Source organism: Gastrolobium bilobum, unplaced genomic scaffold, assembly GCF_033153095.1.
Source record: "Gastrolobium bilobum isolate Gb01-03AN ecotype WA unplaced genomic scaffold, APGP_CSIRO_Gbil_v1 utg11542, whole genome shotgun sequence".
Lineage (NCBI taxonomy): Eukaryota > Viridiplantae > Streptophyta > Magnoliopsida > Fabales > Fabaceae > Gastrolobium > Gastrolobium bilobum.
In genome coordinates this window covers 175,268-238,661 of record NW_026898298.1, presented here as the reverse complement: position 1 = coordinate 238,661, position 63,394 = coordinate 175,268, and the positions used below count along the sequence as shown (strand labels likewise).

General features: G+C 33.1%; 6 protein-coding genes and 1 non-coding gene across 12 annotated transcripts; 4 read left to right on the top strand and 3 right to left on the bottom strand.

Moving 5' to 3' along the window:
- Positions 1 to 11,710: 11,710 nt before the first annotated feature.
- Positions 11,711 to 14,159, bottom strand: LOC133314643 (carboxylesterase 15). The gene is made up of 2 exons (XM_061516148.1): positions 13,474 to 14,159; positions 11,711 to 12,020 (listed from the first exon to the last, which is right to left on the bottom strand). The coding sequence occupies exons 1-2, from the start codon at positions 14,157 to 14,159 to the stop codon at positions 11,711 to 11,713; spliced, it is 996 nt and encodes a 331-aa protein (XP_061372132.1).
- An 11,823-nt stretch (positions 14,160 to 25,982) lies between these two features.
- On the bottom strand, positions 25,983 to 39,423 carry LOC133314626 (D-lactate dehydrogenase [cytochrome], mitochondrial). Of its 3 annotated transcripts, none has more exons than XM_061516131.1 (18): positions 39,116 to 39,423; positions 38,798 to 38,900; positions 37,961 to 38,061; positions 36,868 to 36,916; positions 35,678 to 35,770; positions 34,847 to 34,961; positions 34,662 to 34,722; positions 34,357 to 34,397; positions 34,223 to 34,280; positions 31,168 to 31,264; positions 30,152 to 30,226; positions 29,973 to 30,081; positions 28,269 to 28,378; positions 27,922 to 27,984; positions 27,245 to 27,324; positions 26,980 to 27,110; positions 26,781 to 26,824; positions 25,983 to 26,387 (listed from the first exon to the last, which is right to left on the bottom strand). In XM_061516131.1, exons 1-18 carry the CDS (start codon positions 39,358 to 39,360, stop codon positions 26,268 to 26,270), a joined length of 1,695 nt encoding a protein of 564 aa, XP_061372115.1. In that variant the 5' UTR covers positions 39,361 to 39,423; the 3' UTR covers positions 25,983 to 26,267. The 3 variants fall into 3 exon arrangements, 2 of the variants coding, with proteins under 2 accessions (XP_061372115.1, XP_061372114.1); XM_061516130.1 differs by having other exon boundaries at positions 34,223 to 34,284; positions 34,361 to 34,397; XR_009751978.1 differs by lacking the exon at positions 25,983 to 26,387 and having other exon boundaries at positions 26,980 to 27,105; positions 34,223 to 34,284; positions 34,361 to 34,397.
- Positions 39,424 to 41,630: 2,207 nt separating this feature from the next.
- LOC133314658 (uncharacterized) lies at positions 41,631 to 44,615 on the top strand. 3 transcript variants are annotated; one of them, XM_061516168.1, is made up of 2 exons: positions 41,631 to 41,778; positions 43,546 to 44,615. In XM_061516168.1, the coding sequence occupies exon 2, from the start codon at positions 43,559 to 43,561 to the stop codon at positions 44,339 to 44,341; it is 783 nt and encodes a 260-aa protein (XP_061372152.1). In that variant the 5' UTR covers positions 41,631 to 41,778; positions 43,546 to 43,558; the 3' UTR covers positions 44,342 to 44,615. The 3 variants fall into 3 exon arrangements, with proteins under 3 accessions (XP_061372152.1, XP_061372151.1, XP_061372153.1); XM_061516167.1 differs by having other exon boundaries at positions 42,612 to 44,615; XM_061516169.1 differs by having other exon boundaries at positions 41,631 to 43,253.
- A 911-nt stretch (positions 44,616 to 45,526) lies between these two features.
- On the top strand, positions 45,527 to 48,678 carry LOC133314650 (amino acid transporter ANT1). Of its 2 annotated transcripts, XM_061516153.1 has the most exons (4): positions 45,527 to 45,665; positions 45,797 to 46,098; positions 46,713 to 47,360; positions 48,279 to 48,678. In XM_061516153.1, the coding sequence occupies exons 2-4, from the start codon at positions 45,883 to 45,885 to the stop codon at positions 48,660 to 48,662; spliced, it is 1,248 nt and encodes a 415-aa protein (XP_061372137.1). In that variant the 5' UTR covers positions 45,527 to 45,665; positions 45,797 to 45,882; the 3' UTR covers positions 48,663 to 48,678. The 2 variants fall into 2 exon arrangements, with proteins under 2 accessions (XP_061372137.1, XP_061372138.1); XM_061516154.1 differs by having other exon boundaries at positions 45,527 to 46,098.
- A 1,843-nt stretch (positions 48,679 to 50,521) lies between these two features.
- LOC133314629 (probable glutamate carboxypeptidase AMP1) lies at positions 50,522 to 55,925 on the top strand. The gene is made up of 10 exons (XM_061516135.1): positions 50,522 to 51,577; positions 51,743 to 51,985; positions 52,539 to 52,691; positions 52,823 to 52,891; positions 53,441 to 53,528; positions 54,167 to 54,250; positions 54,364 to 54,452; positions 54,920 to 55,033; positions 55,154 to 55,288; positions 55,585 to 55,925. Exons 1-10 carry the CDS (start codon positions 50,648 to 50,650, stop codon positions 55,762 to 55,764), a joined length of 2,085 nt encoding a protein of 694 aa, XP_061372119.1. The 5' UTR covers positions 50,522 to 50,647; the 3' UTR covers positions 55,765 to 55,925.
- A 168-nt stretch (positions 55,926 to 56,093) lies between these two features.
- Positions 56,094 to 56,166, bottom strand: TRNAR-CCU (transfer RNA arginine (anticodon CCU)). The gene has a single exon. It is a non-coding gene; the product is annotated as a tRNA-Arg (tRNA).
- A 285-nt stretch (positions 56,167 to 56,451) lies between these two features.
- Positions 56,452 to 59,322, top strand: LOC133314642 (uncharacterized). Its single transcript, XM_061516147.1, has 9 exons — positions 56,452 to 56,587; positions 56,661 to 56,861; positions 56,956 to 57,085; positions 57,399 to 57,469; positions 57,795 to 57,822; positions 57,925 to 58,004; positions 58,109 to 58,221; positions 58,867 to 58,966; positions 59,228 to 59,322. The coding sequence occupies exons 1-9, from the start codon at positions 56,473 to 56,475 to the stop codon at positions 59,320 to 59,322; spliced, it is 933 nt and encodes a 310-aa protein (XP_061372131.1). The 5' UTR covers positions 56,452 to 56,472.
- Positions 59,323 to 63,394: the final 4,072 nt, after the last annotated feature.

The window sequence follows — 63,394 nt, the reverse complement described above, 5'->3', positions numbered from 1 at the left end:
ATCACAAACACTTATAATATTTAGTCTCTCTTATTAGTATTAATAATAAGTTTAATATTTTTGTTTTTATTGCAGAAAAAATTGATCTGTCACATTCACACAAAAGTGAGTGAATCTCATTATTCTTTTCTCTCTCTTCTCTTTATAATGAGACTCACTCACTTTTATGTCAGTGTAACATAGAAATTTTTTTTACAACAAAAACAGAATTTTTTTCCCATTAATAATATTTGTAATTTTAATATTTTGTTTCTACCATATCATAAAAAAATTATGAGTCTGCCACCAGCATTGTGTGTGTGTGTTGGGTGGGGGATCTTGACCCCAGCTTGTTTTTTAAAATTAGCCACGTTTTTAACGTGACTAAATAATCTAGCTAAATTTTTAGATAAAATTTAATGTTAAGTAGTATTAAGCCTTACTTAAATTTTTGTTGATCATAACTCAATGAATGAGCTCACTCCGCCATTATCCGCCATAGATACCATGTCTAAACTTAAAAAGATATCAACTAATTAACTCCTTCATACTCATTGTTTTCGTTTCAGCGCCGGGAAAGTAGACACGGAACTTCAGCAATATAAGATTGCATTATAGATTTTCAGAGCTCAAATACTGCATAATCCTCATCCATAATGAAACATTATTGGTGCAACAAGTATTATTTATTTTATTTTATCCTTTTAATCCATGAGTTACGTATTGTATAGAGGGTTTGCCGCATAAAATTCCTTGTCTTCAGTCTTCACCTTTTGGTCCATTGAATGTTGAGTGGCCATGCAATGATTTTAGGAAGAATCTTGCTGTCTCAAATTGTGGAAAACATAAATAATTAATGGAAAAAATATTTCTGTTTTTGCTATAGAATTTTTTTTTTGTTATATTCATATAAAAATGAGTGAATTTTATTAAATTTTTTTCTTTTTCCTTTATAATGAAATTTATGTTAGAGTTTTTTTAAATAAAAACAGAAATGTTAAATCTATAATTAAATAGTTAAAAGCTGATCGTGTACGTCTTCTGTCCCTGAACCTTTGACACATATCCAAAACTTTTGCAGCGAAAATCTAGTCATTCCAGTGGACATTAAGGGTCGTCCACCATATTAATTGTTCTGAAAAGGTCCAAATCAATATAAAGCATTCCAAATAAAGAAATTAAATTAAAGAAAACTGAAAGCCTTATCCTTTTTTTGGATAAAAGCCAAAGCTCATGGAGAATTGAGGCTTCCGTCATTTCGATTACGGGTAAAAATTACTTGGGTTGGGCCAAACTTTATTTTGAAAAATTTTAGTCTACATTAAAAAAATTTAATTTGGCCTGACTCAAGTCTAGTATGAGTCTAATTATTAGCCTGACTTGACTCGTTTATAAAAAAACAAATGGCCTGGCATAGCCCGTTAATCTGTTAATTCTTAACTTCCAAAGAAGAACCATGAACCAACTTTACAAAATACTCAAACTCTGTTGCCAAACCAAAAATCATAATTTCAACCTCCAAACAGAATCATGAATCACAACAAAACTCATACAATCTGCATTTAAGTCACTTTCAAAAGCAAAATGCTCAAACTAAATAACATATATTTCATCAGATCCAACAAACAAATCCATACTATGTAAATTAAAATAACTACATGAATCGAACAAACATATCATAATGCTTGTAATAAGTATAACATCTCCCAAAAATCTTTTAATATATTCATATACACAATCTAACATGCTGAGATGTTGATTCTTCCTACATAAGAAATAAAGTCAAATTTCTATTAAAATATAATCGAATATAATTAAGTTATAAATAATTGCAATTGATTAAATTTATATCTTTTGTTTTTTCTTCAAGACATACTTATTCTATTTTATTTTATTTGAAATAAATAGTACAATATAGGCCGGCCTATAGGCTTATAGGCCAGGCCTTGTGAAAGTGGGCATACAGCCTTTTTATTAAACAAGCTTTTTCAAGGCCCGGGTCCGACCTGTTTTACGAAATATACTAGGTCAGGTCTGGCCTGATGTAGGCCGAGCCGTAGGCCCCTGTAGGCCGGCCCGACCCAGTTTCACCCCTAATCTCGATGCACATGCACTACATAATTTACGGATTTGAAGCATTACTAAATCAAACATGTTCGAAACAGATTCGTTGAGCATGTCATAGTAATTCTTGGAGAAAGAATTCTATGGTCCAGGCCACTGTTATAAAAATCGTGTCGATCCGAAAATCAGTGAATCGATCATGTAATCGGTCTGATTTTCATATTGGACCGGCCATGCTACAGAACCGGTATGACCCAGTCGATTTTCGTAAAAATCGGTGATCCGGTCGGTTCAACCGGTGACCCGATCCGGTCTATAAAAAAACTAATTTATTTTCATCAATTGATATTTTTTTTTTTTTTACTTTCAAACACAAATGGTTTATTTTCTTTTGAAATATTTGAGTATTTTGTAGCTTATTAACTTACATAGATTATGTACCTACAAGAGTAATATTATCTTGATTATGCAATATGCAGGAAATTTTGATTTAATTTATAGTTAGGGATGTCGTTTACTAAACCTGAAACACTAGTATTACAAATATTATTGATGAGTCTCCAATTTACTATATATTAAGGGTTAATATGAGCATGAAATTGATTTAAAATTAATTAAAAGTTATGAGAATTATAATTAAATTGTTATTTTATTTTCAATAATATTCTCATAAGATTTCTTATATTTTGCAATAAATTTCAGCTCAATAAAGAGATAAATTAGAGATATCAAATAGAGTTGCTTTGGATTTCTGAATCATTGAAGATCTTATCAAATCTTCGTTTGAATATTTTAAGGAAAGTTTTTCATTCAATTAAAAAGAGGAAGATTTGAAGGATTTAGTCAAAGATATGATTAGAAGATTTGAAGGATTTGATCAAAGATATGATTAAAGATTATAGTGAAGATTTCATTGAAGATATTATGGAAAATCAAAGATATGGTTTTCATCCCTATAAAAAGGCATCTCTTGAAAACTAAAAAAAGACAATTGGACAGAGGCAACAATATTAAGAGGAGGAGACTCATGCCGGAGATCATGATTCCGGAGAACTTGAAGATTGAAGATCATTGATCTTTCTTCTTCATCTTTTTCTTTTCTTTCTTTGTTATGAATTCTTTTTATTATTTTAATTTGTTTAAGCCAGCTATGTCTAGCTAGTTTCTTTTTGTAGTTGGGATCATGGACCCAATGTGAATCCTTTATATTTCCTGTATTGTTTTTATAAGTTAATTAGTTAGTTTGTTTTATTCTGTCTGTGTTAATTTTTCCATATCCTTGTTGGAACTGATCATTCTAATTATAGGGCTTTAAAGTTTATGACTCACAATAGACATATTGGGGTTTTAATCTGGATAAGGGTAGAATAACAATTTGTGCATGACCTAGACATAGGCTTACATAAATTGCAGGCTTTTAATTCATTTGTTTAATGCTTAATTCAAGAGGGATTACTAGGACACTAGGATTCCAATTGGGTTAAAGGGTTCAAATCACTAAGACATTAGGGTTCAACTATTTTATATGAAAATAATGAATTATCTGAGCAAACCAATTAGTTAATTATAAAATACAATATAGGAATATAAGGGAGGATCAGAGGTGAAGTGCATGACTACAGTCTTTTTATAATTTTTTCATAACTCATACTTTCTTGACGTTCTTGATAATTCTTGCATGTTTTTGAATATTATTATTTTTAAATTTCTGTTTTTAAAATTTTAACGATCAATCACTTTCACAAATCAAACAAACTTTCTTTTCCAACTTAAGGGGAATAGTTAAATTAATACTTGGTGCATTAATCCTCGAGGGAACGATCCTTACTTATCACTTTTATTACTTGAGACGATCGGTATACTTGCCGATTTTGCAACAATTATATATTTGATTGATCTTTTGTTGGACATGGATGTATAATTTATTATTTTCATGTTAAAATATTTAAAATTGGTATCATTTTTTTACAAGTATTTAAGTATATTTATAGTTTTTTAAATATAAATTATAGATTTATATATACTTATCGAGTCATGCGGTTGAACCAGTGACCCACTGGTTGAACCAGTGACCCACTGGTTGAACCAGTGACCACTGGTTGAACCAGTGACCCATTACTTCGACCGGGTCAATAATCAAGCCGAGTTTAATAACATTGGTCCAGGCCTATAGAGTTCTTAGGTATTCCCACTCACATATAAAGGGATAAAAATGGAAAATAAAAATAAAAACGGGGATAAAATGAGAAAAAAAAAACTGATTGTGAGAAGGACCATAGGAAATTAAGATGGGAGGGGAGCTTAAATTTTTTTCCCTAATTCTTGGTAACAACCAAATGCCACGTGACCTATCGTTATAACAAACAATCTTTGGTTATTGGTATAATACTTTTATTTATATATTTATATAATTTTAATTTATTCGATTCAACCAATGATTTATTTGACAAAACCTATTATGCTCGGTGCACTTCTGCCACATCATCAAGAAAATAATCCATGTGAGGAAATTAATGAAATAACTATAACATAAAGTTGTTAATAAGGTAGCTAGTTAATTTCTGAAGTAGTTAGAGTTTCTTCTTCATTCTTTTCTTCTAGATCTATTCTTATAGATAAATATCAATAACGAATAATTCATCATTCATTCAATAATATGAGAAATTTTTTGAAGCTTTTCCTCTGTAATATAATATCAGATTAAGTTTTTCCCCAATGCACTTATGCCACATGCATCATCAAGAATTTAGTCCACGTGAAGAAATTCATGAAACAACTATAACAGAAGGTTGTTAATAAGTTAGCTAGTTAGTTTCTGAAGTAGTTAGATTTTCTTCCTCATTCTTCACTTGTATTCTTATATATAAAGATAATTAATGTGTAATTCATCATTCGATCAATAATACGAGAAATTTTCTGAATTTTTTCCTTTGTAATACTATTAACCCAATACCTTGATTGATGTTAGTTATAAAATTATTAATGTAGTCTTGCTTGGCTTAAGTTTTTGGGTTTGATTAATTCTTTACATGATATCAGAGTTTCAATGTCACGAGTTCAATATACCCCCAATTTAGTTAATTATCAATTCTCATGCCCCCAATTTAGTTAATATATAATTAAGTCTTATGGAGTTTCTTAGCATAGGTAAGTGGGTCTATGCATTATCCATTATTCAAGTCAAACAATCTCTTATGTGAGGAACATGTTAGAGAAATATAAAAATATTAATATAACCTCACATAACAGATTAAGCTTTTGAATTAATTTTTTTTTGAAAAGCAAACAGAAAACAGAAAAACAAAAAAAGAAACTAGGAACACCTCCTAGACCAAACTACTCCTACATAGTCCCTTTCAAGTTTGTCACGACAACCGCTTTTGAATTAAATTTATTTTTGAGTAAATACCATTTTTGGTCCTCAGCAAATTTCACGATATCTGCTTTAGTCCTTAACAAATAAAAAGGCTCATCGTGGTCCTTAAAAAATTCAAAATGAATCCATTTTAGTCCTTTGAGGGACTAATGTGGGTCTTTTTTGAATTTGTTTCAACTAAATGAGCTTTTTTATTTGCTAAAGACTAAAGCAGTCATCATAAAATTTCCTGAAGACTAAAAAAAGTATTTACTCTTTATTTTTTATAATTAAGTCGATAACCCATCCTACTTTAATAACGTTAATGTAGCCTGAGAGAAAAAAATACGGTTTATATGAAAAGAAGGTAGCTGGCTAGATTCAAGTGATGTGGTGGATAGCCTAGTTCTGGACCCACCAAATCCACGCTAAAAGGATCTTATGTTGAGATAATGCAGATTATTCACCAAAAGGTATGATAATTAATATACAAATGAAAAAGTTTGTAGACGCACGTGGGCGTCGTTTGTCTGCATATAAATTTAGATTGGTATGAGTTTGGAATTCTGGTAAGGGTTTATTTTATGAAATGTATGAAAGTAATGGATACATATTCATGATTACGATATCTTTTGTTATCTTAAACTTTTTAAAATGTCACGAATATTACTATAATTTTTCAGCTATCATTGCCCTTGTGATCCATCTTACGATTAATTTCTGCACCTGCCGCCCACCATGTGTTATCAATAATAAAGATTTAGATTGTCCAAAGTTATTAAAAAATTATATGTAATTTCAACCATTAATATGTTTCAATCAAAAATATTTTTTGTCAAATAAAGGCTCAATATCAAGTTAGAAAGACTGATGTATGGATTGTCATTATTTAACCTTTTGTTGATGATTTTTTATATTATTGCAAGACATATAATATGATTATTTTAGATTAATTTAAAATTGTAGGTACCTTTATTTCTTATGATTTTATGTTAGTGTATAATATATTATACAATATTAAAAAATATTTAATTCTCACTAATTTATAATTTCACGAGCTAGTAAACTGTAAACGAGTACACCTTTTAATAGTTGAATGATTGATACTATTTTTAAAACATAGATGAAACACTTCTTTACTAATAAGGAAAACTATTTGTACTCTTAAAAGAATATAAGTTTATGTTCTTTCATCTCTTACAATGTAGTTACAATATGAAATTTTTTATTTTTTTTTCAAAAATTCTTTAGGATTTGTCAGCTAACGTAAAGAGAGAGAAAAAAAAAACTTTCATATTATAACTATGTATTACCTGAAATAAATAGTTATAAGAGGTAAAATGATATGTATTTATATTCTTTTTTTTCTTTTTTTGAATACAAGTATTTATATTCTTTAAAAAGATACACACTAAACCCTTACAAATATATATAAAACTAACCGTATCTTAAATAAGAGATTCATGTATCTCGAGCCCTTTCATGTCTATATGTAAGGGCAAATGTTATCTTCGAATTATAATTGATTTGGAGTACATGTACTGATATATTGGTAACAGTAAAACTATCCCCGCACGTTCCCAACCCACTAAAAAGAAGGACAAAATAAATCGGCTGTGTCTAGTGGGAACTTTAGATAAAAAGCTAGTCATTCATGTCTTCGCATATCAACAAGTATCGAACACAATGAAAGCCGTAAACTGATGTTATTGGAATATTGGTGTTATTCGGCATCTTTTTGCATTCAATGTGTCAAACTGGTATGATGAAGAAATTGTGAATGACCTATAAGATTCCCACTCCCTCAATCTGATCACTATGCTTGTCATTCATCAATCATCATATCCCACTTCTTTGTTCTTCGAAAATATCCAAATCGATTTCCCGAGTATGATAAGGATTCTTCAACGCAGTCAACTGTTAATGTGCAATTATGAACCGACGAATTTATACAAATTAAAATGATCATACATTTAAAAAAATTAAATTTAATATACATTGCAATAATTATAATTTAAATTAGATTATGATACAAATATATAAATAGTTTCTTTAAATTAAATTTAATTAGATGTGAAACATAATAATAAAATATTAAGATTTTTTTTATTAGATGATTAAATTTTTTAATATTTCAACATAATAATCAATAACTTTTTAATGTAACAAATACCAATCAAAGTTATCAAATGGTGATAACTCAGTTGTCGTATAAGAGTTAAGCAGGTGGGGGGTGAGAACATGTGTTCGATCCTCCCCAGTACTATATTTGGGAGAGGTTTAAAGCCTTAATCCTGAACCCGTTCCGAATCAGACTAGTCGCGAAGCGATAAATCAATTGGAATATTTCCAAAAAAAATACCAATCAAAGTTGAAACTATATATGATACTTTGTCTTCATACGACCTAGTTGGAGAGACAAGTTCATCCACATCTTTAGAATTTATATACTCATTAATTATGATTTTTTGTATTGAACCCAATGGGCAGATAAATTTCTTGCCTTCACCACTTAGGTTGGAATCTTCAGTTAAGGACTTAATTTCAGAGCAAAAAAATTAACTTCGAATAGCTTATCGTATTCTCTTTTTTTTTTTTTTTTTTACAAGAACTTATCGTATTCTCTAACCAGTCATATAGCCCTAATTTATTGGGTCAACCATTAAAGTTCATATAAAAGATTATATTGCTGCATTTTTATAGTGAGACATTTGTTGCCTCATTATACATTGAATTTCATTTTCCATACACACACACCTTATGCATTAGGTGAAGATGTTTGCCTCACATCTAGTGAGGTCCATGAGGACAAAAACTAATAACGACTCATATCTCACTCATTATTAAAAAATCTTTTCTATTTATATATATATCCTTCTTTTTGCCATTGTAGAGGCACCTATTGCACACTTACTCTCCTTGTTGTTACTATGCAGAATTACAGCCTTAACAGTCACTGATAAACCTTTAGTTTATCTTGTTTTATGGACTAAAATAATGTAAATTATCTAGTTGGAAAAGTCAAAAACTAGGGTTTTAATAAGATAATCATGAAATTGATGAATTATTAATTAAAAGAATTATCTTTGCTAATTTTAAGGGATTTGTTGACAAAATAGATTCAATTATCAAGAGTTGGATAAAGAGAAATCAAATCAGCAAAGGTGATGGAACAAGGTGGAAACAAGAAGATCAAAACCTTATCAAGTTGTTAGAAGAGGGAGCTTAAGCCCCCATTCAGAAGCTTAAGCTCCCTAAATACGCAAATGGCCACTGCTTCTGGGCGCTTAAGCCCCCAACTCGAAGCTTAAGCGCGCAGCCAGAAGGAATTTCCAAGTCGAGGAGCGCGCTTAAGCGCTCTCCAGAGAGCTTAAGCGTGCAAACGCGAATCTAAAATCACCGTCCTAGGGCGCTTAAGCGCGCTACAGCAAGCTTAAGCGTCCCGACAGATCCAACTTAGGCCCATTCAACGTGTTCTATTGGGATACAAACTCTTGGCCAATAAAAGGACCATTGGGGACCAGAAATACATAACTTTTACATTGCAAAACAATTCTTGGTGCTTGGAGGCGGAGGGAACGCGAAAGATTCATCGATTCATGTTCGTGAGCGGCGGAGACGGATCAACGTCAAGTTTTCACTGGAAATATTGAAGATTCACCAATCATCCATGGAGTTTGGGGGAGCTTTTCTAGTTTCTTTTGTCCTTGATATTGTTATGTCTGGCTAGTTCTTTAAGTAGTTAGGGTCAGATGGAATTCAATCAATTTATTATGCTTTGAACAATTCGTTATGTTAATTTCTCTTTATATCATGAATGAAATTATCTGTTTTTAATGCTTTATATAGGCTTGAATCCTAAATAATGATCGTTGGTAAATGCATGACAATAGGAATGTTGGTGTGTGATCCTTATCTGATAATTTCATCGTACGCTTTATGATTCTAGGAATAGACATAGGGTTTGCGTAATCGTTAAGATTCTTGAACGTAATGCTTGCATGCTTGGGGAATAACCGGGAAACTAGGGTTCTTTCAAGTTTGTAAAGGTTTTAGGGTAACAAGGAATTGAGCTCTAATAACATGTGAAAGAATTGATTAGATTGATACTAAGAACGATTAACGTGAAGAAGGAATTCAAATGTAATAAAGAGATTGAAGGAAATCGAAACCCTGGCTACGTTTTTATTTACGTTAGTTAATTCAAATTTTTACTTTCTTGTTTTCTTTTAATTATTGCGATTAATTAGTTTTGCTATTTAATATTTTAAATTCAAATCCTATTTCCAACTACAACATTGATTGTCCAACTTAAGTCGCGATAGTGAATTAGTGCTTGAGTATAATCCTCGTGGGAACGATCTCTTACTTAACACATTATATTACTTGTATTATCGATGCACTTGCCGTGAGTAGCAACAGTCACCTTGCCCAACACTTTCCTTTCATTTTGAGCCTTTGTCAACGACCCATTTGTGATTACTCATTTAGTTTATGTTCATACCTACGCCTCACCGAATTACTGTTATATTTACATACTTAATTTACCCTAGATAGAGGGAATCAAACTCATTTTCTCTAAACAAACAATTCACTGTACAACCAAAAAGATTTTACCTATTAAACCTGCGATACTTTGTCATAACTTATATACTCATTATAATTAACTTCTATTAATTTATGGGGAAAACTAATATTATGTAACATGATATAAATTTTTTTACCTACTCACTCATTGGTTTCCGAATCAACATTTTTTAATTTTTTATTATTATATGTATGAGATCCACATGATTTTTGTTTGAGTAGGAAAAATGCTTTAGATTATGTTACATGATAGTATGTTTACCCTTAATTTATTCAGGGGTTATATACAATAAATGTGTGTTTAAGCTTTTATCATGTAGTTAACCATGAAGATAATTTCATATCCTCTTCGATGTCGAGAAAAAATGAGAGTGGATATGCTAATTATAAGTACATGTTTATGCAGGTCCTCGCAAACAGACAAAAGTGGTTAGGTAAGATATAAAATAATTAATTTAGCTTCACCCAATGCTTTAAGATTTTGGGTTAAAATGACGCTTATCATGATATCTACACTCTTGCTCATTTCTTTGAAATCTTGCCCATAAATAGACTTAAAATTATAAATTACAAATAAATTTGAATTTGCTGAGGGTGTGTGTTAGAGAGATACAAAAAATGGACTTGTGCAGCACAAAACAGATTAATAATGGGCTTATGTCATATTCACGCTTCAAGTCCAAATAGCTCTTATGTAATTTGAATATATGCCTGTCTTATGCATATAATAACAACAGAAATAATAAATGTGTATATAAAAATACTAAAGGAGTAGCTGATTTTTTTTTTCATTCCTTTACGCATAGCCCAAAACAAATCTTAATTACTATTTTAATATTACGTATATAAGAATCTCTTCTTTTTTCATCTATAATTTTTATATAACAATATATTAGTAACAGCCAAAAATTATTAACTTAAATTTAGTTTAATTCGTGTTTGGATTTTGGATAACTTATTTTGAGACTAAAAAAAATTATTCCAATTTTTTTAAAGAAAGTGTTAAAAAATGAATATTTTTTAAAAGTAATAGCTTGATTACTATGCATACTGGCTGTGGTTTAAATGATAATTAACATGTGCTCCCTACAACAACCTTTTTTTTTGTACAAATTAAAAAATTCAGTGGACCCAGCTCTTGGATGAATTATGCATGTTCCTTTTTTTTTTTTTGGAAACATATTTTTGGAAAAAATGCATGTTCCTTTTTAAATGTTGCGGTAAAAAGACAAATATGTTGATTTCATATATGTAAACCTTTCTATATCCACTTGTTACAACTTACAACATATATATATATATATATATATATATATATATATATATATATATATATATATATATATATATATATATATATATATATATATATATATATATATATATATATATATATATATATATATATATATATATATATATATATATATATATATATATATATATATATATGATGGACACAAATTAAAGAGCAAAAAGATGTATCGCAATTGCAATTGAATTTCTAATCATTATGAATTATCGTCTAGAAAACAGCACATATAATTGATAAGCTGTACCACAGATTACTAAGAAAGGTAGTTGACTACAATCTTCACTCAAAAACTACACACCATTAAATTTACACAATTTCATTCCCACAATCCACTTTACTAGTCTAAAAAATATAGATTTAACTAAGTTTACCCCAGACCCTTTAATTTGTTTTTCAGGTGCGTCTTCTAATTAACAAGAAGTAGTCTTAAGCATGAATCGTTTAAGGATTAGGATGACCTCTTCTGCAACTTGTGAGTATGAATCATGTGTGAAAAATCCATGTTGGTTCCCCTCAAACTCAACATATTCAATGTCCTTCCCTAGTTCTTTTAACCTTGATGCATAGTCTGCTGCCCTATCCTTAAGCAATTCATTGCCACCTACAATCACCAAAATAGGGTCAAGCTTCACTTCTCCAAGATTTGGGCTGCCAGGTCCGAATGGATTCGCCAATGGGTGGTCTCTGGTCTCTCCAACTGGCATCGACATCCTCCAAAATCTGTTTGAAAATTAATATTTAATACTTTTAGCATGCTTAATTGTATAAAACACACACGCACACACACATATATCTATATATAATATTCCCAATCACCATCCTACCTATTACAAACTTTAATATTTCATTGTCACCTATTTGATAAATGGGATAATAGATTTTCATATTATATGAATTCGAAGTTTTCATGCAAATTATATATTCTGAAAAATACATAATTATAATATTAATTTTTTTATATTATAATTATATATTTTCTGAAATACATAATTTGTCGCATGAGAAAAAGGGACCCTTGATAAATATAAATAGCACCTAACAATTGACTTTATTTGTTGTGAATTAGAATATTGGATAAGGCTCAGAATAAATAAATGATTTCGAATTGGAACATATAAAAGCATTGCATTTTGCTACAATACCGGATTAGGTATATCCTCTGGAAAGTGAAAAAGTTTCTACGATTTTTATCTTTTTTAAGGATGGAATCTGAAGTGCGTTGATGACTGGCTGGGTTCTTTAATGTTAAATGAGTTTCATGTTATAACCCACTTGTTTTCGTAGTATTTGTTTATTTAATAAGATAGGAAATATTTAGATTTTGATTAATCATATTTTTTATTAATTGTAGGCATGCATCTCACAATATCTCACCCAAGTAATGGAAACCTATATCGAAAAAATAAAAATAAAAATAAAAAGTTCACGACAATGACGTTTCACTGTTCTCCACATATTAATGGACAAGTTTCTCTGATAATGTTGCATATGGTGGGACGAAGGCACCACGATGTGACACAAAGAGGTGGAAGAGGGACTAGCCAAGTGTTATCATTAATCACTTTAATTTTGTATGATTGATATGTGCAAATTTTGGCCTTTCCAAACATCATTGCCGTTTTGATTTCCTCACGTTTCCAAAACAATTCTCATTTAATTTTTCTTTCTGTTTTTTTTTTTAATTTATGCTCATGAAACGAGTTGACCAGATGAGTGAAGGTCATAATTTTTTTTTTAAATAATTTCACAAAAACCCTGCTAATGCCATTTTATTTTTAATAAAACTAAATAGAGGAAAAAAAAAGCCTTATAAAAAAAATAGAGGAAAAAGGAAAAAAAAAATCGTTCAATGCATAATTCTATACATATAAATTAAAAAAATATTGATAATATATGTAAAACTTAATAAAGTGGATATTCTCACCCAATAATTTTACTTACACTATTTCTTTATTAAAGTTATCAATACTGAGAAAATAAAATTTTCATAATTAATGCTTATAAATGCGTTAGATTATGCCATATCTCTCAAAAAAACAAGTGTCAAGTTATTTTTGTGGGTTTATTCGTAGACACATTTATGAACTATGAGAGGGAATTATAATGTGAATTCTAAGTAACAAACAACATTTTACTTCGTAAATATCATAATTAATAATTTTGTTATCCTTACCTGTCGAGTAACTCAAGGTTCAGCATTTGTTCCGGTGGACCTTCCTCGGACTTGGTTCGAACCTCCCCGCCGAAAAACGGCGCCAACAGAACGTAACCTCGTATCCGAACCGGGTCCATCTCCCTTGAACCGGATCCCAACCGAACCGCGAGTTGGTGCGCAATGTTCCCGCCAGATGAGTCACCCACGATAAAAACTCGGTCAAAGTCAACGTCATCATTCAACCACGTGTCCCCACCAATACCGTCTTCCTTCAAGCACAAACCCTGCCGTTGCAGCCACCTCACGGCCTCCACGGCGTCGTCAACCGCCGCCGGAAGCCGGTTCTCCGGTGCCAGGCGGTAGTCCGGCGCGACCACCACCGCTTGGAGTCCAGAGGCGAGGCGCACGCAACAGTTGTGAATATGGGGCCACGTGCGTGATCCGAAACAGAATCCTCCACCGTGGAAAAACATCACCACAGGGAGCTTCTTGTTGTTGTCGTTGTTGGAAGAGTGTTGGGGCTTGTAGAGGCGAAGAAAAAGGTTGAATCTCTTGTCGAAGAGAATGTCCTTGAAGGTTACGGTGGATTGATCTTCAATGGCGGAAACTGGGAAGTCTATGTTGTTGGAGCGGATAACGGAGCCATCGCTATAGAGTTGAAGGAACCCCATGCAGTCCTCAACTACGTGCGGAAGGGAACCCATTCAAATTTTTATTATTGTGTTGTGTGTTTGCGAAATTGCTTGTGTGAGTGGAAATGAGACACTACCAATGTATATATAATTCCACAATGGTGGTGGTGGTAGTAGCTAGGTCTGCTATTAGTGGGGATTATTGAGGGTCATTATGTAATTTCAGGATAAGATTATTCAATTTGCTGCCACATTTATCCTTAGCTATTGGTTCTTTTCTTTTTTCCTTTTTTCCCCCTTTGAATATAATTCCTTAGGTAGTTAGATTAGATGAACCGTCGTGACTCTAGGAATATTTAATTTGATTAATCTGGAAGGGTACAAAGCTTTTGGTGAAACCTTATGCCTTAAGTTGTTAAATTAATTAATATGATATAAGCATGCAATACAGTCAAGCGCTTGTGATGGACGTATAATTGCAAGTATGAGGATATGAGGGAAATTATAAATTGCAATGCCTTTGGGGAAATGAGACAAAGATAGGGGGATTTAACATTGAGTTGTGTCTCCCACTTTAAGTCGATGTGTGTGTGGATTGTATAGACAGTTAATTTAATTAACAATTGTAATAAATAATAGGATAATTGAATGAGGCATTATTGAATGTTCAAATGTACAGAACATATATATTAATTGGGGTAATGAATATTCTACACATGTTTACATGCCAAATGCTAAGTGCCCGTTTTTGTCGGTTTTTTTTTTTTTTAATGAATGAAAAATAAGAAAATAAAATTATTATTAGGAGGTGTTGAGAGGAATTTCTAGTTTTTTTTCCTCTCTAACAATATTTTTTATAGTTATTCGTCAGTTTTGTCTATTCCACCTATTTTGATCTGGTTGAGTTGAATATTTTAACTCATCAATTTAATACGACGTTGTGGGTTAAAGTTAGTCAATCTTTGAAAAAAGACTTTTTGACTTTGTTTCTTTTGCTTAGCCCCACAATAAATTAGAGCGTTACTATTATGTCACTATTTTCAGATTTCAAATATTCTAGAATAGAAATATATTAATAGGTTTCTATTTTATTTTAATAGAAGAAAATTCAACTTAATATTAAATATAAAAAAGTGGACAAAGAATATTAAGAAACAATTCAAAAATAGAATTGGGAAAAGTGAAATTTTAGGAGGAATTATTAGTTTTTCCTTAGAGTTCGATTCCTTCTTGCCAGTGTATAATGTGTTAGATTTTTTGTTTTAATGTAAGGTAATAAGTATATTTTATTTGTCATGCTAAATTTTTATGATATTCCATCTTGCCATTTTTGGTCGGTTATTTTTTTTAACGAATGAAAAATAAGAAAATAATATTATTATTAGGAGGTGTGGGAGGAGTTTCTATTTTTTTTTTGCTTTCCTCTCTAACAATATTTTTTATAGTTATTCGTCGAGTCAGTTTGTTTATTCCGCCTATTTTGGTCTGGTTGAGTTGAATATTTTAATTCTCCAATTTATACGTTAGTCAATTTTTGAAAAAAACTTTTTGACTTTGTTTCTTATTTTAAACCCCACAATAAATTAGAACGTTACTATTATGTCACTATTTTCAGATTTCAAATATTCTAGAATAGAAATATATTAATAGGTTTCTATTTTATTTTAATAGAAGAAAATTTGACTCAATATTAAATGAGAAAAATATTTGTCCTTTTAAAGAACACAAACTTAGGTCCTGTTATGGAATATTTCCATATCCTAACCACCTACCAAGGATCCCTTACAGGATAATTATTCAATTATCCTAACAATATAAAACAGTAAGGCAGGATCCCTTAAAGGATAATTATCCAATTATCCTAATAATATAAAACAGTAAGGCAGCTAAGGATAGAGTCCCTATCTCAACAGAAAGGAAGTTAAATCCTACTACGACTGGGAGATCTACACAAGCCCAGGAGGTAACCCTTATAAATAAGAGATTAAAGACCTCAAGTACACACCTTGAACTCATTTACTACTTCTGCCCACACTGTGCATACACTCACGTCTCGGTTATAAGCTCATTGCTTGTGCGCAGTGACGGGAATAATGGCTATAAGCCAACGAAGATACCTATCCATAGTATGAGCGCATACCATACGATATAGCAATACAGTCTTTTCCGGACCAAACATGTCCTTTTACGAGAGATATAGACACAAAAAGGTAAGATCTACATCTTTATTTTTTCAGTGAGACTCACACCTTTTTGTATCTATCTCTCTTTTAAAAGAATCTAAGTTTGTGTCCTCTAAGAGGACAAACACTTTTCACATATTAAATATAAAAAAGTGGACAAAGAATATTAAAAATTAATTCAAAAATATAAATGGGAAAAGTTAAATTCTAGGAGGAATTATTATTTTTTCCTTAGAGTCCGATTCCTTCTTGCCAATGTATAATGTGTTAGATTTTTTCTTTTAATGTAAGGTAACAAGTATATTTTATTTGCCATACTAAAATTTTATGATATTCAAGATTTTTATCTTAGTACTTCTCTAGAAAAGATAAAAAAGAAAATACTTGATTTATGAAAATATTATCCATGTATGAAGGTAAAAATAAGTTCTTTAAGGACTTGTGAGCCCGAGCACTACCTACATTTAGATTTGAGATTATAAAACATGAATGAAGATTTAAGATAAAATAATACAATACTATAAAATTTATAAGATAATTTTTATTTTTAAATTTTTATTTTTTTATTATTTAAATTAGTTTATCTGCCAACCAATCATAAAACCAGCTGGTCAGTTAATATTTCGAAACATTTCTAAAAAATGGATTGACCCTGAAACTTGGTTGCTCTTGGAGACTTGAGAAGATGAGTATAGTGAAATCCATTATGTGTGAGAATATAAGAATTGAGCCTGATTTTACTTTCCTACATTATCCAAAAAAAAAGAAAAAAGAATTGAGCCTGATCGGCATTTGAGATAAAAAAAAAAAAAAAAAAAGTGTGAGATATATTTACAGATGATCTTCCGATACCAATATTCTGCAACCAAGTGTCTGTTAGGTAAAAAAGGCCCTCACTTTGTCGATTGAGTGTGGAAGCGCTGCGAAATGAGGTGGATCTTTTAATGTAAAAAAATAGTGATATCATCGTGTTATTTGATCACAATTATTCATTGACGATGAGATAAGAGAGAGAAAAATATATTGATCAAATAACATGATCACATGACTATTTTTTCACATAAAAACATCCACTCCCCTGCGAAATGAGATCATCTTCGGTACATCTGTAGTAGGTACATCTGTCATTCAACAAGTGACACTCAGATAAAAAAAATATTTTTCTCTTTTTTTCATACAAGATAACAGTCACTCCTAATTTTTTATTAGATAAATACACTGAGTAAATGGTACAACTATTATTATAGATATTTTCCTGCGAAATAGACAACATCGATGTAGATTCCAATTTTAAATGAGATTTTCGGAGTAAAAAATCATAAATTACTCGACAGCTTTAACCTAATTTTTTTAGTCAATATCTTTTTCTTTAGCTCAGTTTTAAGCTTAAAAAAGGCTTTAAAGCTAAAAGCTAAAAAAAAGTTGGACCAACCGTGACATTATTAATCACATTATTAAATAACGTTTCATAGAATGTAATTTTTATCGATCTAAATATTTAATTATAACTATTTATTATCTTGATTATTTGTATCAAGTCTTATAAAAGTTGAACAACAATAGAATTATAATTAAATGATTCATATTTTCTTATATTTCAAAATAATATATTATATCAAACTTGATTTATATTAGCGAAGTATTAAATAAATTTTGATTAATATAATATTATATAAATATAATTTATGGGTAAAACTAATCTTATATTGCATAAGATAGTATATCTCATGTTGTGAAACAAAATCAAGGTGAGACCTTTCTTGATTTTTTTTTCTTTTTTTTAGTAGGTTCCACTTTGATTTTATTTCACAACATGAGGTACACTATCTTATGCAACATAAGATTAGTTTTCCCCATAATTTATATGATAGAATCTTTAATTTAATCTTACAGTAAATTTTGATCTAAATCATATAATAAAAAAACTAGAATAATAATCTTAACTTATATTGATGTAAATCAATACTTCCTAGTAATTAGTATATTACTAATAGTTATTATTTGGATACTAGTTTTATTAGTACCCTTGTATTCATCTTAATAACAAGTTTTACATTACATCTTAATAGTTTATTTTCGTATATTTAACGGTTAAAATTTATTAGGTTATAATTAATTAACTAGTATTACCGAATAAATCTTAATCATTGGATGCATGAAAAATAACAGTTAAGATATGATGTAAGATTTATTATTCTTACATCAGTATAAGTGTCTGTTTGGATCCTCTTATTTTTAAATTCTCTTTTTCTTATAAGCAAAAATTATACCAAACAGGTTTTGAGAAACACTCTTATAATAAAAAACTCTTTTTTTATAATAAAAAAAAGCCAAGAGTCAATTGTTTCTAGGATGAGCTTTTTTTTAAGCTCTTATTAGCTTTTCTTGAATTGTGTGCTTTTTTATGTAATCATCAAATAACTTTTAACTTTTTATTAAGCTCTTTTTTTTATCTTTAGCTTAAAAGTAGCTTATAGCTTAAAAAAGAAAGAATTCAAACAAGTTCTAAGAATAATAAATCCTATACCAAATCTTACCAATTAACTTCCGTGCATATAACAAATTAATGAGTGTGACCCAATAAATTACAACCATTAAAAGCACGAAAATCAATGATTAAAATTTGATGTAATACTTCTTATTCGTACACTTGTGTAAGTTGATCCTGCCCCTATATATATGGGTCATGACTATTTTATACCAATGTAAGTTAATTAAACTCTCAATTTTGATCGTTGATCCTATTTATATCTAACAGTTCTGATTTATTAGATATTTGAGCCGTTAAATGTAAGCAAATCACTGATCAAGATTTGATGTAAGACTTATTATTCTTATACCAATATAGAAATATTTTGCCCCTATACATATGAAAAATATTTATCATTTTAAAGGACATAAATTTGTATCATTTTAAATGAAATAATACCGTTTTGGTACATATTTTGAGATTTTTTATATTCTCCTTCCTATATAAAATTAGGAAGAGAGAGAAAGTGAAGGAGAGAGAATTAAATATTCTCCAAATATGCACCAAAATAACATCATTTAATTTAAAATAATATAAAATAATATTCTTTAATTAACAGATATTGTTTCATATATATATATATATATATATAGGTAGGTAGGTAGGTTTAAAGGAATGTCAAGTCACTTGATATAAGCTTTTGTCCAGTCACTAAATCATAACTGTATAAAAATGAATCAATAAATATAAGAAAATAAATAAATAAAACGACGTAGTTTAATGCTGACTTGACCATTCAGTGACATAATAAATAATAAATCTATATATATATATATATAGGTAGGTAGGTACTTTATAGTTCAGATACGATTTGGATTTAGGCATAATATCATTCAAACATCTTCGGATTGGGATGAAATCACGGATTTATATATGATAAAGTTTAAACTCCCAGAAACAGTGATGGTGCCTAGTGATCTGGATAGACGTTAATTCACTATTTGCACGCTGAGCAAATTGGACGTATAGCATGACATTGATCACAACATTTGTGATTTGATTTTGCTTTTCGCATACAGTATAACAACATATTTTTATTATCAAAATCTTTTAATATTAACTCACTACATATCTAATTATCATTGAATCAAAGAGAGAGGAAGTTAAATTTTTTTTGAAAAAAGAGAAAATATTAATCCAATGGTGATTAGATAGTAGTGAGTTGGTAGTAGAAAACTTTGGTAGTAAAAATATCTCTCCTCACATTATAATATATAAGAGGAGGTTTATCTTGACAATTTTTTTTTTTTATAAATTTATAAATTATATTATGTCTTATTAGCAAAATTTTATTTAAGAGTGTTTTACAAATAAGATATGGTGTAGTTTTTAAACAAATTTTTTATAAATATAATATTTTCCATAATATAAATAAACTTATTTCCTTTGTTTCCAATATATATATATAAAAAAATATTTTTCCGATAATTTGAGATAAGTTTTCTCCGATAACTTTAAAATTACGTTGTTTTGTTTATTTATTTTCTTATACTAATTGATTCACCTTTGAATGGTTATGATTCTCTTATTCTCTCTCTTCATTTTTTACCATTGATCTATCTTTGTACGGTTATGATTTTGTAGTCGGAGATAAAATTATCTCAAACATCTTGAGAAACGATAAGTCATATATATATATATATGAGAAAAATATTTGTTATTTTAAATGACTCAACTTGTATTATTTTACTCTCACAAAAAGTGAGACCCACACATTTATTTTATTTTGTCCACTATCTCCCTCATGATTTATCTTTTTTTCTCACTTAAAATGACACAATTTTACCTTCTTTAAAATGATACACACTTTTCCCCATATATATATATATATATATATTTATATATATATATATAGAGAGAGAGAAAAGTGTGTATCATTTTAAAGGATGTAAAGTTGTGTCATTTTAAGAGAGAGAAAGAGATAGATAAATGAGGAGAGAGAGTTGACAAAAAAATAAAGATATGGGTCCCACCTCTTTGTGAGAGTGAAATGATATAAGTTGTGTCATTTAAAAGGATAAACATTTTTTTCATATATATATATATATATATATATATATATATATATATATATATATATATATATATATATAAACAGTCTAGCCCTTAGTATCGAATTTATTTGTAGATTATTTGATATATCTTGCTAGGAAGGGACTATCTCCTATCTTATTTTAATATAATCATTTAGAGGTAGGTTATACTTACAACATTTTTTTTTACAACCTCTTACAATCATATCTTAACACCGTTGATTTAATGTAAAAGAACTCAACCATTTATTTATAATTTACGGGTCAATTAAAGTGATAATTTTTATTTCTTATTTTATGAAATTGTCATTAAAAGTGTAATCATTGACTTATGTATGAATGATTAATATCTCTCACGTAATCAATATGATTATGTTAAATAAAAAAATGGGAAAAGTGTTTGTCATTTTAAATGACATAAAGTTATGTCATTTTAAGAGAGATAGACACAAGAAATTTTTTATTTAAAATATTACCCACTTTCTATCTCTCATGATTTTCATTTCTTGTGTCTATCTCTTTCTTAAAATGACATAACTTATATCATTTAAAATGATAAATACCAAACCCATAAAAAATATACCTTTTGTTTTGTGTTTTGTTTTATTTTATTTTTGGGTTTAATGTTTCTCATAGTGTAAGAAATAAATTTTTTATGTGTATAAAAGATATTAAACCCTTATTTATATTATATCATATGTAAAAAGCAAAATCAAATCACAAATGTTGTGGCCAATGTCATGCTATATGTCCAATTTGCATGCTGGGCAAATTGTGAACATATATAATAAACGTTTATTCAAATCAGCAGCCACTATATCACTGTTGATATATTATTCATATACAAGACTAAATATTAATATTCATTTTTAGCAGATTTTTAATCATTTGTAACAAAAAAGTGTGAAAAACCAACTGAATCATCCCTTCAGATCAGCGCGAAGGTAAGTGCCACGCAGAGCATCTATCCAAAAGGGGAAAGGGAACGTTTTTCTTTTCTCCGTAAAATTGTAAGTCTATGTGCCAATTACCAAAAATTCATTGCATTTTATTCCTAAATTTTTCTGGTGCAAAGCTAATTCATTACGCAAAAGACATCTTATCGTAAAAGAAGGGTTTAAATTTAATAAATTGTCACCGTATAGTCTTTTAATATTATCATATATATAATGATATATTTTTATATTATTTAAAAAGTTACTTTATAGGTAGTTCGTCAAAAAATTTCATCAAGCTGACCAAATACAATTAAATAATAATAATAATAATAATATAACAAATTTTACTCTAACAATAAATAAAAGTAAATTCATAATATTTTTTACAGAAGTTTATTTTTATTTGTAGTGCTTTTAATATCATAAAAAAGGGCGCAGAATTGAATTTCACTGCAAAAGAAGACTCGGTATACATAGAGAAGACAAATATATATATATATATATATATATATATATATATATATATATATATATATATATATATATATATATATTCCTTTTCTTTCTTTAACTTTTTATCATTTATATGAAAGATCTCATACAGTAATATGTGCTAGCTTGAAAAAGTTCTACGAAATAATATATATTTAACGACATTTTAAAAAATAAGAAATGAGTTAGGTTTAACCGTTAAGAAAAAAAAGGAGATAATTATAATTTAAATAAAATTTATAAAATAAAATCAGGGTCATTTCCGGTTGAGAAATATTTAAATCAGTATGATTTATCGTTGAATTATGAGGATCCAACAAAATTAATAGAGAATTATAACTAGCTAGATCATATATTGCACTAAAAGATGTGGTGATTGGTTCTTTGGAGCTTGGAGTTGGATCCGTGTAGGTCTGTTTCATTTAATATGGTGGTACTACAACTACTAGTGTTAGTGGTGTTGCCAACAGCAGCCATGAAAATGGCTTATCCTGGCTTCTAGCTGATGGTTCATATAATAATGAATTAATGAATTAAATTAGTATATCTTAAGGTCACTGATGATGTGTTAAGCCAGTATTGGCTTGTGTTGGCATGTCTTACGTAGGCACTATAAATCATCTGTCATGCTTAAAAAATGTAAATCACTTTTTGTTTAAAATTGTTTTAGAATCCATATCATTAATGGTTTAATCAGATGCTGCTACATAGGTTGTAAACAAAAAAAATGGTGTGTTAAGTTGTGACCCAAATAATATAAAAATGAGTGTTAGATTGTGATTTTACATTTCTGGGTTTAATTTTAATTTATTTGTATTGTAAAAACTCATGCACTACCATTCAATATATTGCATGTTAGTATATGATTACAATTAAGTTTTTCAGATAATTATCATTAAAATCTTTTAATGATATAACAATATTTCCATAAATGATTGTATAATTTTTTTATTACTTTTTAAGTCGATACAATGATGATATGACAAAGTTAAGTATATATTGTTCTTTTTAACTTGATTTTAGTTGTCTTTCATGTTAGTATAGGAAAAATATTTTTTCAGGAGATAAAATTATTTCTAGTGAGCTCAAATCGACATCGTTTTGGGATTATAAGATTAAAAAATTAGAATGATAAATACTAATATAATCCTGTTATATATTAGAATTACAAAAATACCTTGATTTCCGATCCAAAATGACGTCATTTTGAGGTAAAAATCAAGGTATTTTTGTAATTCGAATATATTGCAGGGTTATATTAGTCTTTATTATTTTAATTTTTTAACCTTTTACCCAAAATGACGTCATTTTGGAAGTGAATATAGATAATTTATTCACATTCACTATAAAAACATTAAAGCATATGTGTGTGTATATGACCACACACACACATATATATATATATGTGTGTGTTTAAAATTTTGAATTTATTACCAAACACAGGAATCAATTACTAATGAGTTTTTCGAGCTTAAGGATGTGTATGACAACCTTTCCGGAATGAGTTTTTTTTTTAAATTCTTTTCTTGGGAATAGAAATAGATAGAAAATTCGTTTGGTAAAATCGGTTTATTTTTTTGTTCTCAGGATGAACCAGTTTAACTTTTATGCTGAAAAAAAAAAGAATAAAAAAATTTCTATTTTTTATTCCCGGGCACAAAATGAGAAACACTTGTCTCTCTCAATCACTCTCTCAATCCAATTTTTTTTTATGCTTAATAGGAATTATTTTTTATTATATCATTTGTTGGGTTATTAAACGCAATTCTTATTCTCGGAATAAAAATAGAACATGTTATATCAAACATATTTTTTTCTCAGAAACTATTCCAAGACACAGAAATAGAAAAAAATTATAATATAGGAAATATAATAATTTTCATAGACACTCTAACCAATCATTTTAAGTTGAAGTCCTGAGTAGGTAATTGGGTTGAAAATTTGTTACGGAAAGTTTTGCCACCTTCACTGTTCTATGAGCTCAAACTGAATCAGTCAGGTAATCAATGAATTAGTGGAAAAATAAATAAAAAACAAAATTTGATTATTTTTTACAATCGTTTTTTCTTAACGAGCAGCGCGAAAATACTGTTATTACAATTCCCACTTAAGTTATGTGACATGAGTAAAGCGGGATGTAAGAGAGTATCAACACAGGACAGTTAGCCTACAATACATAAGATACATGACCAACTTGATATGCAAATTGGATGCTTAAAATTGACCCAATAACCAAGGAGCATGTGCATGACCATCTTTTATTATAAAAAAATAAAAAATAAAAGAGAATATTTTAGTTTTAGAACCTACCTTACCCAATTTTTATCGTCTTGCTCTTTTTCATCGTTATTAATGTCCCTTGTGTATCTAGAAAGAGACAAAACAGAATCCCAGAGACTCATCCCCATATCATGGGTCACCCATTTCATTGGTCAAAAGGGCCATTTTCTATGACACAATAGGAATAGTAGTTAGTTTAATGGCATGCACCACAACTTGAAAAAGAGAGAGAGAGAGGGGCCGGCAGGGGCGCGTGCCTATTTTGTCCTGTTATCTAAGAGACATTTTCCTTCTGTTACACATGACATGGATAACCTTAGACTAAAAGTAAAAGGATCATGCGCTGTTATTGGACATGAAAAAGAACGATTACGACGATAATGAAAAGGACCCTTATTCCTCTAAATGCTACTGAACATGATCTGCTCGTAAAAAGGTCTAAATTAGTCAATAGTCATAATTTAGGTGTATCTGAATAGTAGTGTCCAATTATCAAAGGAGATGCATGTGTTAGATGACTATGAACTTGTGTCACTGTGATGCAATGCACCTCAAACACTCCATCATCTCCTTATGCAACAACGCCTGCATGAAAAAAGAGAACACATTTTTTTTCTTCTTTTTTTTTACGGATTCATCAATTAATATGATAAATGGGGTGGAAAATCTCTAATTATCAAGTTTTTAATATATTTGCATATTCAGATTTTGAACTCAAGACTATTAGTTAGATTGAAACAACTCTATACAAGTTGATTCACGTACTTAATGGTACCTCTGAACCAATTTGTGGTTCTAGTTCGTCATCTTCTTACAATTGCACATCAATTGTGTAGGGTGCAACAAACCCAAATTTGTCCAAATGTATAAATGCAAATAGTGTAACTTCAAATAATATACCTTGTCGTATCCGTGGTGAGAAAGCAAAAGATTAATTTATATTTTGAAAGCGCCACTTGCCAACTATTAGTTCATGCCTGTTCTCATGAGTTTCATAAAAAAATAAAAATTAATTAAACATACATAAATCATTTAACTTCACCTAAGCCTCAGTGTGTAATTGTAACTTGTAAGCACAATACTTATTAAAGAACCTCACTGTTTTTTTTCTTTCTCAATCATATTCAAACTATAAGAAAAAACAAAGAGTAAAATATAAAACTTAATGTTGAAAGATATTAATATAAATTAGTTCCCAAAATAATGAACTTAATATATTCACAACTTCGAAAACAAACTTTATAAATAGAAACTTTTTAGAATTAAAGGAACATGAATAATATTTTTTCGAGACTAAATTATATATTAAATCAAAAGTTATAAGACTTATAATTGAAAAGATCTTAATTTGTTGACTTGTCCTAAGCAGAGTAATATTATCAAAAATGGAAATAATGTGAATGAAAAGGGGAATAACGATTACATGAAAATTTGTGATATATGAGCATGCGTTATATCTTAATATGATCTGAAATTGAGAAGAGGGAATTATTTAGCTTCTCATAGATTTTGTGAGACATAGGAGAGGCCAGAAACCCTGAAATGGCCTGAAGCATATATCAATGAACAAATCACAGGGTGCTTATGTCCTTGTATAGTAAAAAACGGATTCTACAGACATGGCCTGATATTAGAAAATGCAACCTGTTGATTCTAAATTTGAGGAGACCATGGTTATTCATGACTGTTGTATTGCACAGTTGCCTCTAGGAGTGAGGGTACTACTACAAACAAACATGGGGAGGGATGAGCTTTCCTGGATTCATGATATTGTTGGGATCTAAGGCTACTTTTATTTTTTTCATTGTCCTCAATGCTTCCTCTCCGAGTTCTTCTTCAAGATACTGGAAAAAGCAACCAGGGATTACTTTAGAGCTAAACTCAATTCTAAAATAAGGCATAACATATTTGAAAATAAAATACCATCTAAAACAACCAAGAAGCATCAAAACATGATTGTCTCTTGCCAATCTTTGCATGTAAACTATGATTCATAATAACAACCAATCATGTAACATAGGAATGGCTTGTGTCTTGTTCGTGTCTATTCATGCAAGGCATTCTGCTGCCACTGGGCAGCCAGATTACTTTGAAGGCTTGTGTTTCTGAAGCTAATAGACATTTAGACACCATACCATGTCCAAAGTTTTTAGGATTTGTTTACAACGTCGGGAAATTTCATGAGTAACTAACATCATGTGTAAAGCTTTAAAGAATCCCAGATACTAGTGCAGTACCTTCATTTTTCCAGTACCAACACCATGTTCACCAGTACAAGTACCTGTTTGGAAGCAACATAAACCAATTTTCAAAACTGTAACTGCTTTACCAAAGTCATCATGAAGGATTTAGAGAAGAAAAATACTGAATGCTAAAAGACACCTGAAATATTACATTAAAAGGCAACAGCATGTGTCAAAAATTTATTATTAATACCTTCCAATGACAAGGCGGCATGAACCATAAATTGGTTGAGTCTCTCTGCCTCCTGCCGCTGTTCTTCTTGGGTAGGATCAAATAGAATTACCGTGTGGAAATTACCATCACCAGCATGGGCAAGTACTGTGCTGGCAAGAGAAACAACAATTAGTAGCATTGAACATTAGTCTGTTTTATCATCCATCATCGTCAAGTAACATGAATTATAACACAATTTCATCTAACTTCAATATCCAGAATCAAATAACCCTGATCAACATACCAAACAAGTGGTGATGCATCCAGCTCCTTTTTAGACCTTGAAATTATATTGGCAAGATGAGATAAAGGAACACATACATCCTGCAGAAGTTAAAATACCAAAAAAAAGTTAAAAACACTGTATGAAGTCAAGAACAGTTGGAACTCTTCTCATTTGGAAAAATTTCAGCAAGTCTGTATACTTTTAAATGTGAGGGAAAACAAAAAATTGTTGCTTCAAATGCTTCTCTTTCAAGTCTTCACAGGCTTTCTATTCTTTTGATATTAGGGGCTAATGAGCAGATGTTTAGAGAGACTAGGCCAACCAAATCTTGTAATTATGGTAACTAGGTCTAGGACATTTGCGATTCTTCGTAATTATTACATTAACTCTATATGACATAGCCCCAGCTGTTTAATTCAAATACATGATTTCATCACACGTCTCTCGTTTTCTCTTTATCTTAACCTGTTTTAAGAAAGAAAACAAACCATTCTTCTCAATCTGTTTGCCTATCTACAGCAAGCACATGCACTCTCAAAACCAAATCGACATGCTTTGATATGGAAATCTTCAAATTTAATCAGATCAAAATACATTTTCTTTGAGGATTAGATGAAATTCTTTAGCTGTTTCCTCTCAACTAAAGATGTAACTCAACAACGTAGAAATTAAAATATATTTCATAACTGACTCACTGAAATCATTGCCTCCAAATCAGGCTCCATTGCAAAGCAAGCCCAGAGTGCCTCCTTCCTTACCTGCACACGAACATGATATTGACCTAAATGTAGAAATAAATAGTAATATTGACTATTTAACAATGAGGTTACTTATAACATGTCTCACCGAACAAAACAGAATGGAAACTACAAATTGGGGTGGTAACAGAGTAACTTGAAAATATGCCATCCAAAATCCTAATCTTGTTATGGATGGATGTCTCTTGGATGAAGTAAATTGCAGATGGATGGGAAGTATATCAGGGGAGGAAGAAAGAAAGAAAAAACAGAATGCTAACCATAATAAAGGAACAAACTACTACCTTCCAAAGTTCTTCTTTTGCTTCAGGTTCTTCAGCAAATACAAAATCCGAGCCATTGTGCTCAGAAACAAGTCTCCGAACAATTTGTGTTTGTTCACGTGCATATGCCTCTGAAGAATATATGTGCGTGAGCTATGTATTACAAGAATTTTGGAATATGTGGTGCATTCATTAAAAGGACACTGCCTTATATATTATGACGTGAATACTGTAGGTAGCCTATTCCATTGACATTTTTTTCTTTTTTTCTTTTTTATACCATGACATAATTAGTAAATTAAACCATGCAATAAGATCTGCTTGGTGTCCCTCATTCGCTCTCTGCACATTTTTCCATTAACATTTTCACTATATCCTTCCAGGTATGTAACTGATTACCTTGGTACGAGCCTTGGGAGAATCACAACACAAAAATCGTTGGGGTGGAAGAGCCCAAAGCCATATAAACCCCATATCTGAGCGTCATACTTCAGGTGTGGAACTCAAGTCCCCTACCTTCCAAGTGGATTCTAACATTACCAAATCTTCCAAGTAGATTCTGATTTCTTTCATTCATTTGAAGAATGTGATTTGCAGTGCTATCATATGTTAAATATAAAATCATTCACGTATTTTCACCCAACAACTTAAACTTTTGAAAAAGTTGGTTCATGACATGATATTATTAGAGTATGACTATGTGATATAGAGTTCAATCCTTGTTTGCCCCATAATTCTAAATAAAAGTTGAATTTCAGTACAAGGTAGGGTAAGCTTGTGTATTGTCCATGCTTTAAGCCAAAAGGGCTGTTACATGAGAAGCATATTAAATATAAAACCATTCATGTTCTTTCACCCAAAAACTTAAAACATCCAGTGATGTGTGGTACTTTAATATATCCAAGTGACAATTAAAAAATTACAGCCGTAGAGCAGAATATGGCAGGAAAAATTTGAATGAATGCTTGTTGCTTTTCCTCCATTTTCCCATTTATATCATAGAATTACGAGGGAAAAAGGACTCATAAGATCTTGTTAGTCCCAGTATTTCATGTTCTCTTCCTTCAACTATTTTGTTTTTGATATATTCTATTCTTCTTTTTTATCCATAACTAATATCAATTTGAGATTTTGAATGTTTCTTGCATGAGAAGCTTATATTGGCCCAAGAACAATCTTTTCAGATAATAGTTGATAGATTCTGTTATGACCCAACCAAGGGAGGTCAGGACTTGGAAGGTGTACACATGTAGGAATTAAAGGAGTTAAGTGATGGAGTAGTTAGTTAGTTAGGCTGATACACTGTCAGTTAGGTGGTCAAATAGGGAACACTCTGATTGGAGAGCATTGGTTTATTTTTGGAAGATCAGGGAACAGAGTTGTAGCTCGGTAGTAACGGGGAAACACTTATCTCTCCCTGTTTGTCACTTCAGATCAATACATTCTGATTTCATTTTCTCCTACTCTATATCTACATTCATTTCCCTCTATTTTTCCTTTCTTTTGGAACCCTACAAATTCACTCAGCATCCAATAAAGTGATTGTCCAATGGAACAACTCTTATTTTCATGTTCTACCCTGAGTTATCTTTGTTATCTCCAAAGATTGAGCTCACTGAAATGAATTTTCTCTGATTTCATGATCCATGGGAGCAATACATATATGTATGTGGGAAATAATGATTAATAAATAAAATAAGACAAATTTTATATATCTATCTTTACCTGTTCCTATAAATTCAAACATTAAAGTTGGACATTCAGGCAAATTCTTCCCATTAGCAATATTGATAGCTTTCACTTGAACTTCATCCAATAGCTCTACCCTGGATACCTAAACAGTATAAACAGAAACATCATAACTGGATAGAGAAAGATATCAATATTTGAAGCTAGAGTCCTACCTGTATACCAGACATCATAGTGGCAATAGCAACATCTGCTGCATCCTTCACAGAAGGGAAATTGCACATTGCAACCTGTGCTTTGATTAGTTAGGTAATCGGTATGATTCCAAAATAACTCACACTAACACAGAGAAATATCTCAAGAAAGTAGTTTTGCAGAATAAAGATGTAATAAAATATCTCGAGAAATATTCCACCAACTAAATAAAAGCTAACTGACGGTGAAGTTTGAGAACTGTAGTTCAGAAGCTTTTAATTATTTATTTTGCTTATGATGATATTGCATGACCGCCAAAACAAACAGACTTTGTCTCCACTTGCTAACTCCAAAATTTTATGAAATACTACAGGCAAGCACAAGTTATTAAGTGAGAAAATGTAAATTTATCTACATTGTATGAATGGATAAACTGCAAAGCTTTCCCATTAAATCAAATTGATATGGAAAATTAACCCATTCTTAGAAACTTAAAAACTAAATTTAGCAGAATAACAAGATGAATAAATTAAGTTTCTAGGTAAATAGTTTAATACAACTTCAGATATAGCGGAAGGGTGGATACAAGGTACTTTTCCAAGCTGGGATTGCCCACGTAACATGAAGATAATATGAAAATTTGATGAGAGGAAGAAGAATTGTAAGGCAGTAGTAAGGGAATAGAGCAATGTTAAGTATATCCTTAGAGCGTATAAACAAAATAGTAACATCCAAATATTGCATGCTGCGCTGATCATCATGAACTGCTGTTTTAAATTAAAAAAATTCCAGGATAGAAACCAGAAACAAGTGACCTTGCAATCCAAGTTTAGAATTTGGATGATACAGCTTGCATTGACATATGTCAAAGATAAGAACCAACAAGAAACATTTTAAGGAGTTTCAATCAAATTGAATAACAAGAGAATATAACATAATAGATTTAATAAATTGATTGTAATGACAAAGTTCAGTGGATCAGACCAAACTTGGAGAAAAGCATAAATCCTAAAAAGAAAACAGAGAATCATTGTACCACTGAATACTGGGGAATTTTCTGAAGCCGCAGTGTCACTTCTGTTATAACACCAAGTGTTCCTTCACTTCCAATCATCAAGCGGGTCAGATCATACCTAGAATATATAATTTGAAGAAAAAAATCAACAGCATGTCATTAAATATCTGTCTCAAGCGGGATTCTCTGTAGTGTTTTATAATCTAAGGGAGTTGAGTATCATGCATTCAAGCAACCAAGGATATGTATGATGAAGCAGTGACAAATGTTTGGACACCGGGTGGTGCAAGTGAAGAGTTTTCCAAGACAAGTAGGTTTATATCAAGGTGATAAACCTTTAGTTTATCTAGTTTTATAGACTAAAATTACATGCAAAATCAAGTTAATTAAGTGGAAACTAGGGTTTATTAACATAAAAATATGAACTTTGTGAATTATGACTGAATTAATTTATATTTGTCTATTTTGAAGGAAATTGACGATAAATGGATGCAAATATGAAGCTTGGAGATTTAAAGGTCAAGAACTTGAAGATTGAGGACCTCAAGTGAAGAAAAATGAAGAAAATCACATTCTTGAAGAGGAGGATCTGGGGCTTAAGCCCCCAAATACTCCAAATTTGCAAATAGCCACTGCCTGAGAGCGCTTAAGCCCCCAACTCAGGGTTAAGTGCATTACAAGAGAAAACTTCTGATTCAAAGTGCGCGCTTAAGCGCCCATCAGCATGCTTAAGCACGCCACGTGAAAAATGCATACATAATATTGGAGGCTTAAGAGCCCAAATGGGGGCTTAAGCGCCTCAAAAACCTAACTTAGGCCCACTTGAAATACCCACTTAGGGCACGGATTCTATACTCTTAAAAAACACAATTTGGGGCAAAATTACACACTTTTTGGGATTCTTGATCATTCTTGGTAACCAGAGGCAGAGGGAACGCAGAGAAACACCAGTTCATGTTCGTGAGAGGCGGAGACGGATCAGAATCGAGTTTGCACCGAAAATATTGAAGATTCATCATTCAACTATGGAGTTTGGGGAAGCTTTTCTATTTTCTTGATTTCGCTATGTCCGGCTAAGTTTTCATAGTAGTTAGGGTTAGATGGAATTCAATTTATCTTTTATGTTTGAATAATTCTTGATGTTAATTTTCCTTTTTATCATAAATGAAATTGTCTTTTATTAATGCCTTCTATGAGTTTGAATCTTGTAGATTGATCCTAGGTAATTGTATGAGAATAGGAATGTTGGTGCATGATCTGTATCTGACAATTTCATCGTAATCCTTATGATTCTAAGGATAGACATAGGGTTTTGCGCAATTTCATGATTCTTGAACTTAATGCTTACTTTCTTGGGGAACTAGGGTTCTAGCAAGATTGTGAAGACTTGGGGTGTCAAGGGATTGAATCCTAATTAACTTAGAAAGAATTGATTGGATTGATATTAAGGATGATTAACTTAAAGAAGGAACTCAAACATAATAGAGAGATTGAAGGAAATCAAAACCCTAGCTACATTCGTTTCTATCAGTTAATTCAAATCTTTAAATGCTTTTTTTTTTTATTCTTGTTTTTAATTAGTTTTAATATTTAAATTTCAATTCAAATCCTGTTACAAATCAAATTTCGATTGTCCAACTTAAGTTGAAGTAGTGAATTAGTGCTTGATTTATAATTTTCGTGGAAATGATCTCTTATTCAATATTATATTACTTGTACGACCGGTGCACTTGCCGTGAGCGCAACACAAGGTTTAACATTAAAGCCTACATACCTTTTATCCCTAATGGACAAACTTACTAGGCATATTCAATATGAAGTGCCTTGGTGCATGCGTCTTGCTGATGATAACTTTTTTATGTAGATGTTGATAATATTATTTTAGAGAGTGGGGGCTAAGTTGGAGTTGCGGGTAAATGTTTTGGATATTGTTGGGCATCTGATTGCTGCTGAACCTAATGGGCCTCCAATTTGTGTTTACCAGAAAAAGAAGAGAAGCATGGAAGGAAGAGGCCGTAATGCAAATGTGTTGTAGAAGTCTGTTAGAGAAGAGAGGAAGGGGTCTAACAAATGACAGGTGGCAGCAGGACATTGGAGAAGGGGCGTGGGAAACAAAGGAAGAGCTGTGAATACGATGGAGGGAGGGGAAGTGTTAGGAACCCACAAATGAGAGAGCCTGCAGATAGTATGGAAGAGAGAAAGATGAATAGAGACTATTATTGATAGCTGAATCTTTACACAACAAAGGAGAATTCTCCTTCTAGGGTTTCCCCTTTCTACAACAGAGTAAATGCTCAATGTCCAAAATGATAAACAATTAGAATTCTTCTACCCTCTCCTCCTATTTAAGCTAACTCCCCACCTTTACAACTTTACCCCCTAACACTCTAACTAACTACTCTCTGGCCTGTAAGCCACTAGGTTTGGTCTAATATCGAGGGGTTTGGATAGGTTATATTAAGTTGTGTGTTCAATTCCCACCAATGTATAAAAAAAAACTACTCTCTGGCATGTCAGGAACAGAAGGAACTAGGGAATCTGTGAAGGGAATTTAGGGAGGCTTAGGCCTTGGGCTGAGTAGCATTTTTCTTGTCTTTCCTTCCAATCTTACCTCTTAATATTTTTTTCTCTGCCTACATTACTGTAATTGGAACTTTGCTCTATACTTTTTTATACTATGCCGGTGCGAATACCAGGAACCATTAGAGACCAAAGGATTTCGATTGAGTAGATCAAATACAAAATAGATTGATTTTAAGTTCAGCCAACAAACAAGAGTGGACAATACATAGTAAGAACTGCAGATGTAGAAGTACCCAAAACTAAGAGCTTCAAATACTACAGGTCATCCTAAAACATGGAGGCCTTGTTAATGATGTCAAACATCATATCCAAGCAGGATGGATGAAGTAGAGAAGTGTCTCAGGTATTTTCTAGTATTTTGGATTAAATTTACCATATTTTTTGCCTTCCTAGTTTACTTATAATATTACTTTTGCTTGACCTCTCAAAAAGTTAATGGAAGGGAGAAGAAATGAAATTGATTAACAGATAAAGGGACAGGAAAATAACAAACCCTGCAGCACTCTTCCTAGCACGAGAGGCAGTCTTCACAATATCTCCATTGGCAAGAACTGCCTGCAACACAATCAGGACAGTAGATAAATCATCACAACAATGCATTAGAGACCAAAACAAAACTGAATTAACAAACCTTGAGACTGATGACATTATCACGCATAGTTCCATACCTACAAATTAGTAAGGGGAATCATTATGCCTAGTAGGATGGAACAGCTTTGAAATTTTTTTAACAGGTTTTTATTTACAAGATTCAGACATTTTGAGTGATAGAATTACATCAGCATCGAGTTTAGTAATCTTAATTGAACTAATAAGAGCCTCAAGCAAAATAGCTTGGAACCAAATATTTGACCTTGTAAGCACTGACAGTTTAACACCCAGAGATGAAATATTTGAACCAACAATAGATGAACAGAAGAGTGAGTGATCACCTCACAGCTAATGAACCAGAGCAGCGTGTAGCACACATGCCTCCGATGCTTGCACCAGGACCTGCTCGTAACACGTAAAAACTTCACTAATCAGGAAAAATGCATGTAAAAATCAATGTTTTCTTCCAGATTTTTTGCCTTTCTTGTCCTTCAACTATCAAAGATATTCCCAGTATCCAACTAACCTGGATCAAGTGGAAAAAATAGGCCATAAGGTTCCAAATACTCATTAAGCTCCATCCATCCAATTCCAGGCTCAACAACCACATCCATGTCATGAACATGCAATGCTTTCACTTTCTACAGATTGAAAGAACCAGCAGGCAATGTAAGTATAAAAGCTAAAGTAAGGTTAATCTTTTATGTCCAATCTGTACCTATATGCACATGTGATATATTGTCAGCTTGTTTAAATATATCTAAGCATATGTACTGTCTACATAATGGGACATGCACTGATAAACCAGATTACTCTAATGATACTGCGGTAGAAGCTGCATTAATCATCAAGAAATGTATAGTTCCTGTAGTTCCTAACATAATTTTCCAATACCAAATATCATCTTTGTGTTTTCACTTTTATATTTTATTCCCTTAAGGACTGCAGTAAGGCAAATGCTTACATTTAGCATCAGAAACATGCTCAATACCAATAAAAGACATTTTATTTTTTGGCAGGAGAGGTAGGATTTTATGTGAAGATTGAGAACAAAGAAGGATAAGATTTCCTCCAAGAACAGCTTACGGAAAAAATTGAAAAGGGAAAACAGGAAAAGGAAAACTTTGGTTTAAAGACACATTCCAGAGTAATAAAGGCATCTTAAGCTTTCAACCAGCCTACCTTGCCTGATTTATTCTGGAACATACCAAGACAAGTACGTTCAGCAATTCCTGAGTAGACATGGGGCCAAATAGGCCTTACATCTCTTTCTATTGGAATCAAATAGATATATAATGACTCTACTTGAAACAATTATATACAGATATTCCACTATCATAATAGAAGATGTACATACTTTCATTAATGACATGTCAATGCAAAGCCCTCCATTAGGGGATAAGGTGTGACCCTCAATTGATGTAGCTCCACCATACGGTACAATAGGAACCTAAATAAATAAGCATAAATAAAAAGTAAACCGAAGTTAACAGTTTCTCAGGAATACAATCATCAGGAAAATCGTCCACCTGTGAAATTGAAAGAAAAAGGCTTTTAAAAGCTGAAAAGCGTATGAGATGTAATTTTCCCCATATAGATATCATAAAAGTAAAGCAGATATGATCGATCATACTGTAAACCCATGAATCATGTGATAGCCCATAATAGTATAATTAGGATAAACTTACATTCAAGATTCACATTGCCTTTATTCCAAGTAAATTTCTGATTGAAAGTTACCTTCTCATACTCTAACATTTGCATGTGTAAAAATCATAGCACTTAATGTATTACAAAAACACCATATTAAGCCAAAATCTAATTATGTATAAGAATAAGAGTCATAAAGTATTACAGTCTCTTTGCAAAAATATAAGGTAAGACTACATATAGTCGACCCTCGCCGCTATCCTCACAAGTCGGGGAGCCTTATGCACCGGGATTTGCCTTTTGCCCCTTTAATAAGAGTCATAAAGATTAAACTCTGCAATAAAGGATACTCTGATAGCATGCCAAATAAGTACTTGATTCAAAGATTTAAATTGTTATGGAAGGGCCAAGGTGTGGATTTTAGATCTCTTTAATCTAAGTTCAAATAGTCTCTGACTTAACAATACTGCTTTAGGAAGATTGTTGGGCTATAATGAAATGATTAGATATATTATGATTGCAACAGAGATAAAGATGATAAATTGATAATTGAATACGAAGTGAAAGAAAATTATAATATTTGATGAAGGAAGGAAGTCTCAAGTCTCAATTGAGAACTAGACAAAGCAAGCAAACTGGGTAATTTTAGTTAAGGATGAAGAAGTGAGGTATAAATTCCAAAAACAGAACAACTCAAATATGAAAGAAACAGCAGAAATAGAGTGTTTTAAAAAGGGAAAAACAACACATATACTGTGCTGAAAAGCACAACGTTACAGGAGACATATGGAGGATAAAAAATTTGGTTTTATCCAAATGGTTTTATAATAAAAGTTAAGGTAAAGCAATCAGCTCAAGTATGCTCAGCAATGTTAGTTGAGCTGGAGGAACTCAAACCTTATGATCGTTGCATAATTTGACAATCTTGGAGACCTCTTCCTCAGATCTGCAAATGAGAGTACAATTCAAGATAATAGATACATGTGGATGCTTTAACTTTTACCACAAGAATATACCTGCAATATTTTGAAACCCTCTCCTACTTTCCTATGTTCATTCATGTCCATTCTAGACACGATATAAAAAAATATGGTGTTTTTTCTATATATATCTGTAAGTCAAAAATGGCAGACAAGGTATATGCATATTTTGGAATCAACAGTAGGAAATGTCAGAAAGTCATAAATCTCACATAAGCATTTCTGCCCCCGCATGACTTTGGATATTCCAATGCACATAACAGAAGCCATTGAATCTCTTTAAATAAAATTAGATATTAAAGCATGTGGTTGCAAAAACACCAAACATATCGAAATATGAATATATAGCTCTACAGGATTTAGAGACATGATGGGAGATGAATCAATTTATGATCTGCAAGCATACAGATTAACCAATGATTTCTAGAAATTTATTTTAACAAATAAATCAAACATTATATCAGATTTGTCTGTTATCAAACAGCAATCAGGTCAAACATAGAAGAAATACTTGTTACATAAGGTAAATATAAATACCACAAGACCAAAGCAATACTCTACTGGAGCATGTGATACAACAAAGTGATATTCAGAATATTGGTCACTAACAAAATTTCACTACACCAAATTGCTCTGATGACCACCTTACCACTATAACCATTCTGCTACCATATTAACTATAACTGTCAGCCTGTCACAACATTACAAGTCCACAAGATAAAAACAAATAAAATATTGTCCACATAGCTTAGCAGCAAGCATTTTTAATAGTCTTATTTTGAAAACTACAGTGGAAAGAGAGTAAAACATATTTAAGCCTTTCGAAAGAAGATCATTTGGAAAAACGCTTCTGTAGAAACTTCCCTGGTTTTACTCAATACAAAAACCAATTTGAGATGAAGGTAAAATCTAAAAGGATTACACTAAATCACTGCACACTGAAAGAACTATGAGCAGATCAATAATGAAGCAAACAGAAATTTCAGCATAAGGTTCAGAGCTTGTCTCACCTTGGATAAACAATAACATCTGGGATATTGACAGCCTTGTGAAAGCTGTTCTGTGGTTTTCCATGGATATATCTCTCATCATAATCAAGTGATATGTTATCCTGTAGAAATAGGGGTGCGTATGGATAAGCTTTGGGGAAAAAATGCTGTAATGATATAGATGTTTTTATAAAAAAAATATATTCAAAAGCTACTCTTTCTAGCTTATGAGAAGAGCACTACAAAAAAATAAAAAATTATTGGGCTTTTGCTTGTTTAGAAAAACTTATCTAATTATCTTAAATAATTTTAGACATGTTTTAATTAAAAAAGCACAAACGAATGGACCCTTAAGTACTATAAAAATTCAGGATGATAATCACAAGTTTGAAGGTTCAAAACGATTGCTCATTTATTTGTCTTCATTCTTATTTTACTAAAAAAAATATTCTTGAACATTAACAATCAACCAACTAATAAGTCAGATTGGCTTGCTTTCTAAAAACCACAGACCAAAGTTGACAAACGAGATAATAACCAATCTGCACAACAAGAAATAGCAAGAAGTAAAAGAAATCTTCAAATATAATTGATGAAAAAATTAGAATCAGCCTTTTTCTAGTTTCCCATGTGTATCCCCATCCATTTGTGTAAGACTAATCCCCTTTTGTGGCGTAGAGCACAATCGTTTTGCCACTGTCCCAATTTGTTTCGCTTAAGAATCGATCAAGAGACCTTTCAGGCCTAGTTCCAATTACCAGATGTGCCACCCCTCGGGGTTAGCCCAAGCAATTCTATGTCTTTACTTTTTGTTTGATTCAAATTTATGAGATATTCAGAAAAGCTGAGATTTTGTACCTGACAGATGATTTCCAACTCCTTGAGAAGCTCCTGTGGAAAATCTTTCTGTGAACCCTTAACAACATACTGGGTGCTACCTTTGCCCCCAAAGCTCACACCTCTAACATCCATCATAAGAAATTGCATGTCATTTATCAAACAATCACTTTATTTCTTGACACTATTCAGTTACTTAGACTCCTAGTTCAAGTGAAATATTTAGTTTTTTTTACATCATAATTAATAGCAAAGAATTGAGAAATTCAATTTAAGCTATCAAAAGGGAGAAAATTTGACATAAGAAAATGATGGGGTGGTGTAAGAATGAAAAGTAACCTGTTGTCAATATCAGAAGCGTCACACAAGGAAGGGTTGAAATGGGGTTGAAGAGAAAGTGATCCAGCAGAAACAGCGAGAGCCAGAGGAAGCACAGAGCTTGACCATGTCATCCATGGCTTCCTTGTTCTGTGGGAGCTGAATACATTGGTAGCAAGTGCGTTTTTGTGAGGTGAGTGGAGAGTTCGGTACAAGTACTTGGACGAAGAACGCAAGCGAGAAAACCACGACGAGAAATTTGACATGATGATAAAAAAGAAGGGATTCAGCAGCTGATTCAGCTGAAGACGAAGATGGAGGAACCAAATGGTGCTATCTGCTATGCTGTGTGTACTATTTTGGAAGGTAGTAATATAGTCAACGACAAAAAATTAAAATGCTACATGTCAAGAATTTTATTTACTGGCAATTGTTTTTTTTTTTTTTTTTTTTTAAAATATTTAATCGGTTCATCGCTAAGCGATTAGTCCGATTCGGAGCGGGTCTAGGATTAAAGCTTTAAACCTACCTCTCCTACTGACAATTGTTTTTGATAAAACTTTAAATGCTTACCATGAAAGTGGTATTTAATAAAAGGTTTGATGTTTAGATATAAAATTATTATGTGGGACTCACGTAAAAAAAAAAAAAAGACTTATGTTAACTTTATATAGAATATGTTATCAAATATATATTTTTTTTTGAAAAATTATTTCAAGGCATAAAAATAAAAAAAAATTATTTCTTTTTAAAAATAGTGATAGAGAACATAATTTATTGAAAAAATAGAAATAATTTTCATTCTTATAAGATAAAGAGAAATTAAGTCGTTTGATAAATGTTTGATGATTTATCTTGAATATTATATCCATCAATGTATTATAAAAACTTTCATAACCTTAATATTTAAGAGTTTTATATTTATTATTTTACAGAAAAATTACTGTGCATTGAAGAGAGGAAAATAAAAAATAACGTGGACCCATTGCAGAACTCTCTTATCTCATCTTGTAAAATGACAATGACAATCCCAATCTTTAAAGGGGAAATACTTTATCCTATATCCATACATTAATTTTCGTGCCAGATTTTTTTTTTTAAACAACGAGCTCACTTGAAAATCTGTTGCATGAAATTTTTGTCTCTCCTTAGCAGAAACACAAAGCCCATATTTAAGAACAAAATTGAATGACGGGAAATTTTTTTTAAAAAAATAATGAATTTTTTTTCAAATATGAAATAAAATTATACTCAATTAAATATATCTGATGTACCAAAAATTTATTTAATATTTAAAACAATATATGTTGTTTAGTATTCGGAAAGTCTCAGTCCCATCCATCCTACACAAATTTTCTTTTACAATAATTTATTATCAATGATAAATATTACTCTCTCGTAGATTAACACATAAAAAAAAAAAAAAACTTTCTATCTAATGGCTTTCACATGGTAGGGTTTTTTTTGGGTCGCATGAGAAATTACTATATGGAGCGATGGTTGTCATGTTTTGAAAATTGTGGATATGTCCATTTTGGAGAGTAACAAGTTTGTTGCCTTGTGGAGTAGCTAGCACGTATATTATATTGACACGAGATACGATAAGACACGATATTCCGACACGTTAATTTTAAAAAATGTTAAATTTTGATTATATAATATTTTTAATTTATGTAGTATATATTATATTTAATATTCAATAATTTAACAAAAAAATAAAGCTAAACTTATAATACTCATCAATTTTGCAAAGAAACATAAAATATTTCAAATGTTTATATTAAACTCAATGAAATAGTAATCATGATTCAACAAATCTAATAGTTGAAACTCAAAATGCAACACAATATAATCTTTAAATTTTTACAACGAATATTAGAGTGTCAGAAAATGTCAGTGAGTATCGAACACGGCACGTAGAAATTATGAAGAGTCAAAGGCTAGCAGATAGCGTCAATGATGTCCTATTGTCATTAATTCATTGCCATCATTGGAAACCACGAAGTCAATCATGTAGTTACTGGGTGGCAGGGTAGTTTATAAGATTGATTAGGTAGAAGGACAGAGGCCCAAGAGTTTTCAGTTTAGTTGGGCAAGGCACCTAATGGGCATATTACCATACTTATCTCTATATAAATAGGTCAAAACAAAAGAATTTGAAGAATAAGTATAAGATTATATTTATCTCGTTTAACATGAAATAATTTATTTTTCTACGTATATACGACAAAGATGGATTGTATTTCTATTTTTTTTCTTTCTAATTATTCGTGAATCCTTCCTGTAAAGCAAGAAATGTAAAAGGACAATGAGATTCCCGGGTCCATACTTCCTTTCATATACGAAAGTACAACATGAAAACTCTTTGGCATAATAAAATATTATTTAATAATTTAACTTGGTAATTTATATCAGGTCATAAGTTTAAATAAAAATAATAATAATTTAACTTCTAATAAAAAAAATTAAAATGATAATTGGTTTGTTTTCTCTCATTCTAAGATAAACCCTAATTTCCTTCCACAAAGATGCACATCTGTCCGCGTGCGAGCCGTACCTAATTTGCCGAGATTTGAAGCGAGGAATTAGAACACCACGCAAATTTACAAGTTGATAAGAAAAGAGAAGAGATCTTTGCTCAATTTTCATTCAAAGAGAAAACTTGTCTTTCGATCCGGAGCTAGGTCTTTTACTTTACCCTCCTTTCTCTAAATTTGATCAATTTTCGGATTTTTTTTGTGGGGGGTTCATTTTATTTTGAAAGTATCTGGATATTTGGATTTGACTGCAATGGTTTTGATTCTTTTGAAAGCCAGAGGATTTTTAGTCTGTGATACAATTGTATTTTACTTCAATACAATTCTTTTGCTTGTCTGTATTCATCTCCGTTTCTCTCTCTGCCATGTTATTGCTTTCAGTTGTTATTCATTAGAGAAGAATCGATCTAGACTTTTTCCCTTCCTTCTTTACGTTTCTTTAAACATTAGTTATCAATCCTAGTCAAATCTTTTGTGTACATTCTGTTGTTAGAATTTTTGTGGTGTTTGATAGCGGCAACTAGGCAAGTAAGGATTCCCTGGTTTTAACGACTTGGAACTTGGAAGTTTTGATTGTGTCGGGAAGAAGAGGTGTTGTACATTGCAGGGATAACCTTGTCTTTTTGCCCCTTCGAAGATATTTGTTATTTTCTCCCTCAAACTGTGGTAACTTATTAGTTAGATTAGATGGGATTTTTTATTATTAATGCAAAATTTGAGTTCTAAATTTGAATTTTTTTACACTTTTATGTTAGTTATTACACCAAGTGCTAGAATATTGTAAAATGCCCAGAAAATTGGACAAAAAATAGAGATCTAAGCTTGACATGCACATAGCATCTAGTTTGACGTCTTGAAAAATGCATAACTGTTTTTTCTTTTGATCTATTAGTATTCATGTTACTTTTTAGAAGGACCGTTGTATCAAAAGTTATAGCTCAAATCAGCACTTGTTTTTTTTTTTTTTGGTACATTGCCAGGAGGTATCCCCATTCAACCTTCTCCGGGCACCATGCCCTCGGGGTACGGCCCGTTTGGGCTAGCCCCTCATTGTAACAGTGGGTGCACTAAGCTTCGCAACCGGAGAAAGGACGAGACTAATCCCCCAACCAAAGATTTTTGGCTTATCCTCTGGCCCCCAAAGATTTTCCAAGAAACTGCTTGAGGCAGGGTTTGATCCCTGCGCCAAGCAATCCCTTCGGAGCTCAGCTGCCAACTGAGCTACCCTTGGGGGTTAGCACTTGTTTTTTTAGTTAGTCCCTGTTGTGTAATATTCCACCTCTAGATTTTGCAGAAATTGCTGTCAAGGATAAAGATATTTTCCTGCCATCACTTGTTTATTAAGTTTATCCTCAAAATCTTTCATCTGCTTAATAGTTGCCTATGTATCTACTGTTACTCAAGAAATGAGTCTGTTTCTCACTTTATTACTTCTTTATTTTCTGTGCTTTGCTTGCAAACTTAATTTATGGGAACTTTATGTTTCTATGTTGATCAAAGAACTTTTTGATGTCAAGCAGTTTGTTTGTTTATTTGTAATTTTTTTTATACAGAACGAATCTTTCTAGTCAATCTCTGAAGATTTTGTTGCATTTCATTTGCATCTGCTCCTTATGTGCTAGGTATTATTCTCTTCATCTTAATTCCAATTCCAGAGTGGGCACAGTTAATTTTGCAACTTAAAATGTGCACTCATCTCAATTCCAGGTCCCTTCATCTCAAGCAAGTTTCTTATATATCATGTATGAAATGCTATAATTGGATTATAGTTCACTTTGCATCGGGACAGAGCTGTTTTGTATTATATGCTTCAAATGACTTTTAAGTAATTTTTTTATTGTAACTTTTTGATCGAATGAAATATTGAGTGTTGTTAATGGCTTAACACTATATATCCTACTGTATGACAAGCAGGTTCTCTCAGCTAATGGTGAAAACAAAGCAAAGGCGCACAGGAAAAATTCCTGTTAAAAAAAGTGGTACTGCACATTGCCTTATTGATTCTCCAAGCTGTGATAATCAGCATCAGGATGGTGATTGGATTATAGTGAAAAAGCAGAGAGTCACCATTCTGGTGCCTGCTGCGCCTCTTAGCGAAAGACCCTTAACAGTGAACCAAGGACCCAGTGACATGCATCGTATGCCACCTGAAACAGCAAGTAACCACGTGCAACTTCCCATGGAAACATCTACTGTACATCTTTCCGGTAATGAACATGAGAACACCATTGTACTGGTTGCCCAAAAGGAGGCTCATGCTGCGAGAAGAGCTCCCCCTCCCCCACCGAAATCAACTTTAGCCAATCCACCTCAGGTAGATCAAAGAATAGAATCAGAAAATCCACATCAAGTGAGTATTTTGAATTCACATAATTTACTTGGAGTATCTAATACATCAAAAGCTATAAAGCAGCCCAGAACATTACTTGCACCAAGGTTCTCCAACTTAGCTACCTTAAGTCAAGGTCTGAGAGCATCAAATCTTGAGAGAAAGCTTGAAAGAGCTGGTGGGTTGAGCAAGTGGCTAACATCACTTGGACTGGGGCAGTTTGTGAGAATTTTTCAGGGGAAGTGTGTAAGTAAGTATCAGCTGGTAAATCTAACCATGAAAAAACTCAAAGATATGGGCGCTAGTGCAGTGGGACCTCGCAGGAAACTGATCCATGCCATCGACTGTGTTTGCCAGCCATATTGCTTCGAGGCGTTATAGAAGTCTATAAGGTTTTGAAACTATATACACAAACGATCCAAGACATGGTACAAATGCAAAACTTGGTCTCTGGATGCTCTTGTGATTGTTCATAGCACTTCGGTCTCAGATAGTATCTACTCATGTATATATAACTATAGGCAAGTTATTCACGAAACACTGTACAAAAGAGGCTTTTAGTAGACAAACGACATAAGTAAGATGGTGAACTGGCTGGCATCTCAAGCGACAGCTTTACAATTGAGACCAATTTTGTTTCTATATTCAAGTTTTATTCGTATTATTATTTCTACTCATGTTGTTGCAACTTGTTCTGTCAGCTAAGTCATTATCATCAGGGTGCTAAGTCATATAAAATTAAAATATCAAAATTTTATATTCACTTGTTGAGATATAATTCTTAATATTTTAAAAGGTTATTATGCTTGTTTAGATATTTTTACTAAAATTAAAAAATTAAGATTTTCACAATTTTCAATGGGATTGTGATGTGAAATTTTTAGGGAATAAATATTCTTATGTGTCAATTTACATGATTTGATAAGTAAATTTTGTATTTATATTTCCTTTTACAAACATCAAATAATGAGGTCAAATCAACATTTATATATATATATATCTACAAAGAAATAAATACAAAATTTGCACAAATCTAAAATTTAATCACTGAAAGATTCATTCCCAATTTTTTTTATCATTGATATTAAATGGATTTATTTTATATCCTTAGCATTTTCGTCATTGTATTTATGTTTTTTTTTCCTATTGAAATTATAGATTTTTTTTTTTTTAGTAAATTAAGTTTATAGATATTTAGGCTCTGTTTGAATACTGTTTTCAAAAACAATTTTTTAGTTTTTAGAACAAAAAAAAATTAAAAAACTCGTTTGATAAGGTCTGTTTTGTTAAAAAAGTTTTAAAAACTGTAACTGTTTTTTTGTTTTTAGAATCAAATTTAGAGAACATGTCTGAGTTGTTTTTGTTTTCTGTTTTAGTTTTTAACTTTTAAAATAAAAAAACATAAAAATATTCCATAATTATTTAAAAAACAGTTTTAAAATAAAAAAAATCAAAACACAGTCAAATAAAACCCGCGGTTCTTTGTCTTTTTTTACCTCTAGTTGTTTTCCATGTTTCAAAATATCGGTCATTTACTACCATAAACGTGAATTGGGTTATCTTCCCTGCTGTCGGCACTATGTAACATGAAATAAACGCTGGTGCGGATCCTAAGTAATAGAACTAGATTATTACAAAAAAAAAAAAAAGTAATAGAACTAGATGCATTCACCAGCTTAATTCTGCGGTTTCGATTCTTATAGTGGTAAGTGTCACTTTCCTTGCAACGATTGCGTATTCTAGTCGAATCTAATCTTCTTAGGCACTTTCCAACTACAAAAATAGATGTTTCTGGATTTGAGAGATGTGATGCCTTGTGTATCTGAAATGAAACAGATGGTGAACCCTAAATTTACTTGAATCCAGAACAACCCAGAAATTTGATTACCCCAACTGCAGATCAAGTATCAAGAAGAAAAAAAATGGAGCATGATACAAAAAACATCGCAACCCCTCTGTTGGAATCTCCGTCTTCCAAAAGAGCTTCAAAGCTTCAAACTTTGGGAAACATCATAGTCACCGTTGTTGGAACCGGAATTTTGGGATTGCCCTTTGCTTTTCGGATAGCTGGCTGGGTTGCTGGATCACTTGGGATTGCTGTTGTTGGCGTATCCACCTACTATTGCATGCTCCTACTTGTGGGTGATCTTCGCTCTTTTCTCTGCTTTTCTTCTGAACATGATTGATCATCACATAAATTTTACATAGAATCAAAAGAAACTGAATTTAAGTTACATGGTACTTGGTAGATATTTTATTTTATGGTTCCTGCCTTTATTCTATGTTCCTAAAGTTTATGAGTTCGAATTCGGCATACTAGTTAATTGCGCCGCGAGCCCGTGCCGTATGGGCGTTGTAGTGCCTCGCCGCAAGAAATCGCGCCGGGCCGCACCGGAAAGCAATAGCTGCCATTGCGATCGCATTTGCGGCTATATTGCTGTCATAAGGCAAAATGTCAATTTTGTCATAAATTTAAATGTGTAACAGAAAAAATTTAAGGGTTTTTTATTCTATCCGCGTCTCTCTCCGTCACTTTTGCTATCTCTGCCTTTAAAAAATGTTTCTTTTTGTCATTATTTCTGTCATATATCTATTCCGCTATAACGCTATAGCATTTTTCGGGGTTGGCCGCGACATGCCGCTATCCGCATTTGATAACTATGGAATTCGGGAAACAATATCTGGCTAGTCAGGTTTAATGGGGAGATGCGTCTTGTCATTACAAGGTTTAATTTTCATTTCATGGATACAGGTTATGTGCAGAGATAAGTTGGCATCAGAAGAACCATTAGTGGAAGCAAGAACATATGGAGACCTGGGTTATAGGTGCTTTGGAACCTCAGGTCGGTTTGTGACAGAACTTATAATTGTGGTAGCACAATGCGCAGGGTCTGTGGCGTATTTGGTATTTATTGGACAAAACATTGATTCTGTATTCGATGGCCATGGAGCCAAAGTCAACTCCTACATATTTATTTTAGTACCAGTTGAAATTGGATTGTCATGGATAGGGAGCTTATCAGCTTTAGCACCTTTTAGCGTTTTTGCGGATGTGTGCAATGTCCTAGCTATGGGAATTGTTGTGAAGGAAGATATACAACAGGCCCTAGGGGATGGATTTTCAATTGGACAAAGGACAGCAATCACATCCAATATTGGAGGGTTGCCATTTGCAGCAGGCATGGCTGTTTTTTGTTTTGAGGGGTTTGGAATGACGCTGGCCCTAGAGAATTCTATGCAGGATAGATCTAAATTCCCAATATTGCTGGCTCAGACTTTTAGTGGGATAACCCTTGTGTACATTCTTTTTGGGTTATGCGGTTACATGGCTTTTGGTGAAGAAACTAGAGACATTGTGACCCTCAATCTCCCTAGAAATTGGTCATCTCTTGCAGTACAGGTATTATAGTTAAGACATGCCTACTCTTCGAGCTCTTACGTCCTGCTCCTATTTTTGCTTAACATGGTTATTCTTAAGTAGTGTTTTTCTTGCAGTTATCTAATCAATACCATGCGCTTTTTTTTTTCTCGTGTTTTCTTTTCCTTAACTAGTTGATTTTAGATTTATAATGGAAAATACCCGATAATCCAAATATATCCCTGTACATTATTCTTATTATTTTGATTACTTAATCAAATTTAGTAGATGAATAAAAAAATGTCTGGAAGCAAATGGTCTATAACTCTCATCATTCTTCATATACAAAGCACTTATCAGTGACATGGACTTGTCTATGGATATGACATACACCCACCATTCCAATATGTCTTGTTGGCAGTGCAACATTCGAAAATCCTTGAAATAGCCAAACATAGGATTGACATGGCTTGGTCTAACCTGATTGAATTCCTCTTGTCATGCTGTTTGTTGAATCGGTGTTACTTGAGGATACCACTGGCTAGAAGCACGTAGCGCTTGAAGTTGGTGGTGTTTGGTAATTATAAAACTTGGTTTTTTAATTTTGTGTTGAATATGTCAATTGGTGTCATGTCAAGTAACCTGTTTTACATCAGAGCATCGTTCTTAAATTGTGATTGTTCAGTCTAGCATATCTAGTTTTGTATGTGTTGTTGTGTTTGTGTGTAGCACATGTTATATGCATGTGTGCATTGGTAATTTGTCCTTAGACATGTCTAAGATAGTCAGCTTTGCAGATTAACATCTCAAATTTTAAGCATTACTGAAAGTGCATGAAAAGTCAACCTACATCTCTTTTGCCAAGAGTTCGTAATACTTCATTGTTTATCTTCAATTTTTTGTTGCATTTCTTATATCTCAGCCGGAGAGTTTGACGTCTAACATTTTATTTGATGACAGGTAGGATTGTGCCTGGGGCTTGTGTTCACATTCCCAATCATGTTACACCCAATTAATGAGATTGTGGAAGGAAAACTCAAAATCATCCACAGAAACAATAATGATTCAACAGGACTAGGAAATATTGTCAAATACATCAGTCGTGCGATTGTTGTGGTTGTGCTGGCAGTCTTAGCTTCATACGTGCCAGAATTTGGTGTATTTGCGTCATTTGTGGGGAGTACCTTATGTGCATTGCTCTCATTTGTTTTGCCAGCCACATTTCACCTAAAACTATTTGGCTCTTCTCTACCCATCTGGCAAAAATCCTTAGATTCTATTGTATTATTTTGTGGATTATTTTTTGCTGTTTATGGCACTTACAACACAATAGTTGGAGTTTGATGTATCTAGACCTGTATTCCCCCCCCCCCCCCCCCCCCCCCCCCAGTTGAAGCTTTAATACAACTCAATTAGTGATTTTTATGTAGCTTAAAGCAGCATTACAGTTAATGCAAGCAGGCTTAATTTCATGATTCAGAGTGCTTAAGCAAGTGCTCCTATCTTCCTTAACTTAAAATTTTAAATGCATTGGCTTCTTTTATCCAAAAAATGGGGAAAAGAAAAGCATCAGCCTTCTTCTCAGTGATGATTCCGCAAAGGTCTTCTGACTACAGTATTGGATTTGGATCCTCTTTTATACCTGATTTACAAGATATGATTATGTTTGATAGAGAAAAACACAATTTTTATCATTTAAGACATACTATAATTAGTTATAATTTAAAAAGTGTATTTTTTTTTTCTCGAATAATATTATATACAAGACAAGATCTAAATCCGTTAGTTCCTCTGTGACAGGAGTTATGCACTTTTTTTGGTAAGATTGGACCTCAATGAGTAAACTTCAGTGTTTGTTTGCTCTTGTCTAACAGTTAAATAGTTGTACGTGAAACTTGATTCCCTATCAGTTACAATTTTTCTCAGAAGAGTACTTGACTGTGGTCCAAGGACACGATATGCTTGAGAATTGAAGTGTGAAATTTGACGGACTTGAGTGGACTAACATAATCAGCTAAGAAACTTACTTTAAGCTGACGCAGAATATCACAACCAAGAATACTTGACCTGACACAGTGAACAGCAACAATAAATTGCTTCCCGTTTTCAGCCGCAACCTCGTTCTTGTCTTGTGTGCTTGCCTGTGAAGGTAAGAGATGAACCACTCAGCCACTCTTCTGCAGAAAATTTTTGGTGCAAGTATATTTATGTTAAAAGGGAAAAGTTTTTGGAACTTAAAAGAAATTATACAAAAATATATAGGTTAAAAATGTATTTTTTCCCTTTTTTTAGTAAAAGGAAATACTCAATTCGATACTCAATACCGAAGAAATTTCATCTGCTGGGACATAATGATAAGCGTGTCACTTCAATAATCCTAACTGAATCTTATCTACTTAGGTTGGCCTCGTATAAAGCCAGTGAGTCCTTTTCTTTAACTGTTTCATTACCGTACATATTCATCATTGCATGGACTTTGGGGAAGGTATAACAGATGGCACCAAAATACTATGATTCTGCAAGCCACTCTACTCTATCACCCATTCCATTACATGGATAAGATAATACCAATAATATGGCACGTAGCAAGTCTAAAATACCCACGTGGAGAATTGTGTTTGGACGCGGAGAATCTTGGGGAACACCTTGGCCCTTGTGTATCCCCCTAAGTTCCTCTGCTCAATGAAAAGCATATTATAATGATTGCATGTTTTAATATCTTTTTCCTTGGCGAGACATAATGGATGCTCAAGAGGTAATGCTCTCCCCACTCACAAAGGCGTGGACATCCACTCTACTTTTGGCATGGATCATGCAATGAAAGTGAAAGGCGACATTGATTCTCATTCTTTTTCATACCAGACACAGATAAATAAATAAAAAAATCAAGAGGAAAAACAAAAACGCAAAAGTTTTCACGTCTGCTTCTACAGCAAGGTCACAAGGGATATCTTTTTTGTTGATTTATGTCCACAAATTTAGGTTATTCTAAGTATCCGTAAAAGATATCTCCCTAAAAAACCAAGATTTTCATGTGAGTTGCGACAATGATAGCTAACATAGATGGATTATTCTGGCGACAGATTCACAATGTGACTCAAACCTCCACCTCTTCCCATCCCAATATCCCATATGTAATAATAATAATAATAATGAAACGCATCACCTTTTCTTACTCAAAAAGATTAAAATCATATCCCCTATCAAAAAAGCAAAACGCACAAGCGTTACACTCGAAGCAAGTAATAAGTAGTTAAAAAAACTCAATCTTTCTTTCTCCATCAAACACAGCTTGCTCTGTTTCTTCTTCTCTTTCTTCTAATAAGAAAATGATGGCAAAACCCACCACCGTTTTCGCTACAAAGCCCTCACCTTTAAGCTTGTTCGTGGTGATACTGATCCTCTGCATTCTGGGTTTTTACGTCCTTCATCACCCTCACTCTTCTGCACCTTCATCAACTTCCCAAAACGCTTCACACTTTCAAAATCTCTTCCTTTCCACTTCCTCAAACTCCACAATCTCCTCCTACCTCCGCGCCCTCACCCTGCACCCTCACCTCGCCGGAACAAAACCCGCTTCCGACACCACCCGCTACGTCCTCAACCACTTCACTTCCCTGGGCCTCCACGCTCACACTGCAACCTACAAAACTCTTCTCTCCTACCCTCTGCGCTCCTCCATCACCGCGCATTTTAGCAACGGCTCCTACGTGGACCTTCCCCTCACAGAACCGGCCGGTCCGGGTGTGGTGCCGGCCTACCACGCGTACTCGCCTTCCGGTTCGGCGTTCGCGAGGGTGGTGTTCGTGAACTACGGCGGGGAGAAGGACTATCATGCGCTGGGGTTGTTGGGAGTGAACGTTAGCGGGTGCATAGTGTTAGCTAGGAGAGGCGGGGGCTTGGGGAGGAGCGCGGTGGTTGAGATGGCGGAGGCGAATGGGGCGGTGGCGGTGCTTGTTTACGGCGACGGTGACACGTGGAGTAAAGGGTTTGAGAGAGGTCACGTGATGAGGGGGATAGGGGACCCACTTAGCCCTGGTTGGGCTGGGGTTGATGGTGGCGAGAGCTTGGGTTTAGAAGATAGTGAGGTTTTGAAAAGGTTCCCCAAAATTCCATCTATGCCCCTTTCCTCTGAGATTGCTAACTCCATTTTGTATTCACTTGGAGGTGCTCCGGTGCCCCTAGAATGGAGGGGCACCCTGCGGTCTAAGGTCATGCATGTTGGTCCTGGCCCCACAATACTCAATTTCACTTACCAGGTTTATACTTTGAAGTCAAAACTTTTGTGGTTTCCACCTGAGTGTGACATCATCTGAGTTGATAGAAATGGAAAAAAAGCTGTAAAGTTGAAAAAGAGGAACAGGAACAGTTATGTTAAAGGTTATGGTAGTGTTTGTTTTGAATCTGTTTTCTGTTTTTTTCAGGGTGAAAAGAAGATGGCCACCATTCAGAATGTTTTTGCTGTGATAAAGGGATCGGAAGAACCTGATCGGTATGTTCTGCTTGGGAACCATAGAGATGCATGGACATATGGTGCTGTTGATCCCAGCAGCGGGACAGCTTCCCTACTTGACATTGCTCGTCGGTTTTCAATTCTTTCGAGTTCGGGTTGGGAGCCTAAGAGGACAATTATTCTCTGCAGTTGGGATGCAGAGGAATTTGGAATGGTAGGTAGTAATTCCTTTTTAACAACTCATATGCATTATGGTTCTTGGAATCTTTATGATGTGGCGTTACTGGTGGTTGGTAAGTGTAGAGAGAGTAAAGAGAGTATGAGAGAATTATGCCGCAATGGGATAAACTGTATAGCACAGTCTCCTTATGTATATATACTACTAGGTTAAGAGTTTAGTACTACACAAGACAAAGTACAACTGAGCCAAGCTCATATACTTCCAAATCAATAACTTAAAACTGACTATTGTCTCTTAACAGCTAGTTACAAATAATTTTGGACATTTGGGGTGGACTTGTACCATCATTTGTCTTCTTTGCCTAAATTATTTGTCATTGTATGAAGTCTTTTTGATACAGATTGGTTTTTTTTTTTTTTTTACCAGCTTTATGCTTATAAATCATCAGTTTTCTTCAGTGGATTGTCAGTTGCCTTCTTCAATAGCTAGATATACTTATTATCAAATTAAATGAGTTTGCTTCATTTCAATTATGGTGTCATTTCCTGTAATATTCTCTATAAATCAAGTTTATCTGTTTGTGTAGATAGGATCCACTGAGTGGGTTGAACAAAACCTCATCAATCTGGGTTCCAAAGCTGTAGCATACCTTAATGTGGACTGCGCTGTTCAAGGCCCTGGTTTCTTTGTTCGCTCTACTCCTCAGCTCGACAGTCTTATTCTTGAGGTCACAAAAAAGGTATTTGAAGTAATTATCATTTATAATTGCATGTGCAAATGTACATATGGATAATTCTTTACATATATATAATATGCTTTGTCCTGGTAATTCAGTAATTCTGAAATAATGAGCATTTACATTAATTTCAGGTCAAGGATCCTGACTCTGAGGGTGTATCGGTGTATGAGAATTGGGCTGCAGCTGGTGGTGACAATAATGTAGAGCTTTCGTTACTATTGGCCGAGTATTTGTTTGCATTTGCTGACTCACTTGCTTTTCCCCCACGTGTTTTGTTTCTTAAAGTTGCTGGGATGTTCCAGAGAACTTTGTTCCCTTGATTAACTTCGTTATTTTGTTAGGTTTTGAACTGATATATAGCTCAAAATATTTTAATGATGACCAGCGTGTCATTGGGTTTCACAAGTTGCTTGTCTTGGCAGCCCTAGTTTGTAATACTGAAACTGGATTTATAGGAGACTAGCATTCTTTTGTTTCTCTAGATGACACATTTTTTTATTTTTTATTGGATACAATATGCAAGGGTAAAACTTCATACAAGGATTGCCCTCACCCTTACCCCCGTTTACTGTGGTTACTATCTATTGAAATATCTTTTTTAATGGAGAGTGGTTTTTTTATACGATATGATATCTGACATATATATGACGAAGACAGTTGAATTTTATAGCTGTACTATGCTAATATGAGTCTAATATCCTCATTTCTTAGCGCCTTTTTTTATTGTTGTTGTTGTTGTTGGGTTGCAGATTCAGAGGCTCAGTGGAGTTGATTCTGATTATGCTCCGTTTGTGCAACATGCAGGGGTTCCATCTATTGATATGTATTATGGAAGAGGTACATCATCCATATGACCTACAAAATTCTATATGATTTGTGGAAAGTCATGCCAAAGATGCAAGTTGAATGATTGGAAAAACCAAGTCTGTTGGTTCCATCACATATGGAGGCATTTACTGTGGTCATACTATCTATTGATGTATCTTTTTGGGCATATAAGGGGCTAGTCGATGACTTAAAAGGAAATTCTAGTTTATGGTGACGTTGATAGAGGTTCAATTTATTTCGTTAAATTGGAATGGTTCATTGAATTCTAAGGTCATGGGATTCTAAAGCGTCAATGTTTTTCATTTAAAGTATGGCTTGGTACTTCAGTGGTCCATAAGTTTTCACCTTTTCGATTATCAATTGGCCCTATTTTAGAATTAACAATTAAATTCTAATTTAAGTCATCTAGGAGCCGACCTAACTAGTTTGGGATAAAGGTGATTTTTGTTGTTGTTAAGTCATCTAGGGGCGATAAATATAATGATCACTAGCCAGTCCTTAGGTTCTTGGTATATATTGTTTAGTGATGTGAAATTAAATGTTTCTAGCACAATATGCTTTTCATATGTCCTGTCTATAATCTATTATACATCCATAGGCTTGGATATTAAATAATTTGTGATGAATAATCTCTTTCAACTTTCCAGATTTTCCTGTCTATCACACAGCTTTTGACTCCTATAACTGGATGACAGAGTATGGAGATCCATTCTTCCTGCGGCATGTTGCTGGTTAGATTTCTGGTTTACTCACTTAGTGTGCTTTTAAAATGGTTTTCTTTCAGTAAACTGTTAATCCATGTGGCAGTCATAAGATGTATCTTTTCTGTTCTTTGTTGTATTAGTTACTGGAGTTTGGGGGCTTCTTGCTCTTCACCTGGCTGATGATTCCATTCTTCCTTTCGATTACGTTTCTTATGCAAATGAGTTGCAGGTGTGTATTTATATTAATCTTTTATTTTAATTAACATCTTGCTAGCTACTGTCTTTTGATATGAGGAGGGTTGTGCAGTAAAACAAATTAAGGAATCTTATTTGAAATTTAATTACAAATTTAAATTGATTGCTGCAAATTGGTAACATGTATGATTTATAATGGTTGGAAGTTGCCTGAATAGTGGATGGGTAATGAGCATTTCTGCATTGAATTGTTGGAATTGAAAACTAAATCTTTTTTTTTTTGGTTATTAAACCTAAAAATTGTTTAAAATTGAATTTACAATAATTCCATTAAATCAATGATATTGAGAAGGAAGAATAGAAGACTAATATAAGGCCTGAGGCAAAGAGTTAGAAGTGAATTGAAGAAAGATTTTGCAATATTGGTGTTACGCGTGCAATTGCTACCATCAATTGCAGCATTCATATATTGACTATATAATCTTCCCTTGTTATTGGCAGCTGTACAAGAACATATTGAGCAACTTGTTAGACCAGCAAATTTCTCTGCATCCGTTAACTATGTCAATTCAAGAATTTGCTTCTGCTGCCAAAGAAGCTAATAATGAATCAAAGGTAAAATAAACATAACTGCAATGGATCTTAATGTATTGATATATCCTCTAATGCACAATAACTCCTACTTGTCATTCCTTATCTCCATATATTTATACCTGTCTTTGTTTTGACCTGCAGAAACTGAGATTGCAAGAAACTGCAGGTTGTTTTGTTGATATGAAAAAGCGAGCATTTAATGATAGACTAATGCTTGCTGAAAAAGGCTTCCTTGATGCAGATGGACTTAAAGGAAGGAAGTGGTTCAAGCATCTTGTGAGTGTGTCTTGGAAGTCCTGAAATGTTGTTAAAATCAGGAAAGGGACCAAAAAATCATAAAACGTAAAATCGTAATGTAAAAAAATAATAAAAACGTAAAAGCGTTTGGAATATTGGTAAAATTATTTTGATGAAAAAAAAATATAAAAACGTAAAATTGTAGTAATAAATCGAGATTTTAACAACTAACTGTTTCAAGTAACAAGTAATGTATTTTGTCGTCATTGAATGTTAGTTACTGATCCACTATGCTTCTTACAGGTAAACCTGACAGTTTCTGTTCTCCTGTATAGGTGTTTGGGCCTTCCAACGACCATGAAAGGTTGGATTTCTTCCCAGGGATTACTGATTCTATCACTCGGTCAACAGGTATAATTGAAAGAGAAAGGCTCACAGCAGTTCAACATGAGATCTGGAGGGTTGCCAGAGCCATTCAAAGAGCTGCTTCTGCACTGAGAGGAGAATTAACCTAAAAACTCAGGAAAAAAAAAAACAAAATCTATGTTCTAGTTGGCTGTAAATATTAGTTCTTTTTTTTTTTCCATACCAGTATTTAGCTGCATTTGACGTGTTTATCTGTACATTAAGTTCTTAATAGGGAAATGGATATGTCACCAGTTTTTGTCATGTTTGGAGAGTTGTTCATAGCTGAATAGCGGATTGTGTAATTACAATCTGCTTATAATGATATGTAAATTTTTTTCTATACTTATCTGTTCACAATCTAACCATGCAGTTTGGCCATATAAAAAAAAAAAAAAAAAAAAAAACAGAAGAGATAAAACAAAAACAAAAAAACAATCGCGCCAGGTAGGGGTCGAACCTACGACTTTCTGCTTAGGAAACAGACGCTCTATCCACTGAGCTACAGGCGCTAGTTGGAATCGTGACCAATAATGTTTTATAAATCTTAAGCGTAATTTAGTATATTCACTAGCAAAACAAAAAGAGAAAGTATGTATTTAAAGCAGCGACAGGTAGGAGTCGATCCTACGACTTTCTGCTTAGGAAGCGGACACTCTATCCAATAAGCTACAGACACATTTTGGTGACGGGACCAAAAGTAAAATATATAATTTTATAATTAAAGTTCCCGCCTAACCCTTCCCTATATGAAAAATTCGAAATGAGCTGCAAAGTGCGAATGCAATTCGCAGAGAAAGAGAAAGAGGAAGAAGACGATGTCGGAGGATCCAATCTTCAGCTTCTGCGACGCATTGGCATCGTTCTGCAACCACCTCCAATCCACTTCCGATGCCCTCACTAAATCCATCGAGCGTCGACCTATTCCTCTCGGTATGGTTCTCTCTCTCTCTAACTGTTCTGTTTCGTTGCTGTGAAAATTCCAAGTCTTCCATTCTTGTAACAGATTCTGCGTCGTCTACCTTCGTGCAATGCCTTAATCGCCGCGTATCGAGCGCAAGCACTGACCTCGACCTGCTCGATTCCATGTCGTTCGGCACCGTATCTTTCGAAGAACTCCTAGGTCACTGCAACGAATTGTACAAGAAGAACCAGACCGATCTGGTTGAACTCGAAGATCGTCTAAAGAGCTACGGCTACGTTCCCGGTACTTATATATAAAAAAAATCCTATTACGATTTTCTGCTTCGTGATTGTCTGTCCTCGTTAAATTGAATTTTCTTTTCACTCTCTGGATCTAGTTCCAGATGTTGAGGAGGAAGATGAAATTCAGAACATACAACATCAAATCTCGGAAGGCAAATTGGATAGTCCTTCTTTCTATGGTTCAGTGGCCGATTCTAGCCTCAAGAATTTCGAAGAAGATGATTTGTATCCTTATCTTATTCCTCATTTTCTTTCTTCCACAATTCAGGTTCCATGTAGGTTATGAATGCAGGTAGTGAACTAATACGATTTTCAGCTTCTGAACAAATTTCATATGGTGTCGAAAAAACAAAAGAAATAAATTAAATTGATTTTACATATGATTGCCTTTTCAATTTTGGTACTTTTTTTGTTGTTGCAGAAATTGTGTTAAAGCTCTGATAAGATTAACTCTTACATATGACAGTCGTTGGGTCATTGACCAGTTTTATAGGTGTATTATAATAGAAAACTTTATATGCCCCTTAATTTTCTTCAGACTTGATGAATCTTTGAGTTTAAAAAAGCTTGGGCTGTCGGATGCATGTCTAGCCACGTTGGCATCTGAAGGTTAGTGAATAACAATTGCCTTCATAGGCATGCTTGTTAATTGCGAGGAATCCATTTCCATGCTTATGTTTAGTTACAAGATTCTTCTTTTCTAGTTAGCATTGTTCCTTTTTTCCCTGTGATATTGGATTTTTTAGGCTAGGCTATATGTTATGTTGTGTGGCATGTGTCTATATTGTTTTTTGGTTGCAAGGGAGCTCCTACGATCTGGTCTTGTGGCCGCTGGCCATATTGACGATTGCATGAAAAGTAAACTCAGCTTTTCAAAATAATTGTATGTTGCTAATTCCATTTTTGCCACTATCTTTTTCATCTGTGCATGCAGGTGATTTATCTTCGCAAGAACCTGATAAGTAAGTTAAAAGTTGCGGATATCATTTGCCTGTTGTGGGACTTTCTGCATTTCTATTGATAATTCCTGCATAATTCTCATTCTTCAAGCCCTGGATGAACAGAGTACATGAGTTTAAGCGGCAACATCAACCTGTTCCAGACAAAATGGTGTCTTCTGAAGGAAGGAAATTCTTATCTTATGGTAATTGAATTTTTTTTTCTCCAGTTTCAAGAGTTTACCTTTAGCATACGTTGTTTTTATTTTTTATTTTTTATTTTTTATTTTTTTTCTAAAATAAAATATAGAGGCAGACAAGGAAAATTTAAAGTCAGCAGAAGCTCCTAGCTCCATTTTAAAGATATTGGAGGGTGAATTTGAATGTCTTCCTGCCTACATGAAGGGTCTAGCATCGTGGGAGGTGAGGTTATTCATGCCTTTCAATATTATACACGTTTATATACAAGGGATTGCAGTTCTTCAAAACTACATTAATGAAGGGTAGCTGACAGGTTTTTGCCAAGCTAATATCTCTAATATCAATAAATGTTAATTATATGTAAATAGACTGACCTCAACAGTTTAACCCTAGTCATGTTCAACAGTTCAAGTTCGAGGACATCTGTATCATATACCATAGGCATATTTGTTGGTGCTTTTCTGAGAACAACAAGATGCTTTTTTGTGCATGGACTTGCGTAGTTGCGTACTCGTTTAATTATTTTAGTGTATTATGTAGTATTCATTTTTCGAGCATTTCCTTTCAGATTCTAGATATTGTGACAAGGTGCCATGGTATGGTATTATTTATCGGGAAGGTTATATTTACAAATTTTTTATATCCAAATTTTTACAAACTACGTTATGTTTGACCAGTATACTTTAATTAAAGATATATGACCGATCATACTTAGTATAATTTGTAAAAAAAATTTGTAAACGGATATTTCTCTAGCTTAAAAATGCAGACTCCAGGATAATATGACTTGACAATTACGTGTGCGAGAGAAATTTGTTAGCCTGTTTGACATTTTTTTTGGGTTCTTTGTGCAACTCGACCTCCTAGGATCTACTTATAGCTGTTGATAAGATTAATTCAACCCTAAGCAAGAAGACCAATGGATGCAACTTCTTCCGTCAAGATGAAATTCCTTCATTCGAATTAGGTAGTCATGCTTTACCATCTTTGCTCTTTTCTTTTTTCCTGATTCGACCAATGCAAAATTGCTGCTTGTGATTTAATCACCCATACCTGAAACTGGGAGTTGTTTTGGGTTCAAGCAACTTACCCCCAATATACATTAGCCTCTCCAGGAAGGTCAATATTTTATAATAGTTTATGAGAACACTTTGTATTCTAGCACCAGACCAACAATCCTTCGTACTACCAATCATTTTATTCCTGATGCTGCTGTCTGTTTTTCCAGGTCCTAAAGCAAAATCATATTTGCTGCTTTTAGTGCGGATGAACCGGTTGGTTGTTGAGACGATTGATGGTTTACTCTCGTACAGAGTACTGTAGACATGATATTCAACGGAGAACTTAGTTTTACATCCCCTGATTTACCTTTTTGTTGTCATTTGTATTATTATAAGCACCGACACGGGACCTGAACGCAGCACGTGACAAAATTTAGTCTTATAATTTGAAGTGTTCTAATATCTTGGATTTCTAAATTTCTCTTATATGGTATATTTCCTTGAGTCAGGGTCTTGGTGAGGTAGGATAATCCGGCGACATGATAATTAAAATCAGATAAATTAAATTAGTTTGGATTAACTTAGATAATTTGTTTATTTCTCATTAAACTCCGCCCATGTGTGCTTGCATGCATAGTTTGTCCCAAGCCAGGACAAAGGAGGAGGGTTGGCGTCAAGTGTAGCGAACCGGCCATAAAAAACAGCTATATTTTTATGTGATGAACCCTTATGATTTTTTGCTGGGGCATACCCTTAATAACGACGCGTTGCATCGGGTCCCGGGTGTAGCGAAAAATGGGCTAGGGTCCTTGCCACAAGGCAAGGCGCTGCATTGGGCCCAGGGTGCAGTGAAAAATGTGCTAGTGTCCTTGTCCCAAGGCAAGGCGCCAGGTCTTCACCCGGATTTGGTGAAAAGTATGTCAGGGTCTCAACACGCGGATGGGCGAGCGTGGCGGGGAAGCACAGCCCAGGGGTTAAGGATGTGATTGGGAAGCTGGAACATAGGAACCTTAACGAGTAAATTGAGGGAGTTAGCAGATGTTTTTGCTAGAAGGAAAGTGAATATTGTTTGTTTGCAAGAAACTAAGTGGGCTGGAGAAAAGGCCAAGGAAGTGGATGGAACTGGTTTCAAGTTATGGTACACATGTATTAACAAGAGTCGAAATGGTGTTGGAATTATGATCGATAAAAGTTTTAGAGATAAAGTTGTGGACGTCAAAAGGAAAGGCGACAGGATTATCCTGGTTAAGCTTGTAGTAGGTGATTTAATCCTGAATATCCTCAGTGTGTATGCGCCCCAAGTTGGATTGCAACCAATTTTGGGAAGACTTGGAGGAGGTTTTGAGGGGAATACCTCGAGAGGAGAAGATTTTCTTAGGAGGAGATCTAAATGGTCATGTTGGTAAAAGCAATGGAGGTTTTGATAGAATTCATGGAGGTTTTGGCTATGGGACGAGAAACGAGACTGGAGAAGATATCTTGAATGTTGCACTAGCCTACGATTTGATGCTAGCGAACACCTTTTTTTTAAAAAAGGAGTCACATCTAATCACATATCATAGTGGCCAAAATCGTAGTCAGATTGATTTCTTTCTAGCTAGAAGAGAAGATAGAACTTCTTGTGTCGACTGTAAGGTCTACCCTGGGAGTGTGTCGCTACGCAACATAAGCTGATAGTCCTGTAGGTTCGATTCAACAAAGTACTTACAATGAGGAAGAGGGCTCAGAACCCAAGGATAAGGTGGTGGAAGCTTAAGGAGGGAAAAGAGAGAGAGTGCAATGAAAGAATGTTGCACGAAGGACCTTGGGAGTTTGATGGAGGAGCAAATGCAATATGGAATGAGATGACTAAGTGTATTCAAAATATGGGAATGAGGGTGTTGGGAGAAAGCAAATGAAATGGATTTCATACAAAGAAAACATGGTGGTGGAATGAAGAGGTGCAAGAGGCAATTAAACATAAGGAGGAGTGCTTTAGATCTTTGCATAAAAGTCCCAGTGAAGAGAACTTGCAAAAGTTTAGATTGGGGAGAAAAAATGCAAAGAAAGCAGTGCGAGAAGCTAGAGGCAAGGTTTTTGTTGATTTGTATAAAAATCTTGGGAGCAAGGATGGTGAAAAAGGTATATATAAACTTGCAAAAGTAAGGGATAAGAAAAGTAAAGACCTCACCCAAGTTAGATGCATCAAGGATGAAAATCAAAAACTTTTGGTGAGAGATGAAGATGTAAATGAAATATGGATGAACTACTTCAACAAGCTGTTTAATGGGGATGGAGATATAAGCGAGGTGGACTTAGAGGTCGCTTATGATGATTTGAATAGAAGATTTGTGCGCAGACTTAATACACATAAAGTTAAGGAGGCTTTAAAGAGGATGAAGACTAATAAAGCCTTGGGACCTTATGGGGTCCCTATTGAAGTGTGGAGAGGCCTGGAGGATGTGACAATAAAATGGTTGACCAATCTTTTCAATAAGATTCTCCAGACAAATAAGATGCCTGATGCATGGAGGAAAAGTATGATTGTGCCTATCTACAAAAACAAGGGAGATATAAAGAATTGTTCAAACTATAGAGGCATTAAGCTAATGAGCCATACTATGAAGTTGTGGGAGAGGGTTATTGAGCATCGCTTGAGGAGAGATACCAAGGTTTCTGTAAATCAATTTGGATTTATGCCAGGAAGATGTACCATGGAAGCCATTTTCTTGATGCGACAACTAATGAAAAGATATCGAGAAAAGAAGAAGGACTTACATATGGTATTCATAGACCTTGAGAAAACATATGATAGGGTTCCAATGAAAGTTTTATGGTGGGTTCTGGAGAAGAAAAAGGTACCATCAAAGTATGTAAAGTAAATCAAGGATATGTATGATGGGGCTACTACATGTGTGAAAAGCTTGTAACGGAACATCAAGTTATTTCCCTATCACGGTAGGTGTACACCAAGGGTCAGCTCTAAGTCCTTATCTCTTTGCCTTAGTTATGGATAAACTAACAAAAGATATTCAAAAGGAAGTGTCATGATGTATGCTTTTTGCAGACGATATTGTGCTTATTGATGAGAGCAAGGATGGTGTTGATAGAAAACTTGAATTGTGGAGAAGTACGTTGGAATATAAAGGATTCACATTAAGTCGAAGCAAGACTGAGTATCTGAAGTGTGAGTTTTCTCTAGTAAGAGATGTAGACCAAGATCCCGTGCATCTAAGTGATCAAGAGGTACCCAAGAAAGACGCTTTTAAATACTTGGGCTCCATTTTGCAAAAAGGTGGAGAGATTGATGAGGATGTAAATCATAGAATCAGAGCAGGGTGGATGAAATGGCGCAGTGCATCTGGGTTTTTGTGTGACCGCAAAATCCCCCTTAAGTTAAAAGGAAAATTCTATAAAACAGCAGTAAGACCTGCAATGCTATATGGAGCTGAATGCTGGCCAACACATAGGCAACATGAGCATAAAATGGGAGTAGCAGAGATGAGGATGTTAAGGTGGATGTGTGGTTATACGAGGATGAATAAGATAAGAAATGAAGATATTCGACGAAAGGTAGGAGTACTACCGGTGGCTGAGAAGATGGGAGAACATAGATTGAGGTGGTTTGAGCACGTAATGAGAAGGCCCCTGGATGCTCCCGTAAGAACAAAAGTTTGTTACCAAGAGCTCAACACAAAAAGAGGTAGAGGTAGACCGAAACTTACTTGGGGGAAGGTAGTAAAACAAGATTTAATGGAGTGAGATATAGATTGGTGGACGATATGCCTTAGAACGGAATGGAGAAAAGCTATAAGCATGGTGGAGGGTTAGACCCGTTGTTATTCCTATGTTCCAGATGGTCCCTTTAGTCATTTTCCCCTTCGTTTTTCCTCTTCTTCTTTTCCCTTTCTTTTTTACTTTTCTGTTTATATATATATATATATATATGGGTTTTCATTTTATCCTTTAACATAACACAACAAACTTTCCTACCCTCACAACATTTTGTGGGGCCCACACTTTTTAAAACAAAAAAATAAATAAAAAATTAAGGCACGCAAAACGAATCTCTATAACATTACACAATCACTTTTCCTACAACATAACTCTTATAAAACCCTATATATATATATATGGAGTTATTAATCTTATGTTGCATAAGATAAGTATCTTATGAGTGAAACAAAGTTGTGGGATCCTCAATTTAAAAAAAATAAGAAAAGAAAAGAAAAAATGGACACATGATTCTATGTGTGTATAATATAAGATAATTGTCTTATGTGACATAAGACAGTTATTTCCCATATATATATATATATATATATATATATATATATTATTCTATTTATTTATTTTTATTTTTACTTTTATGTTTTTTTTCCCAACCTTTTTGTATATTTTATTTGGGTTCATCT

What these genes read in the sequence shown, in the direction of transcription:
- LOC133314643 (XM_061516148.1), bottom strand. Translation starts at nt 14,159, where the DNA reads ATGGGTTCCCTTCCGCACGTAGTTGAGGACTGCATGGGGTTCCTTCAA. An exon ending in AACCTTGAGTTACTCGACAG is followed by an intron (nt 12,021 to 13,473) that starts GTAAGGATAACA and finishes ATTTTCAAACAG; the next exon opens with ATTTTGGAGGATGTCGATGC.
- LOC133314626 (XM_061516131.1), bottom strand. Translation starts at nt 39,360, where the DNA reads ATGTCAAATTTCTCGTCGTGGTTTTCTCGCTTGCGTTCTTCGTCCAAG. An exon ending in AGTTGGAAATCATCTGTCAG is followed by an intron (nt 38,062 to 38,797) that starts GTACAAAATCTC and finishes CTATTTCTACAG; the next exon opens with GATAACATATCACTTGATTA. An exon ending in GATGCATCACCACTTGTTTG is followed by an intron (nt 27,111 to 27,244) that starts GTATGTTGATCA and finishes TTCTCTTGCCAG; the next exon opens with CACAGTACTTGCCCATGCTG.
- LOC133314658 (XM_061516167.1), top strand. Translation starts at nt 43,535, where the DNA reads ATGACAAGCAGGTTCTCTCAGCTAATGGTGAAAACAAAGCAAAGGCGC.
- LOC133314650 (XM_061516153.1), top strand. Translation starts at nt 45,883, where the DNA reads ATGGAGCATGATACAAAAAACATCGCAACCCCTCTGTTGGAATCTCCG. An exon ending in ACTATTGCATGCTCCTACTT is followed by an intron (nt 46,099 to 46,712) that starts GTGGGTGATCTT and finishes TCATGGATACAG; the next exon opens with GTTATGTGCAGAGATAAGTT. An exon ending in GGTCATCTCTTGCAGTACAG is followed by an intron (nt 47,361 to 48,278) that starts GTATTATAGTTA and finishes ATTTGATGACAG; the next exon opens with GTAGGATTGTGCCTGGGGCT.
- LOC133314629 (XM_061516135.1), top strand. Translation starts at nt 50,648, where the DNA reads ATGATGGCAAAACCCACCACCGTTTTCGCTACAAAGCCCTCACCTTTA. An exon ending in TTCTTGAGGTCACAAAAAAG is followed by an intron (nt 52,692 to 52,822) that starts GTATTTGAAGTA and finishes CATTAATTTCAG; the next exon opens with GTCAAGGATCCTGACTCTGA. An exon ending in CAGCTGGTGGTGACAATAAT is followed by an intron (nt 52,892 to 53,440) that starts GTAGAGCTTTCG and finishes GTTGGGTTGCAG; the next exon opens with ATTCAGAGGCTCAGTGGAGT.
- LOC133314642 (XM_061516147.1), top strand. Translation starts at nt 56,473, where the DNA reads ATGTCGGAGGATCCAATCTTCAGCTTCTGCGACGCATTGGCATCGTTC. An exon ending in GAGCTACGGCTACGTTCCCG is followed by an intron (nt 56,862 to 56,955) that starts GTACTTATATAT and finishes CTCTGGATCTAG; the next exon opens with TTCCAGATGTTGAGGAGGAA. An exon ending in AAGGAAATTCTTATCTTATG is followed by an intron (nt 58,005 to 58,108) that starts GTAATTGAATTT and finishes AATAAAATATAG; the next exon opens with AGGCAGACAAGGAAAATTTA.